The sequence below is a fragment of the Vigna unguiculata genome, chromosome 9 (genome assembly GCF_004118075.2).
Source record: "Vigna unguiculata cultivar IT97K-499-35 chromosome 9, ASM411807v1, whole genome shotgun sequence".
NCBI lineage: Eukaryota > Viridiplantae > Streptophyta > Magnoliopsida > Fabales > Fabaceae > Vigna > Vigna unguiculata.
In genome coordinates, this window is record NC_040287.1 from 41,706,832 (window position 1) to 41,775,769 (window position 68,938).

Sequence of the window (68,938 nt, forward strand, 5' to 3'; positions counted from 1 at the left end):
TTTTTCTAAATGTTATTTATTTTTGGGGAATAGTTTTTTTTTTTCTTTTATCCCGTTGATTTCATGTTTGCTTAGCCATTTTCTTTGTTTTAATGCTTTTTTAATCGGTAACTCTTAAATTGATTATGGGTTTCGCTTATGATTGAAAGATTGACAAGCAGAATTAGATTTGGGAAAGATTATCACCATTGAAATCCTTTGGTGTTTTACTTTGATGAACCGTTGAGTTTAATATGAATGATTGGATTTGAGACATTTAACTGAGTTTGATTGAAAGGGTTTAAATAGGAATTTATCTGCCTCTATCTTTACTAATTAAAACTTTAATTTTAATTTGTACTGATTCAAAGTTATACTGGATAAAGGAATAATTAAGGAATTCAATTATTTTTAAATATAGATTTTCATTTAACTAATTCAAAACTCTGAAAACTTTTAGAAACAGTTTAACGTTAAATATATTTATTTTCTAAAGTTTTAGGAAAAATGGCTTTTAACCCTTAATTTGTTTAACATTTTTAGTCTCTAAATGTTTTTATATATAGGTTTAGTCATTTTAAAAAGAAAAAAAGTTTTCCTATAAATCGAAATTAACTTGTGTATAATTCATTTTGTAGAAAATTATTTATTTATTTTTTATTTATATAAGTTATATTTACAACAATTAGTTTACTCATAAAATAAAATTATTTTATATTTAAAATAATTTGTAGATATTTTTACTGTGGAGTTGTCTTTTGCGGCGTAGGATTGGTAGTTAAGATTTTAGTGCTAAATATTGAACTAAAGAATATTTAATGTGTCAGTCGTTGTAGTATAGTGGTAAGTATTCCCGCCTGTCACGCGGGTGACCCGGGTTCGATCCCCGGCAACGGCGAGTTGCATTTTTTATTCAATAAATACAATTTTTATAATTATTATATTAACTGAAGAATATTCAATAACATGGTCGTTGTAGTATAGTGGTGAGTATTCCCGCCTGTCACGCGGGTGACCCGGGTTCGATCCCCGGCAACGGCGTTTTTTTCTCTTCTATACTTATTATAATTATTTTACTAACTGAAGAAAACGTTTCGCCCTGACCGTTGTAGTATAGTGGTAAGTGATTTCGCCTGTAACATGGTGACTCGAGTTCGATGTCCTCAACGCCATATTTGATTTTATTAAACCGATTAAAATGAAAAACTCATTTAATAGCTCAAAATTTTGATATTTGACTTATATCATTTTTACTAAGAGTTTATTAATTTAAAAGTATCTAATAAAAGTTGTATATACAACGATAATATATTATTTTGAAAATATATACATCAGAATTAATTATCTTTACATTTCTTTTGGCATTTTTCACATTTATATATTAGTGTCTCTTTACTTTATTTTTACTATCAACCCTATATTATAGGAGTCCAACTTAAACATAAAGAGATATTAAAAGATAAAAATTATCAATTAGTACTGTAGACAACAAAAATAAGGATTTTTTCGAAAAAGAGTTTTATTTTTTATTTTTTAATTATAGTATAGCTACCATGGAGTAAAATTATTCACTATGATATAAGATCATGCTCATTAAATAGAAAAGATAAAAAAATAAATGCATTTACCAATAAAAATTATATAATTAAAATTTCAAAATTAATTTAAACCAAATTACAAAAAGAAAATTACAGTGTTTTAAAATATCAAATACCGAATTAAATTGAATCATATACTTCTACATTTCGTTCACATGTATTTTTAAGTAAAAAAAATAAAACAAAAAACAAAGCAATCTGCAGCCGAGACCCCCTTGTTCAATCAAACTTTCCATTCCATTATTTAAGAAATGGTGTTTAAAAATCAAACGCGAACTGTTTTAAAAGGATGAATTTATTTATATGAAAAAGAAAGAGTGATGAATTTGTCTTAGAATACTAGAAGAAGAAAAACATGATTTTCTTAATTTGTTTTTTTAATTTCCAAGTATGACTCTAATCAAACCGAACCCATTGTGCGCAATTTAAATTAATAAGGTTTAATTCAGTTATAATAAAATGATTTTCTACCGTTAGAATCTAATTGAAATACCATTACCTCGAAAATATCCATCCCCACAACATGTGTTTGGATGGTGCATTTTTAAATCACAATTCATTGACAGCTACTAAAAAAAATCGACGTTATTTTCTTAATTGCTTTTTAGTTTTGGAGTTTTGCGCGAAAAGGTTAAGCCATCTTCATCAGGAACACCGTGCCTCTCACTTTCATTCTTACTCTTTTCACACTACCAACATTATTTATTTATTATTATTATACATATAATCCAATTTTAATTAAAATATTGTCCACAATTTCAACATCGTTTAAAACTCGAATAAAGGTAATCCGTATTTATAAACACTTCTGTGTCTTAATTCACGTTTTGTTTAACAAAGCGTATAATTCACATCAATCACTGAAATGGGTTTGGAACATATAAGATATATTTCTATAAACAACTCAAGTTATATGTAATTTACTTGTGAAACACCGTAAGAACACCATAACAAGTAATGGAGAAAAAAATAAGTCGAATCAATTTGTTCCTAAATTGTATTCGAATTTCTGACATGAATTTGAAATTTATTAACGTGATGAATTTTAATATATTTTATATCTCAAACTTTATAAATAAATAAATAATTTTTTTTATTCGACCAATTTACATATTTTTAACATATCAAATAAATCTAAGATAGACATTTAAGTTATATATATTGACACGTTTTAATTTTAATATTAATCAAAAAATATCATTTAACAAACTTAAAAAACTAATATTATTAAATTAAAGATATTATATTCATTCATTTTTAGAATATAAATAAATTCTAATTTTATATTTATTTAGAAACTAAAAATATATTTAATTTTTATTATAATAAAAAAAAACTTTAACATTTTTAAATCAAACAAATGTGTATGTTAAGAAAGTAAATATTAATTATTTTTTCTTCAATTACTTTGGTTGAAAACTCCAAATTAATTAAAAATGAATGTAAACCTTGTTTTAGTAATCATTAAGGATTGAATTATATTTGAAATTTAGGATCTTAAAATGATATCAGAATTTTTAGAATATATTTCAATAAAATTTATTATCCATTTGATCTATTTTTTTTATGATCAACAAATATATTTAGTTTTCCGCATATACATCCCACCGGTAAAATATTTTGAAATCTCAATTATAAATAAAATTAATTTACAATATAACATCATTTTACAATTGGACCTAAAATCTATTATAAGAATTTAATTACTTTTACAGATAATATAAATACATGATGATAAATAATAATTTGATTTCAAAACTAAAAAAAATAAAAACTTAGACTCCAAATTTTAATTTTTATAATTATATATATACATAATATACTAGCATAAACACAGACACGCTGTGTGTATATATTTTTTAAATATGCGTGATATTATATTAGTAGGTGATAATATTGTAATATTATTAAGTTGTTATATAAACTAAAATTATATTTATTAAAAATAAAGTGAAATATGTTAGAACAGATGAAAGAATAATCATTGATAAATAAAGAAGAAGAGAAAAAGCAGAAATAGCCGAATTTATAAAAAAATATAAAAGTAACGGTTAATTTTTAAAAATTTAATAAATTATTATATTTAAAGAGTAAAATTATATTTTAAAATGTGGACACAAAAAGGGAATCCCCTTTATATATTATTATATATATATATATATATATATATATATATATATATATATTTTCGCCTTTTTCTTTAGTATTCCTCTGTTTTTGTTTTCTTTTGTCTCGTCTGGGTATTAACTTCCTTTCCTACTTTTTTTTTTTGTCTGTATCATCTCTTTTCCATGGAATAGCATTAATGTAAAAAAATGTTAATTATTTATTTTTAAATAATTCCATATTAATTTGAATTATTAAATATTTAAAATTAGTTAATATTTATTCTTTGATCATTATTATTGACATTTTAGTTTTTTTGTAATAAAAATTAAATTATAATATTTAAACTAAAATAAATAAATTATAAAGTAACTTGTATAATAAAATATTCAAAAAATGAAATCAACAGAATTTAAATTTCAAATATCCTTAAAATTTTATAATTACTCGCCTGAAAATTTAATTTGATATTTATGAATCTGATTAGATAGGACTTCCACATAAGCATTTGAAATTAAGTTGTTTGTGTAATAAGCCCGTAACTTAAAAAAAAAAAAAGTGTTATGTGATGTGTTTTGGTGCTAATTATTTCAAACTACGCCTTTTTGACCATACAATCTTTCGTGATGATTACGGCAAGAGTTGAAATCACATTCTTCCATCTCAATATGACAAAACCCACTTTTTTTTTTTTCAAATCTCACTTTTTCCCGATCTATTAACTGCTTTCGATAATGGCTTCAAACCCAACTATTATTAGTATATAGATAATGAGAGAGAGCAATTGTAAAATTAGTAAATTAACTTTTTTATTAATTAGTTTCAAAATACATTTAAAGTAAGGGAAATGATACTTTATCTTTTATATATCTAAGATTGTTGAGTCAATGGTGCTGTACTCTCACTTGGTATTAAGTTCAAACTTTTTGTTTATAGATAGTTTTACTGAAGTTCGAACAAGCATATTAAAAGTACATTTTTTTTTTATTATTTAGAGATAAAAGAGTTTCTAACCAATGGATGCCTAGAAATGTGGCAACCGATGATGTTGAAACGAAAACAATAAATTAAAAATACACTAATTTGAAGTTTCTGATTGACGTTGCAGTAAACATTAGTCCTTTAAATCATTGTATTGTTATTCATTCATGATAACTCGTTAAAAAATTTCATATTATATGAATTTTTTTTATAAATATGTTAAAAATATTCGTAAAAAGGGAGACTTTTTATGTTATTTTATTTAAGAATATTAATTGATAGTTAATTTTTTGTAGAAAATTATTTTTTATAAAATTATAAAATTTGTAAATACTTCTTACAAAATCTGTAATGAAAAATATTTTATATAAAATATTTTTTCTTTAAAATTTGACGATAATTTTCTGCAAATATTTTTATAACAAAATTTATAAATATTTTCTAAAAAAATTCAAATCAAAACTCACATGAAATATAATTTTTTGACGGTGCAAATCGATTTTGTGAATAAATTTATTACCTTTGTTGGTGTGCTATTTATCAATCATCATTAGAATTTATAATAAACTCATGTTTCTTACAAATTTATTAAAAAAACTAATACATTAATTATCCATAAAATTTCAACTATATATTATTTAAATATGAGACTCCAACTATAAGTTTACTATAAATCTAACATTATTTTGAAATATTTAAGAACTTCGATGAAAAAAAATCACAGTTATTCGTATCCAAGAAAAAATAAAACAGATAAATTATAAATTCCAGTATTCCATCATTATAAAGATTGAAACTTAAAAATGTCTAGTTCCACTACTTAGACTAAACAATACATTTTTGTTGCATGTTTGATAGCAGCATTAGCAGAAGTAGATAAGTTTATGGTAATAGTTTCATCACTCCAAAATCCAAACCCTAATCATGCACCAAAATCCATAGTGTTTGTGTGTCTTATATCAAGTTTCATCTTTACACTTGTCTTTATTTTCTTCCTTACCTCTGGTATTATAACTAAAATATCTTCCTAGTTTTGTCAGGGTTTCAATGAATACATGATGAGTGATATCAGAGGATATTTATTGATGCATGCAAAGAATTTCATGAATGGGTAGGACAGGGACCATTGACAACATTGTTCTAAAACGACATTCTCCAATCGAAAACGGTTCTTCTCTCTTCTCTTCTCTGTCTCTGTCTCTCTCTCTTCGTTTATTAGGTTTCCCACGTGCATGGGAGTGAGAGATTAAAGTCATGAAATTCCATTAATATGTTTGGTGGGACAGTGAAACCCACACTCACCATGCAAGGTTGCTAAGCTAGGTCTACAGGAACTTGATCTTTGGCTTCACTGTGATGGGAAGATGGTAATGGAATCTTTGAGGAGTGAAGAAAGTTTGCTCCAAAATCTTCAAAGCTGACAAAAAAGATTCCTAGTTGATTTTCCACGATTCAATAACATCCATGGTGGGGTGACCAAATCCTCTTTCACACATTCAAAATTCCACTTCATCATCATCATGCATTCTAATAATATGTATGCGTTTCACACCAGATACCACCTAAGGCCAAACTTCTCACAGCAACCATGCAAACCTCACTTATCTAATCAACATGCTCAATCATGGCATGGCATGCACACATGAATCAAGCTAAACATTATTAATGAGGTTATTATCCAACGAAGAAGTTATAAGATACATCATTTTATAGTTTTTGTCTAACAAGAATGGTTTTATCTGTATAACATGTTTTGTTAGGAAGAATAAAATATTTAAAAATTTCATATTTTTACAATATTAATTAATATTAATTTCATATTTTTACAATATTAATTAACTAATATATATTAATACTTTTTATGAGTTGAAACATCTCTTATATAGTATTTTCTTATTTATTATTGATAAAATGAAAAAAAAAGATTATTCTCTCAATTTTATAAATGTCTACAATATTAATTAATTAATTTTTTTTACAACGAAGATAAGGACACGTTAATATTAAAAAAAAGTTTTTTGACAAGTTGGAATTACATTGTACACAAATTAACTAAATTATTTTCTATACAAACTTCTTTTTAAGTTATACATAAATTAACTTAAGTCAGTCGTAAAAATATTTTGTTCTAAAAGTACTTCTAGAAATGTGTACTTAAACAGTCTGAGTTCATTTAAGTAATTTTGCACACATATACTTTAATAAGTAGAAAAGTGTACTAACTTATCCCTTTGCTAATGTGTGAATAAAGTTACACAATTTCATCTGTAAATTCTTTCTTGTCTCTGATTTGTGAATGATTCTACACAATTTTAATTGTGACAAACTATGTATACAATTTATATTAGGGTCACAGAAATTGAAATTGGGTGTTATGGAGTTATATCTGCACTAGAGAAACCAAATCTCGTGTAAAGTAAGCTATCACACCATCATTTGAAATGAAAAATATCATGTCTGTTTATGTTCCTTTTTAATTATTGTGGTTTGTCTTTAATTAAAAACATATAACACTCTAAACAAATAAAAATATAGAAAATAGACTATGAATTGACTGTGAAATGAAATTATTATTGTTATTTTTTTATAATGTAGGGTAAGTTTGTTGACTTTTAACCCAATTATTTTAAAGTTTATACAAACAATATATTTGGTTAGTTATAGCCTAAATTCTATTTCACACTAATAGTGTCTAATCAATAAACTCATTTATTTGAAGTGATTACGGTGTCTTCAATTTTTTTAGTAGATAAAAAATGATTTTTTTTATATATATTAAGACTCCATAATAAATATAAATATGTTGAAATTTCATTCTAATGATATTTAAATTTTACAATTAAAAAAAGTAATTGATACTTATTTTATTTTTTTAAAGATATAATGTATAAGGGAATGGAGAATAAAAGTCACTCTTGAGGTTGCTTAACAATTAAAAATTAACAAGATTCTAAACAAATAATTTATTAAAAATAAGTAGTACTATTAAAATTAAAATACACCGTAGAACTTACATTTTTATTATTTTCAAAATGAATTCAGCCCTGGTTACACATTTCATTGTAAAATTTTGGAAAATGTCATGAGTTCAAAAACACGTGTTAGTAGTCATATGCAATAACTGAATGAATTCCATCAAATTCAACCTTACTTTAAACTAGAAAGATGCCAAATAGCAGTCTAAATCTGCATAGAGAAAAATCAGAAAGGGATATGAAATCCTCATCGTGTAGCTGTACATATACTGTTCTAACCTCCAATGGCACTTAATTTTCTAATCAAATTTTCAACCGAACCATAAATGAATAATTGGATGGAAGCATTCTTTTTTCTTTATTCTATTTAGAATATTCTTAGTTTTTTTCTTGTGTAGGCCAAATTGAACAGTTGTACAGTACAACGAAGTGGGTTTGATTCCACGATTCTTAAAGTTTCACTTTAGTCGAATATGATTTTCTTTTTCATTTTTATCGGCAATCTTTGGTCAAATATGTGGCACACACATTTTCAATAATTGAAGAGCCCATCATCTTAAACTGGTACAGACTTAGCATAAAATTACACTAGCATTTCAATGAAAGGGGACCAAGATTTTTAAAACCTTTTCATTAAAGAAATCAAAGTATTCCATACATCACATGATGTATCTTTTCTTTTGATAAAAATCATTGTGGGGAATAAATACTCAATTATCTGAAATAATCATAATATGTAGTGGCTTACCTAATAAATTTTTCACTCACAATAGATAAATTACCTCGCTAAAATATAGAATGTTTAATATAACATCACCTCTAATGTATACTAAATTTAAGACTTCAATTTTATAAAAAGTAGAACTCGAGGGAGAGAAATTATACACTAACCAGGCAACATTTAATTTTTTTTGGGTTACTAAATTCGTTTTTGAAGGTATACAACTGCTCATTTGACAATTTATCGATAAAAAAAAAAAAAACATTAACTAAGTATCCTTCACACTTCAGATACACAGTTTGCTTCTTTCTTTGATCACCCTATTTACCCTAAACATGACTCTTATCAGCGAAAAGAAAGATACCAAATTTCGTTTATGGAGTTAGAATAATAAACTGTAAAGAACAAAACAGTCATTCAGCACTCGTATCTTCAACGGATTTCTTGTACTCAGGCTTCAGCTCATAAGTTCCTTGATTGGCACCTCTTTTATTATAAACACACAGTTCGTTCAGAATCTCTTTCAAGAATTGCTGCAAAAGAAAAAGTAAATCATTCAGGAGCTTTCAAATATTGCTGCAAAAGAAAAGGGGGCGCAGTGTGTGCGTGCACGCGCTACAACGACAACACCAAGTTAGGAACTGAAAAGAGAACAGAAAAGCATACGGCGGGTTGATCAGTCTCTTGGACAAGCTGTTTCAGGGCCCAGTTAGGCTGTCTTTCAAAGAGCTTGAACATTATATCCTCCAGCTCTCCCCGATCTCTTCTTGTTCTCTTTGTGTCAGATTGTTTAATTGGCTGCGTCTTTTTCTTGTCCTGTGAGAGTTTCATAAGAGTAATTAAAAAACCTCAGAATTATTATTCAATGCATACACAAATTTGAGGGACCAAACTTTCTCCTTGAAACAAATTTTATCTATACTCCAGTGAATTTTCATCGAGATTACATGAATCTATGGTCTAGTTATCTAATATATATTGTTTAACATTTATGACTGCCACTATATCATAATACTTTTAAAGAGGAGAAACTTGGTTGTTCTAATTACTAACGTAAAACTTCCACACTGGCCAGAAATTTCATGCGGGCAAAAAATGATAGATAGAGTCAATTAGAAGTATGTCACCAACATGTCCAAGAGATTGTATTTTGTGTACATTATGTACCTTGGAATTGGATGAAACTAGACCAATCATTCCAGGCATTGGCCTCATTAGAACTCCGCGATCATTATCAATAACCTTCCAATTGAGTCGAGGGAACCAGAGAAAGAGAATCAATTATTTAATCAGACAGAAAGCAAGAAATGTTAAGGGATAATTAAATAATACACATGAACAAAATACCTGTATTTGTCGATTTTTAATCATAGATCTGTTTGTCCTCTCACGGCACAATTTACCATACTCTTCAATGTTTTCACCGTGGGGCTTCATATCAAACTTATGTTCTACTTTCCCTTCCATTGCAACCTTGCCACCTAAAGTAAAATATAAAAGCCGTTACTTAACACAAGGAAGCTAAGCTTAAATGTGACAACCAGGGAGAAAATACTCTGTATATAGAAGTATTATTTCATCCATTTTAAATTATTAAATATATCACAATTCACAGTTACCACTTGCCATGTCATGATAAAGCAAATTATTTACTATAGTCAATCTGGTGGGTTTCTTAACTCCATTTATAATAGTCATCATCCCCGTATGTGAAGAGATTTTCACCTCCTTTCAGTCCCCAACCGGTGGGTTTGCTTACAACATGGTCTACCCAAATTCATATTTACTCCAATCCATTAAATTTGAGCCCCGTTAGTTGAAAGTGTCTTAATTTCTTAATTCCATTATAGTAGTCAATCTGGGTTGGTGGATGCATATCCCTATCTGTTCAATTTAAGTCATTTTACAAGGCAGAGAGCGGTGACATAATTTCTTAATTTAATCGTAGCAATCGATCTTGAATGCTGATTCAACAGCCAACTCCAATTCAGCCGCTATGGTGATGTAACAGACCAATTCAGCCGCTACACCAAATAACGAATACTGAACAATCAACTTCTAACACACTTATAAGATGCTAAACAATCAAGAAGTATTGTAAACATAAGACATATTCAATATTAATAATTTATCTCAAAGACAATCATAATAGCTTGAAATCGCATTAAGCCACAATTATGCCACACAAAATAGTTATTTTTTAATGATGTACGGTACTTGACATAGTTAATTGCAACAAAGCGGCTGCAAATGTAAAGAGACAATGGTGTCACTTTTACTTGTGCTTTTGTACAACAAGTAATTGCAATCACACTCACACTCAATGATCCACTTTCGCAAGATCAGGGTAGGACTGCCAAGCCAAATAATAGAACTGGAGGAACTGCCTATCTTTAACATTCTATAGGATTGCCATGTAAGCAGCACTATTTGGCACTAATGTTTTGATTATGATTATAATCTCCTTAGATAATGGAAATGACAAGTTTCCCTTTTAAACTACAGTAACTACTTAAATTTACTCAACACTTCCTCTGTTAATCTATGTTTACCCTAAATGCTATCTAGACTCTAAAGAAACCCCACATGAAACAAGAGATACTCCTTAGTTTATATTAAACCCTTTCGACACTAAATATCAAAGTTATTGTAAATTATCAACAAAATGATAACAAAAAAGTACTAATAAGCAGCATCCTGCAGTGGTAGAGCTGGAACTGAACTTTCAAGGGGACCAGGTACAAAGCTATAACAATTTGTATTGTGAGAATCCTTGAAGAAAGACCTTAGTAAGAGAAGTAATTTTATTATAAGTTTTCAAACAATCCCAGATTTGATGAAAGTGAAATAAAAAACAAATCAAAGAAGTAAAAAAATGAACTTATAAATGGTAGTTGAATCAGGATTCAAATAATGAATCAGAGGGTTCCTAATTGAACCGTGTATTGAAGATTAATAATAAAACATCCCCTCACATTCACAAACTAAGAAAACAAATTTAAGCACATATTCATGATCAGTAACCGAAAAAATAAATCTAGGAGCATGAATTCTGTTAAAATATGTTATAATAGAATAATATTAATATTCAAAATAAATATTCTGCTATTATAATTATTACACATTAGAATTTATAGTATATACTCCGATATTAAATATTTGTATTTGAAAAACAATAACAAATTTGCCTATCATGTACATAGATTTTATGTTAAAAAAAAGGCTAAACTAACAGTTGTTGAAATAAAAAACCATCATCTCAATTAATATGTTTTTATTTGAAACTAGACGTTTGACAATATTTAAATATCTAGTGCAAAGATATAAAAGTTAAAACTGATGGTCCAAAAGTTGAAACACATCATGTCTTGCAATTAAAACACAAAAGTTGTTATAAAAACAGTACTTACTACTGATGAGAAAAAAACTACTACTGATATAAAACATTACTTGCGAATGATTAATAAAAAACTACAAAACGGTATAAAGCTGAGATTACGATTCTCACCTTGGCTAGTCTCAGAGAAGACACACATAGGAACAAAGTCCTTAAACATATTCAATGAATAAGTTTTTGGCATATTCACAGCTTCAGAGCCAGCCATCTCCATTGTAAACTGTCATAGTTAAGGAGCTATAAAATTAATATCTCACATGAAGACAAGCAACAAATATTAATCAGAAATTATTGCCTGTACTGTCAAAAATTTAGAAGCAGAATATTTTTTCATCTTGCACAATCAATAATGTCATGTGGTGGAACTCGTCATTAAGAAAAATTAAACGAATTTGCAAGTCATAACCACATTTGGAATACCTCAACAATGAATAGATTCATTTTAATTAAATGCTCTACTCCGTCCCTTACTTAGAATATTTAAAATAGGTAACTTAATTAGGAAAAAATTGTCCGCTATTATCAAAAAAATCAAAGTACACCCACTCAAAGGTGTAGATTTTTAAGTATACACCACAGTTACCCAATAGCAGAAGTCTTTGATGATACAGGTGCATGATATATTACTACATTAAATATATGGTATGTAAGGGGTATACTTGGTTGCTACACTAGGGCATGTTTGTGGTGAAACTCCTAGTTTACAAGCGGATAAGTTATACGCCCCACTCCCCCAAATCAAGCAGAAACGCAGGAAAAATTATTTTCTGGTGAAATTGAGCAAATGTGCTTGGGATTGGTCAAGCTCAAGTTCTACATGAAGTATGTGAGCCCACCAACCTCATGTCAAAGCTCCACCCATTACCTGCCTCAAATGCTCACTCCACCATCATGCTTCGTCTAGCCAAGCTCCATACATCATTTTCCAGGAATTGGTAGGCAAATGAACCACAAAGTGGAGCAACCAAACCAATTCACACTACTATAAGGGGAAACCAACTACCGTGGAAACATTCAATGAAAAAACATTCGCAATCACAATTGCGGCCACAACACCAATATGAGTTCTTCTCGACCACAATTCAAGGATTGCCATCATATAAAGGATCACAGCAAAATCAAAACCCCGACCAAAATTAAAAACCTTGGTAGCATAGATAGAACTCGTGTCTAAAGGATTCAAAAAACAAATCGATTTCCATTTGATGACCTTCCCCATCAAGTCAATTCCACGACTCTGCAGTGTCAAGCACACCTTGCGGTCGTTTATTGGTCAACCACAACGTAGTAGAAAAGTTAAAGTAGTTGCTATTCATTGCATTTTTCCGAAATTGCAAACCGCATAAGATTTTGACAATTAATTTAAAGAGCATCGAATATGTGTCGATATTTCCGGTAACAAGAGCAGAATTGGATAGAACTAAGGGCGTAAAAAAGAAGAAGATGGAGAACCTGAACTGCAGAGGGATCTTCTTCAGGGTGGAGAGGATCGAGGGAGAGCACGACCTTAGCAAGAGGTTGAGAAGGAGGATGAGTCTGCCATGACTTAGCCACCACCAAAGGGCATTTCATTAACCACACAGATCTCTCCGCCTTCAAAGTCTCCAAATTGGAGCTGCTACTCCCACTGTAACCATTCTCCTCATCCATCTCTCTGCTTCCTCCACGCACCAACGAAAACCACGCTCGTCTCTGCAAAACCGACACCGCCCCAAGTCAATTATATTTGACCTCGAGCTCAACCCCTCGTATTGAAAACTTTAGCATTTACATAGCCTCTTCTTGGGCCAAATACGATACTATAGATTTACTGGGCTTATACGTAACATTATTGCGCTGAATCGGGAGTTTCTCTCGACACCTCCAAAGAGTTCTATTACACTTCCAAAAAATTTAAATTTTTTATAATACCCTTCTGAATCCTTTGACTATTAAGCGGTAAAAGTTAAAAAAAAATCTTAACCGGCTTTCAAAACCCGATAAAATTCTTAACCAGTAAAATCCTTAACCGGCTTTCGAAATCCGGTAAAATCTTTAATCAGCTTTCGAAATCCGGTAAATAGTGTCAAACGGATTTGAAATTGTGAACCGACATTTGAAGTTCGGTTAAGTGGTTTAACAGAATTCTCCTAATTTAATTTTTTTAATTTTTTTTGCATAAAAGATTTATTTTCAATTAAATTAATATTACTAAGTTGTTGTTTTGTTGTAACATATTACTAAGTTAAGAATTTTACCGAATTTCGAAAACCGGTTAAAATTTTTACCGGGAAATTTTTTTTAATTTTTACTACTTAATAGTCCAAAAAGTTTAGAAGGGTATTATAAAAAATTTAAATTCTTTTAGAAGTGCAGTAGAACTCTCTTTAAAGGTATAGGGAGAAACCCCCCGCTGAATCTTATTATAGCCTCTTCTTGGGCCAAATACAATACTACAGTTTATTCAGCTCATATAACGCTATTGGGCTGAATGTTAGTATAGCCTCTTATTGGGCCAAAAATAAAATCATTCCAATCTGACGTATTGGCCCATACAAATATTTTTGATGTCATCATCTTAAAATATTAAAATGATTTTGTTATGCCAAAAAACAATTTAAAAAAAATTGCAATCATATATTTTTTTAAGTATGAAAACTTAACACAATTAACATTTATATCAAGGATGAAATCAAAATTATATTACTGTTTAGGGACTAAAAATAAAAGAAATATAGTTTAACTTAGTTTAATCATCTATCATTTAAAAAAATACATTAAAACCATGACGGAGACGGTTATTTCATTCTTATTAAATATTAGACGTCTCAATTAATATTTAATGATGCTTCTAATCTCCAAATTTTGGGGTAAAAAATATTCGTACCGCTATGAAATAAAGCGAATAACATAGAGAATGACTGACGACAGATAATAGAGAAGAGAAGAAACAAGAGAGAATAAAGAATGAGAGAATATGGAGTAAGCAACTCATGAGTGTATTATTATTGATAGGAAGAGTCCTATTTATAGATACAATATGTAATCCATAAAGTGATAGAAAAAAAATATATACATAAGATACAATAATACAATATATTCAAGTATGAGTTAAAAATTGTGTACCTGGAACTAATGAAGGATCCATGGAAGCACGTGGTATGAGATGTTATTGTTCTCTTTCTGATGGATATTTTTAAACGTAAGAGTATTTTACGTTGTTACATTAAAACTGACTAATGGGTATCAGTTTTATATCCCGTCAGCAGAAACCAGGGACCTCTCAAAATGTATCTGATTATTCAAGCCCATCACAGACCGTTTATTAAACAATCCAACCCCATCACAGATCGTTTATCAGAATACCCAAAATTATATATATATATATATATATATATATATATATATATATATATATATTACCCATATAATAATTAATATTAACGAATAACTTAATTTATTATTAATGCTAATCCATAATAATAATAATTATATAGAGAATAATAATTTTATATAATTTTATTATATAAAATATAACATTCTCCCACTTGGATAACATTAATAAATAAATTAATTATATCAATTGCAACATAAGTACAAATACCAATTAAGAAATATAAACATAAATCACAAAGATAATATCCGATAGGGATACTTACCATATGCTTAGATTTCTTAAATGATGGATAATATATAGAATAAAAACAAACATAATAAATATGTGATCCCAAAATGGTTCATAAATTCTCTATGTAGAAAGAGAAAAGATGTAATGAAACTGACGTCATTGACAAATTTACATCTCATGAAAACCATAATAATATAGAGTGTAAATCTCAGACTCCCACTAACCCAATACATCAAAAGACTTAACCACACCCATATGAGTTACATGATTTTGAAAAACTCCAACAGATAAGCCTTTAGTTAGTGGGTCTGCTAACATATTTTCTGTAGCAGTATGCTCAATCCGAGTTTGATAATCCAAAACTTTCTCTCTAACAAACAGAAATTATCCTCAAAGAATACCGCACGGTCAGACTCAATAACCCGCATAGAGTGAGAAGGACAATAAAACCTGCTACCACGAGAACCCACACAATAACCAATAAAGAACCCACTGACAGTCTTGAGATCAAGTTTTTTTAACTGAGGATTATAAGGCCTCACCTCCGCTTTACAGCCCCACACATGGAAATGTCTCAAACTTGGCTTCTTCCCAGACATGAGTTCATAAGGAGTCTTTGAAACAGACTTGCTAGGTACTTGATTAAGAATATACACAGCAGTCCTTAAAGCATCTCCCCAAAGGAAATCCGGTAAGGAGGAATGACTCAACATACATCTCACCATCTCTAAAAGAGTGCGATTCCTCCTTTCTGCAACTCCATTTTGCTGAGGAGTACCAGGCATAGTATACTGAGCTTCAATACCACATTCGTCAAGAAATCTAGCGAAAGGTCCAGGATTTCTTCCAGTCTCATCATATCTGCCATAATACTCTCCACCTCTGTCAGACCTTACACATTTTATCTTCTTTCCTGTTTTCAACTCAATAGCAGCTTTAAAAGACTTAAAAGCATCCAAAGAACTTGATTTTTCCTGTAGGAGATCTATCCAGCCAAAACGGGAATAATCGTCTATAAACGTAATAAAATACCTATATCCACCCATGGAAGTGGGTGTGATAGGTCCACATATATCAGTATGAATAAGCTCCAACACATTATCACTCCTGTTTGCTCCTGTATTTCTTACTTTTGCGGTAAGCTTGCCCTTAACACAATCAACATAAGTATCAAAATCAGAAAAATCCAAATCATGCAAAATACCCTCTTTAATCAACCTCTCAATTCGAGGTCTAGAAATATGTCCCAGACGTCTATGCCACAACATAGAGGAATTTTCATCAACTCTACTACGCTTATGTCCAATAACAGAATTAACAGACATATCATTCAGATTCAGCATGTAAAGTCCATCATATAAAACTCCTGAGCCAACAATAATTGAATTGAAATAAACAACAAGTTTACCATTGCCAAATTCAAAAGTGTAGCCACATTTGTCCAAAATTGAAACTGAAATCAAATTTCTTCTCATAGAAGGTACATAAACAACGTCTTTTAATAACAAAACATGTCCAGAAGGTAAATTTAAAGAAACTACTCCTATGTCTTCAACTAGTGCTCTAGCTCCATCTCCCATGATAATCTTGGACTCGACATCACTTGGTTTTCTCAGACTTGTGAACCCCTTCCTTATCAGCATTCTTCTTCTTAAGAATATAACAATCAGCTATCTTGTGTCCAAATTTCTTACAATAGGCACAATTCCCCTTGAAGTACTTCTTCTTAGGCTCCAAAACCGCTGGTGCTTTCCCTGTGTTCCCTTTTTCAGGACGAGATTTACCTTTGAAGCCCTTTTTCACAGGTTTAGTGCTTGAATTAGTAGCTGTAAACTGCACACTATGAGACTTGGTCTTTTTAATCGATGCTTCCTCTTGAGAAATAATAGCTATCATTTCATCAATTGTCCATTCCTCCTTTTGAGTGTTGTAAGAAGTCTTCAACACATCAAACTGAGAAGGAAGAGATTCCATAACCTGCCAAACCAAGTAACTATCACCAAGATCTACCTTTAGAGATTTGAGTTTGTTATAATAGTGCACAAGCTTCATCATATGCTCACGAACACCACTGACACCATCATATTTGGTCTTCTCAAGAAGTGACAGATATTGACCCTTTTGAGCTTTATCAAAAGTCTTAAACTTCTCACCAACTAATCTCATAAAATCCTTAGCATTGTCATTATCCAGAATGCTCTGTCGAATAGACTTCTCCATGGTATATCTCATCACCATTAGGCACACCCTGTTCGAGTGTTCCCATTTTTCACGAGAAGCTCTCTGGACAATAGTGGACTCAGGCGTAAGAGCTGAAGGTTCTGCTTCTCTCAAGGAAAAATCCATGTTGGTAATTGCTAGATACAAATCCAAAGATTCTTTCCAGTCCTCAAAATTTGTCCCATTTAAAGTTTTGACCGAAGTCAATGGCATAGGCAAAGAAGCTGGTATCATAATAACAAAGAAACATTTAATACACACTTATTGTGTAAATAAACAAAATAAATGTTTCTGAATACACAGCAAAATATGCCTATGATATCAAATTATTTCTCATTCACTATGATCCCGCCTAAGGGTCCCGAATCATAATAAATAAGAAATAAAACAAAATATAAAATATAATAAAATACAATGAACATTTCATGCCAAAAGAAATCTAATACCGATAAGGTACAAGACAAATAATTCACATAAAATACATTAATAATAAATTGTATCAAGAAAAATAAAATACATTAATAATAAAATACCGATATGGTATAATTAATATTAATGTAATATCAAATTAATTTAAAAAAATATTTAAATTATATCATTTCCATAAAATTTCATACAAGTGTACCCACGATAGGTGAGTTAACAATTATATAAAATTATATCATGCTTAACAAAAAATATAATAAATTATATAATGCATGAAATAATAATAATAATAATAATAATAATAATAACAATAATAATAATAATAATAATAATAATCGTTATTATTATTAATTTAATTTTTATTTATTTATTTATTTTATTATTATTAATTTAATTTTATTATTATTAATTTAATTTTATTATTATTTAATTTTTTAAGGTGTCCTGTTGTTAGCCATAGTGTGCACGTGGCCATTATGCTTTGAAAAATTCAAAACGTAACCGAAAAGTGGCCATTGAGGTGCGAAAAAAAAGCCATCAAAACTGCCGATGAAACAGTGCGATGAACAGATGATGAATTCAACGCTGCAACAACCGTGGCGAAAGCAAACTCCGATTGGTGGAAGCAAGGTCGCGATCATTATCTCGCAGCATATTTCACAACGTGTCGGCATCTTCCACTGTGATGAATGATAATGCTTCTACACTTCTACTCCATTTCTTCCTTTTCTTCTAAATCACTATCAGAATGGAAGCTACGTGGTTCGCGAGGAGTTCCCGGTAAATTTATTTAGTTTTGATATTCACACGACAAGTGTACTGGTACGCAACTAATTCTCTTCCATTAGATTTATTATTCTTTAACTGAGGGTTTTAAACAGGAACTAATCCCCTCTATTAAATTTCCAATATCATGATACACTTTCCAAAAGAATAATGAATAATTATATTTTGTATCTTAATAGGCTCTGATACCAATTGATAGAAAAAAAATATATACATAAGATACAATAATACAATATATTCAAGTATGAGTTAAAAATTGTGTACCTGGAACTAATGAAGGATCCATGGAAGCACGTAGTATGAGATGTTATTGTTCTCTTTCTGATGGATATTTTTAAACGTAAGAGTATTTTACGTTGTTACATTAAAACTGACTAATGGGTATCAGTTTTATATCCCGTCAGCAGAGACCAGGGACCTCTCAAAATGTATCTGATTATTCAAGCCCATCACAGACCGTTTATTAAACAATCCAACCCCATCACAGATCGTTTATCAGAATACCCAAAATTATATATATATATATATATATATATATATATATATATATATATATATATATATATATATTACCCATATAATAATTAATATTAACGAATAACTTAATTTATTATTAATGCTAATCCATAATAATAATAATTATATAGAGAATAATAATTTTATATAATTTTATTATATAAAATATAACATTAAGGAAACAAATCAACTTAGTTAATACAAATATTTACCATAAAGAGTAATGAATCATATGAGTAAATATATCAAATCAATGGACAATCATTAATTCATAACACTCCCCCTTAAGTGTCCATTGATAAAGAATGTGCCTCGTTAAAACCTTACTAGGAAAAACCCTTTAGGATAAAAAAACGTAGTGAAGGAAAAAGGGTACAACATTCTGTATTCTTTAATACAATATTATTCATCACATCTTATATTTCTCCCCCTCATGTAAACTTACATCATTAAGGTGACAAAGTTCGAATTTGTGAGTCATTTGCTCAAAAGTTTTTCTTGGCAAAAACTTTACAAATAGACTTGTCATATTTTCAGATGAACGAATTTTTGGATATCTATATCATCCTTTCAATTGAACAATACACTATTGTCTTCATATATGGTTGTTGATTCCATCTTTCTCGGGGATAGTCACAAGTTTCTTGCACATGTTGAATTATAAACCTTAACCAAACATATTCACAACTTTCCTCGTAATTTTGTATGATTAGACGATGTTGCTACTATGGTTTGTTTCATATACCTTCATGAAACCATTGTGCTATCACATGTGAACAAACATCTTGTTTGTGATCAACCATTGTGACATTGTAAGAATATGTACAATAACATGCATATCCATAACCCATTGGTCCGAATCTGAATCATTTGGATGGAATAAGCTCATATTCGTAGTACCCTTAAAGTAACGAAGTATATGTTTTACTCCAAACCATTTTCTTCTTGTAGTTGAAGAACTATATCTTGCTTAACAAATTTATAGCAAATGCAATATTAGATTGAGTATAATTAGCAAGATACATTAGTGTTTCTATGACACTAAGATATGGTGCTTCTAGACCAAGAAGATCTTCATCATTTTCTTGAGGTCTAAGAAGAGTCTTTATCAACATCTAACGACCTCACAACTATTGGAGTGCATAATGGACATGACTTGTCCATTTAGAACATTTTAAGCACCTTAATCATATAAGCCTCTTGATGTATAAAAATACTTTTATTTAAATACTCAATTTCTAATTTCAAACAAGACTTTGCCCTTCAAAGATCATTCATCTCAAATTCTTTCAATTTCCTTGTGAGCTCATTAGTAGTTTCAATGATGTTTATGTCATCTACATAAACAATAATTATGAAAAATTGATTTTCTAATATTTCCATATAAATACAAGGACAAAAAGGATCATTTTCATATCCTTATTTTAATAAGAACTCAATAAGATGGTTATACCACACACATCCTTGCTTTAATCAAAAAAAGAGCATGTTCAATTTTATTGAATAACCCTCTTTAGAATTTGTCTTGTTGGGCACATAAAATCCTTCAGGAATTTTCATATAAATATGATTCTCAAAAGAACCGTACGAATAGGTTGTAACATCATCCATTAGATGTAAATGCAAACCTTGTTGTGCAACTAGAATAATCGAATATTGCAATGTTGTTGCATCCAATACTAGTGAACATGTTTTTTTCTTCACTAATCAATACAAGATTTTGTGAACAACCTTGAGCAACCAATTATGCTTTGTATCTAACAATTTCATCATTTTTAATTTGATTTTTGCGCAAAAATCCATATGTACCCAATGGGTTTCACAACTTCAGGAGTGCGAACTATACGTCCAAAAACCTTTCGTTTAGCAAACAAATATAATTATGCTTCTTTGCATATTTTCATTTTGGCCAATCTTTTCTTTGTCGACAATCTTCAATGATCATTGCTTATTGATCCTCATTGTCATTCATAACATTCATCGCTATGTTATAAGTAAAAGTTTCGTCAATGTTAACTTCATTTTGGTTTCATATTATATGATTCATGACATAATTTATTGAGATCTCATCATTTTCAACCATTTCAGGTACCTGAGGTTCTTTTGGAACTGAATCATTAATTATGTAAAATGAATCTTTTGGGATTTCAACCTTTTTTATTAGGTTATTTTGCATATTAGCCCCCTTTCTCATTCAAGAGTTTTTATCTTTGGGACCAATAGGTCTACCACGCTTGAAACGTGTTCACATGAGTTTTTCAACCCCTTTTTTTTCGCATCATAATAACTGATCATGTCAAACAAGACAATCATTTTGATTTGTAAACTTCTGGTTTACCATGATATGCATTTAAATTGTACTAATAAACTTGTACTACAAACTATAAGAGAATGTTGATAATTTCTCCAATACACTTTCTTTTTCAACTCAATCATAGAGATATAAAGATATTTCATATCTTTTTCATTGTTTGTCTCAATATAATATCCATTTAGACAAATATCATTGAAACTTAATAAGTTTCTATTCAACTTCTTGGTAGAAGTATAGTAGCTCTTTTAGAGTCTTCAAATATATTTGTAGTACTATAAATAATACTAACATCGATGTCTCACATTATCAAACAAGAAAAAAAATTTATTACTCTTGAGAATTGTATAAGTTGTTGCACTATCAATAAGGCATATTATTTTGGTACTAGTGCAAACATTCGTTTTTCATATAAACGTAAATATCAATATGAGATTTTTTTTTAACACTCTCATAATCAATGAGGTGATCAATGCTTCCATTTGCTTTAGCAAAGAAAATAACAATATCAAGATGAGTAGCATCCATATGGCCATAATCAGAATCACTATCTTCATAAACAAATTGTGTTTCTATGTTCTTCTCATTATTTGTAAGATGCTTTGGTGTACAATAAGTACAACTCAAATGGCCTTTACCACCGTAATGATAATATATACTTTCATCTTTTTGTCAATATTTTCACATTTTCCTTTTCTTTTTTTTTTCACATTATTATGCCACTTCTGGTGACAAAATGTGTATTTGAAATTTTCTTTATAACCATGTCCAAACTCAAGATCATGATCATGATCACGATCATGAAAATATAAATAAAATGTTGCTGCATTCACTTATGGGAATGAAGCAGAACCAATTTGGACAGGTTTCATGATTTTCTTGAGGTCAAAAGCTCATTGCTTTGTTCAACCATACAAAGGCATGAAATAAATTCATAATATTGATTGCTGTATTCACTTCTGGGAATGGAGCATATTAGACGGATCTCATGATTTTTCATCAAAAGCTTTATTGCTTTGTCCAGCCAACCATACATAGGCATGAAATAAATTCACAATATTTGTGAAATCTCTTTTCACAATATTTTTGTCATGTTGCTTAGATGCTTTATTTCTATATTTAATGGTATCCCAATATCCATTGCATCTAAATATATTTCAACATTTAAAATCCAATATAAGGAATTCTTCCTTGTAATATCAAGGGTCACAAATCCAAATTTTGCAACATTTCGTGTGTTTAGAACTAGCACATAAAATAATTATATTAATAATAATAATCACCGTCAAAATAAAAATAAAAATAATAAGACGAAGATGAAAATTGATAAAGTTAAATAATTCTTATCACAAGAGGAAGAATATAAGCTAAAATTATAATTTGAGAAAGGATTAGAAAGAGCCTGGATTGAGACACGCATAACACTGTCGTTATAGAGAAAAAGCTTCCACTAGTCCTCAATTGGTTGGAGCATCGTGCTGATAACGTGTTATGAAATAAAGCGAATAACATAAAGAATGACTGACAGATAATAGAGAAGAGAAGAAACAAGAGAGAATAGAGAATGAGAGAATATGGAAAGCAACTCATGAGTGTATTATTATTGATAGGAAGAGTCCTATTTATAGATACAATAGATAATCCCTAAAGGAAACAAATCAACTTAGTTAATACAAATATTTACCATAAAGAGTAATCATATGAGTAAATATATCAAATCAATGGACAATCATTATTTCATAACACTTTTTTGATGGAGACATTTTAAAGAAAGATAAAAAAAAAACATCTTCCACTAATAAATATCTACAAAATAAAAAGGGTGGAAAAAAAATTGCAACTAGTTGAATAAAAACGAAAACATGTAACTTGTTAAAGAAGTTATATTTCATTGGCCCAAACCATGGAGGTTTAAATATTGTAATTTAATTAAATTTTTTAAAGACGGCGGATATATTCGATAAAAGAGGCGTCCTATTTAAGTTAACCAAATTATTATAAATGACAAAACTAGATTTTCGGATATTTAATACAATTGAATTCACAACGTCAAAATTATAAACCACTCGTTAAACAAAAATAATTTCGTATCGATAAATCGAGTGTTGGATAGGTCCAAAAATCATTTTTATTTTTATTTTTAACTTTTAGTAGGACATAATAAATTATCAAGCAAGAAAATAAAATATTTTTTTGGTACTTTTTTAAAATTGTAAACCCCTTTTTATTCTTGTGTCTTTATTGAGAAAAGTTAAACTAAACAAAAAGGGTTTTCAACTAAATTTTAGGTTCTCAAAATTATAATTAGATTTTCCCGTTAAGAATCACGATTCAACGCATTTATTAGAGTCAGCCTAACATAAGAGTTGAGATAAAAAAAAAAATAGAGGCAATTTTTGTGAGGTTTATTTCATAAAATAATAATATCAGTTTTAATTCATATTTGAGGAAAATTAATGTGAAAATATCCGGCCAAGAGGATAAGTGGGCCTGAAACATGGGCTAAGAAGATGCTTTATCTAACCTCAATAATAGAGAAACACGTGTGGACATCGCATTGGTTACATCGTTTACAATAATCTGGGAAGCGTGCATAAAGATTCCCCCAAAGATCAACATATCCATTGCTCTTTCTCAGCTTTTTCTTCTTCCAATGGCTACTCCCTCACTCTTCTTCCTCTTCAGTCTCCTCCTTTTCTCCGCCACCTTAGCCATCGCCGAACGGATCGACGGTGAAGATGACCTTCTGATCCGTCAAGTGGTGCCGGACGCGGAGGAGCACCTGCTCAACGCCGAGCACCACTTCTCCGCCTTCAAGGCGAAGTTCGGCAGGACCTACGCCACGCAGGAGGAGCACGACCACCGCTTCCGCATCTTCAAGAATAACTTGCTCCGAGCGAAGTCGCACCAGAAGCTTGATCCCTCCGCCGTCCACGGCGTCACGAAGTTCTCCGATCTCACTCCGGCGGAGTTTCGCCGCCAGTTTCTGGGTTTGAAGCCGCTTCGTCTTCCCTCCGACGCTCAGAAGGCTCCGATCCTGCCGACCAACGACCTCCCTAGCGATTTCGATTGGCGCGACCATGGAGCCGTTACTGGCGTCAAGAATCAAGGTTCTTGCGGATCGTGTTGGTCGTTTAGCGCCGTGGGAGCGCTGGAAGGTGCTCATTTTCTTTCGACCGGTGAGCTCGTGAGCCTCAGCGAGCAACAACTCGTGGATTGTGATCATGAGGTTAGTCTTTTATATTTATAGAAAGTATTGTCTCTTCCTTTTGCTAATATGTCCTTCATGCACTTGCATATCACTTGATTTGATCGAAGTTGTGATATATTGAAACATGATGCTCCGATCAGTGGAATCTTTTTGAGAATTTGATAGATAGGTAGATGCTAAAAAGTAAAAATAACCACCTCTGTGAACTGGTTTGGGTTTTGCAAAAGCAGCGTGCATTAATTTTTTGCCTACAACTTTCTTAGTGTGACCCGGAAGAGCGTGGAGCATGTGACTCTGGTTGTAACGGTGGATTGATGACCACTGCATTCGAGTACTCAATGAAGGCTGGTGGACTAATGCAAGAAAAGGACTATCCTTACACCGGAAGAGACCGTGGCCCCTGCAAATTTGATAAGAGCAAAATCGCAGCATCTGTAGCTAATTTCAGCGTTGTTTCCCTTGACGAAGAACAAATTGCTGCTAATCTGGTGAAGAATGGTCCTCTTGCAGGTATGTTAGATCGTCCCCCAAAGAATCAGATATGTTGAATTGTTGATTAGGAAACACTGACTTTTGCTTTTCGTGGTACAGTTGGTATCAATGCAGTTTTTATGCAGACATATATTGGTGGCGTCTCATGCCCATACATCTGCGGCAAGCACCTGGATCATGGAGTTCTTCTGGTAGGCTATGGTGCTGGTGCTTATGCTCCAATTCGGTTTAAGGAAAAGCCTTTCTGGATCATAAAGAATTCATGGGGGGAGAGCTGGGGAGAAAACGGATATTACAAGATATGTCGAGGTCACAATGTATGTGGGGTGGACTCCATGGTCTCAACTGTAGCTGCTATACATATACAGAGTTCTAACAACTAAATATGGATGCCTAAACGTCGTAGCAGGCACCAGTATAGTGCGTATGTAAATAATTTGGATGATGTAATGTTATGAAGGAGGAAACTACTAAGACCATGTTTATGATTTACTTTATTCTGCAACTCTCTGTGCTAGCTTGTCTAGCTTCAAAATATTACCCACTGTAATCGATAGTTATTGCATGTAACCTGAATGTAATGAATTTGTGTCCCCATTATTAAGGTTGCCACATTACAGTAATTTGACATGTTAATGTGGTCTGGAAACAGCAAGAATTAACGGATCAAAACAATTCCTGGAAATAATTGTCTTTCTTTAAGCAAGGAAGATAGATTTTCCATTGCGCAGGGCCAGATTTTAAGCATGTAGGATAGTTTCACATACACGACAAGTTAGCTGTCGTGTTTCTATCTGGAAGGAAATCATCTAGCATTTCTAAACTTACACCTCATCCTCATCATGTTAATCAAAACGGGAAGAACTTGTAGCCATCTACCTTCGTAGAATTTGTTCTGGAACTCCACCAGTGAAGTCTCAAAGCAAGCAAGGAAGTACTTAGAGTTTCCATTATTAGTAAAACACCAACAGTGGCACATATAAAAACAAAAATGCCGACAACGAGAATAAAAGTGTTGTTATACCTTCTTTAATGGCCCGCCACTTTTCTATAACACAATTAAAGAACTTACCCCCAGGCCGGAAGCAGAACTTCGTCATAGAAAACACTCTACAGTTCGGAATAAGCTAAGCTGAACAAGACCAAAATAAAAGGAAAGAATTATAATGAAAGGATATGATTTATTTAAAGTAGAACGGTTTACAATAAAGGGTTGAACTAAAAGTGGCCTAAATGTTGAGGAATGCACTAAATCTTTCTGATTAATTAACCAAACAAGTGTTCCCCTTTCCCACAAACACCATCTTTTAGAAACAATTGAAGCATTGTCGGGTAATAAACAAATAAGTATCTTCAAAAGAAAATTCGAACATTAATTCGCCCACCATGTTATAATCTCTTCTGATAGATTCAACTTTCATCTAAAAAGTGTTATTGCCTTTTATTACATTTCCAGTAATTTTCTTACCTGATGAAACTTTTTCTATTTCTACAGGACACCAATTTATCTAAAATAAAAAAATTATGACATTTTGACAAACTTTTTTTTTACGATTTAATTTTCAATACATATCAAATATTTTTCTTCTCTTTCTAAGTCACGTTAAACTTTTCTTTCATCCGTTAAAATATCACAACGCATACGTTTCTTAGCAAAACTTTGTCCAAAAAATAATTTTCCAAAATAAAATGGTATGAAAATCTTGTAGAACAAGTAGGTGCAACTAATGCGTGGACGACAATAAAACCGTATCAGTTTTTGCCATTTAACTACCCCCACTAGAATTTCCAAGCAACCAACCCTTGAAATGACAGAAAAGGGGCCGGATCCCGAAACTTGCTTATACAATAAAAAGGACAAGAAATTAGTGTCGACTGTCGAGGTTTCTTCATCAAAGCTAATGATAACTTTGCTATCAAATCAATAGCACATACATGTGGACCTAACCAAGATATGTGTGGGTTTTACTGTCTTTTATGGTTTCTTCCATGATACAGTACCTACATTTGCTAAATTAGCAACTGGTCAACCATAAATGGTTCAATCCAATCTAACCGAGGGGCGATGCATTCAATTCACGAAGTCAATAGCCTGGGGTACAATCATAAGATGATGGTTTCGTATGCACTCCTTTAAAAACCAAGTAATTTTCAGAGGTTTCTTCCATTCTTAAGACGTTATCAGAGGATTCCAAAGCTCATTGGACTTTCATTCAAAGTTCTTGCCATCCACGAGTTGCAAGTTCATCAAAAAGCCAAATTCCATGTCCATGTTGAATTTTGACTAATTCTAACAAAATTTTACAGACGAGAATCGAAGGCTTTCAACAACCTACCTGAGGGCCCGCAAACGTAGATAAGAAGCTGTATTAGACACGCGGCTCCATGCACAAATTTGATTATATGTATAAGTTGGTGAACCAAAACCTCGCCGAAGTCAAACTCATCATGGTCACGGGGCACACTATGTGACTCTGATTCGACCTTGATGCCTTTGAGGAAGAAAGGTAGTAAAAATTAGAATGTGATTTAATAAAAATGATAAGGAAAAAAATAAAATCGTAGTTTTGAGTGTACTTCTTGATGTTGCTTCTTCAGGAGAAACGGCTTCAGTGCTAGCATCCATGGTACGAAAAACATGTGTCAAAAGTAGTAAGACAAGCTAACATCAATGAAACAGTGTACAGTTCATATTGAGAAGAGTTTCATCATCGTAATAATATAGGGTGCAAGTTTCTGTCGTTATTAACAACATTGAACAAACTGATATAGAAGCATAAAATAAAATAGGAGGAAACATTCGGATTGAATACAAAAAATCCATGACTTTGAGTGAAGTACCTGACTGGAAAATTGTTTCTCTCTGATTACGAGATACAAAGCCGTGACCCTAGTCACCGAACATTACAGAAAAAAAAAAGGAATGGAAACGTGATAATTGGGTATACACCAGGATTTGCTTCGTGGTACTTGACGACTCTGTCAAGAAATAACGATTAATTTAGTTTCAGTTTGATTATCAATAAATCAAGAAGCAAGAAAGAATCGGTTATTGGACTTTGATGACTTGATTACTGTGGCCAAAACACTTCAGCAATATTAGATATTAATAGAACGGCTAGCCAGACACACTCTAAAAGAAACCACAAATCCTAATATCTGTAAGAATTGGAAAACTGTATCTTGGGATGTTGGCCAAAAGAGTAGATTATCTTATGCCAGTCCCCAGTTTTTCAGAAAGTATGCTCTACTATAAATTTAATATACATGATACATCACTGGAGTATGAAAATGTTGGGTTAATATGAGAATTTATAAATACGATATAAATTTCAATCTAATCCCAATTTTTTTTTTTTGCATAATTTACGGGCCTAAGATTAATTTCTTACTTATATAGGCCATAGCTGTCAACATATCCTGACAATAGAGAGATAAAATACACTATTTCTATGTTGACCTACGAAAAACAAATCAATGTAGAATATGATAAATCTATAATTTAGCACCACAAGAGATCCATGGCAAGGAAAACAAAGAGGAATTGAGACTTGATAGAGAATGAAGAAGAAAGGAAAATTTCGTGGAAGTAGAGCAAGCTAAGCATGCATGGGAAGGAATAGAATAAATAGTTGGACGGGTAAAGTAATTTTTTTGTTTTACTTCTTATTTTGTTACTGGGGTTTGCGAATCTTCACCAGAGTTTCATTTTAATTTTGGGTGGCAGCGCATTTTGGGGGACTCATAACTCAATTATAAAGATAGGGGATAATCTCTTTATTTTAAGATGTAAGTGATAGTATACCATATATATGTTAATTATGAATTTACAATGTCTTGAAAAGTTACCACAATTATTATGTATAACCTATATAATTATCACATGAAGTACAAGTTTGTGGAGAACTCAACTTGATATGTGTGGTTCTAACACTTTTATTGGGTTTAGTTTGGACATATGTGTGGGTATGTTACAGAGATCAAGTTTTAATTGACAAAAATATTTCTAAAAATCATTGATGGATTAAAATTTCTTTTTTGTATAGATTATGTCTCAAAAATTTATATTAATCCACAGCTATTTTATGATCTGTACTGGTTACATTCCAAGAATAAAAAGTGACAAACTGTGGCTGCTAACAAGCCACCAAGTATGACAGAAGCTAATATTGTAGTGATTTCCCTTTCTATATTTATTCTCAGTCATAACAAAACAAACAAACAAACAAATAAAGTTAGAGCGACCAAGAGGACCCGTATAATATACGCCATCACATTGGATTAAAATTATTGCATCTTTAGGCATGATTCTTTATGATTGAAAGTGCAAGTCAAATCATAATTACCTGATAGGGATTTTTTATCAATAAGAGGAGAATGAAATTTGAAACGCTCATGCTGAGGGCTACATAAAGCGCCCATAGGCATCTACTATTTCTTGAAAAGAAGAAGTGAATTGTTTGTGCAAAAATAGGTAGGCTGCGATTCCTTTGTCCCTAAAACCTGAAATATCGCCTCAACAACTGCTGCAATACTTTGTGAATCTGTCAAGTATTGAATAAATCAATTAGCTATGCCATCCAGTAAAAACGGCATTACATGTATGCTTCAGCTCAACTCAAATTAAATCACAATTCAAGGACAGACCTGGTTTGTCGCATTCATACTAAGTATATTTAGAGTGTGATAGATGGATTTTTTCCTTCTTAAACAATAAGTTAAAATTGAAGAAAGGAAAAGTTAGCATTGGAATGAACATTAATTGCAGAAGCTTAGCAATAAAGCTGAAAAGGAAAACATGAAAAAAGATGAAATACTTTATCTAAAATAAAACAAAACTGAAGGCTCCACTGCTCATAAGTGATATCCAATTGTTTGCAAGCAATCCTGCATTTATGGAGTCTTCAATTCTGCAGGTCTTCCTGAAACCGATCAAGGTCGTAATAATCAGTAATTAGTTTCTACACATCTAATTGAAAGATGTTAAAGACTTCAATTTAAGAATTTAAAGTAAACTTTTCCCCTGACAAAAGATCAATAACAGAATGTTCAACCACAGCCTATTTGAGAAACACGTTTCCCCCAGTAGCACGAAATAGAATTTTTTCGAATGTAACTGATTTTTCCCTGGAAACAAGTCCACTGATAAACCCCAGCTTAATTTGCTTTGTTGTTGTCTCCTCCTGAGCATAAATTTTCTTAGCATCAGAAAGAGAGCAAAACTCTAAAGTAACAAATAGAAACTACAAAGCTGCAGCTAACTTTTTCCAATAATAATGGGCTGTCAATAGATCTTTCAACAGTTATCTGGAATTCAAGTTTTTTCTGTGTGCTACAGCATTAATTTTTTGCTGAATAGAAAAATTCGCCAACCTGAAATGATATACCAGAAAAGCATTACTTTGACCTCTGCTTTCTTATCCAATCAAGGAGAGAAAAGAAAAGACCAAGCTCAATGATCATATGCATGCAACAAGCCCGAGAAAAAGTTTGCTTCTGTACTAACAGTATGTATTGTACATACTTCTATTTAAAGTTTAAACATAAGAAAGATGAAAAGCAGGGTTAACCTAATTAGAAGCGATTATAGAATTTGTGGCAGTGAAGAACTTAGCAAACCATACCTTCTTTTGAACAAGTTTATATACTCTGATGCCTCATTGTAAGCGTGTTTCAATTTCTCATTGTTTGCGTTAATCTGAAGGAGATCAGGTTGAAGTTCTTCATGTTTAACCAAGACACAAACAAAAAAAAAAAAGTTCACCAGATACTGCGTTCTTGAACAGAAGAACCCGTGACAAAATTTTCAGAGCATGTAACCCCTTTTGAGATATTTCAACTTCAATTTGAGCACATGTCGAATTAGTTCAACAATTCAAAATTAGTTTTATCCAAATCCATTCCATCGTACTTTAATTTAATACAAACAAGTACTAAGATGACCTAGTCATATTTACTTGAAGGAATTCTCCAATGTGCTTAAGATAGCAATAATAGAATTCAATTTTCCATTACATATTTACAATAACATGAATGGTGGTCGTGTTTTCAACAAAATGTGAATACTGTAAAATTGCTTACAATCAACTAACGATAAAAACAATTCCAATAAGACCATTCACACAATGCAAGGACACCAAAATATTATGCAGTTTATCCAAATCTCATGGCATTAGAGTTTCAACCTCTTCAATAACACACGTATGACTCTTATTTATATTTTTATTTTTTTAAATGCAACCAGAACGCAAACACAGACAGGGATTTGATATGCACCTGAGAGGCATAAGTTTGATGGAATGGATTTTTATCTACATTTAGCGGACGAATAAACTTAAATAAATAGTTACCAATGTAAGAAATATTCAGAGAGATGAAGGCATGAAAACACAACTGAAAAAAGTGAATCAGAGCAACAACAGTCGTAGCAATGTAGGTTTCAAAATTCAGTGTAAAAGAATCTAAAACAAGAGCAATGAAATTGAAGAGGAGTCGCACGTTTTAGAATTAAAGGCTGAGAACGCTGAGTAAGAACTGGATGATAAGCTGATTCGATTGGAATGATCAATTGAACCATTTGCGTAGGTTCTGACTGTAGCATATCCATCCTTGGAGAAAACGACATTGATTCACCGTTAGGACTTCTAAAAATGCACAAACACAAAATAAATTAACCAAACTGTGAGGCAAATGCTCTTGTTCTACAGAAAAAGAGTTCATTGGTAAATCAAATCTTGCCCCTATTTCCATCTCTCGGTTTCTAATGTTTTCTCACCTTCCCGCGCATACAAATAATATATATATATTTCGTACTATTCTTTTTTTTTTTTTCACGTCAGTTTTTTAACTTTTGTTTTGCATTTAAGGATTAAAAAAACACAATAAGAAAATGACACATATCTAAAAGAATGTTTTTTTTTCGTAAAAATTATCATTAAATAACCCCTTCCCATCAACTCAAAATTATGAATTAATTAAATTCCTACTTATTGAAAGGAATAGTATTATTTAACTTAATATATAACACTAGAGTAATCTACAACAACGATCACAAAATTCTTTAAATTAAAACTGTAGAATTGAGATTGCCTAACTTGACCTGAATTTTATATAAATTATAAATGTCATGATTCAACACGTTACTCACATAGTTGTAAATTAAATATCTATTTAAATTTGAAATAATATATATATATATATATATGAGATTTCTTTTTAATTAAATTTAATTTTATCCTTTAAATAAATATTAAATATCTTTGAATCTTAAAGTTAAATGTTTCAAAATTATTTTGATTATCGAATTTTAAATAAAGGTCAAATTTCGTGTTAAAGAATAATATTTGAGTAAGCAACTCAAAGTTTAATCTCCAATACAGTTTGCTATGTCAGAAAAGTTAAGTTAGTATGATCACATTTATCTATTCATTCTTCAAATTTAAATCCAAACTCTCAAAATTTTACAAAGTGAAATTTTAATTTCATGTTAAAGTTTGATAATTAAAAACATATTTAACTTATTTAATAATATTTTTTATAAATTATAATAATTATTTTATCAATTTTATCCTTTAAATGATATTTTCAAAATATAATTATGTTTAATTTGATCAATTTTTAAATTTTGTTATTTTAAAATAAAATAACTATATTTATAATAAAAAATACCCACAAAATTAGAATAAAAATCTACAATCAAATTGTAAATAGATTTATATTTTTTTAATTATAATTTAATAATAATTTTATTATTTTTATTGTTATAATAAATTAAATAACGTATAGTATATATGTTTCCATTAAAAATATGATTATTGCCAGTTTTTAAACTGCTATTTTTGAAGTCCTGTTTGATTTGTCACATTGTCAAAATCGTATTTACTAAGAAAAAAGTATAACTCAAATTTCGTAGCTACTTTTAAGAAAAAAGGAATGAAAGCCAATTTAATAATTTCATATACATAAGTATAACTAAATCGTATTTGAAACAGCAATAGAAAATTAATGTGAATAAAAGTGAATTTGTTCAAAATAGATGCAATGCAATGCTGTATACATGGCACCGCTGTTTTATAAAGAAATTATGAAAAGAACATAGTTAATTAATGTTTAAAACGATGGAGTACATTAAATGTTTAACTATTCATTACAACAAAATAAATTTAGGAACATGGTTAGAATGAAACTATATCTGCACATGAGTGATTAAATAATTTCAAAAAAAAAAAAAAAACTCTCACGTGGGACACATCTAAAAGAAAGTAGCACTGTACTAGAATCTCTCGATCAGTAAATAATGAAGATCCATAACAGTCTTTCTAATGAACTGTCTGATATGAGAATTCTCGTGCACATTAAATTAATATGGGATCAGGGAAATCAATTTCGAGTTGACAATTGTAAGACATGCATGCTACTCCTATCAGATATTTCCACATAACTCTTCCAAGTGAGACAAATTTTCTCAATCTGAACTGATGCATGCTATTAATGATATTTTTTTTTTTTGGAAAAACGGTTATTATCATTTTATAGGAACTAAAAAGTGATTATTTTTTTTTTACTAAGAATATATATTCAGTACCATTAATATATTTCTTTAAGTCTGATTTGTTACATTGTGAAAGATTTGTTTCATCCATTAGATTTAATCTTATTGATATATTTTTGTTGTGACTGTCATAAATAATGTAAAGAATCCAAATTCCAATGATTTTTTTTGTCATTAATCTTTCTCGAGAAATTTAATTAATCAGTTTTGATGATTTTTCCTTTTTTTGTCTCCATCAATAGAGTTTGAATCTGAAACATTATTTAAGAGATTGAAAGTGAATTCTATTCATACCAACAAAATGAATCTGTATTTAGCAAATAAATATATGTTCTTGAAGCTGTTGGGTGTGAATTAATTAATGTTGGAGCGAAAAATATTAATCCAGACATGCGCTTCCAAATTCCAATGTCCCGAAATGAAGTTCCGAAGTTGGTGCATGCGTAATTTGGGGAAAGAAAGTCGTTGCTGGCATGGTAGATGGAACTATTTATTCTATCAGGACACAGGAATTTGATCGTCTGAAAAAGAAACCATGAAATTCTAATGCTATTACTTGGCACTTGGTTACACAGATTGTCGTCATTTCATTTCAACTAGGCTCCAATTTTTCAATGCTAACAATTTCTATTGTCCTTATTTGATAAGTATTTTCCAAGTGAATGAAAATTTCAAAGTATAGTGTTCATCAATCATCTCCATTTTTTAAAACTAGAAATTCATTAGTATTATCAAATCAATGCTTGAAAAAGCTTAAGAAGTGCTCTTTGAAAGACTTACAACTACAACATAAAGGGACGGACAAATTTCACAGACCCACCCATTCTGACATTACAAAGACCAAGCCTTTTGGACTTATAGTGTTGAGTTGATGAATCATCAATCTTGGTAGACAACAACACATCACATATTTGGACATAATAATTTGCTAACGAGGTTATTGTAATCAATGCAATATCATTGCACATCTTACTTTATATGTGCATGTGTGTCGTGTCCATTGCCCCTTATCAAAGTAATTTATCAGGCTTGAGTTATGTCATTGCGTGATGCTTCAGCGTATGAGTTAACTCGGCAAAAATTAGCGTCTTGTATAGCAATTCTTTTAGCAAAATCGGAATATTTAACGGTTTTATGGGCAACTTTTGTTTTTGTTCGGTTCTCTCTTTCTTTTCTATCGACGCATGTGGCCAACAGAAGTGACTAGACTTAGAGCTACAATTATAGATTTAACTCTTTTTTTCTTTTTCCTGTCTGGATGTTGCTTCAAAAAGCATGTAGTTTTTAGTCAACTCAAGTGATCTTAATATAATCACAGAGATTATCCACAAAATATAAGCAGAAATATCATTTCAAAGTTGATTTTGCCGATATAGATGACGGGATCGAGAATTAAAAGGGTAGAATACAACCATGCAACTTTTATTTCAAACACTTTCTCCACAAGCATGATGAACACTGGTAAAAAGATCAAAGAATTAGAAACTGGAGGGGGAATATGACAAAGAAAAAGATGTTAATAATCTTAGATGAAAGAGAAAGAGAGTGGTATGTCTCAATCAAGTGAAGGTTCTGTAGCACATGTTATGGGCCAGTTATTACAAAACTAGGGAAATTTTTTCTAGAGTTTGTGATTCTCCCTTGTGCACTAAACAAGCAGTCTATTAAAGTATTGTTAGCCCTATCATATGGTATGTACCTTGACCTATTTCATTGGGTACTGTACACACTTATATGCATAAACATACATCACATGCACATACTTTTAGAAGCATTAAACATTATGAGCAAAAGAAGACGTTTGCCAACTCAACTATATGGAAGTCACATCCCTGGATCATGGATGTCTATTTCACTGGATAAATTTTATCGTTTTTCAGAGCTGCAGTTGGAAAATGCTAGTTCTAATTCTCCATACATACAAATATATATATATATATATATATATATATATATATATATATATATATATATATATATATATATATATATATGCAGATTTCGGTCGATTAAGGAGGAAAAAGGTATAGAAAGTGAGCATCCAGTGTTTCGATGAGTAGACTGCTAGAATGCTTAATTGCCAATTAGCTCGCAGTGCATGGGAGAGAAGAAAAGATGCGTGGAAGGTTTCTCCCAATAAATCGTTTAAATAAAAGAAATAAAAAAAATGTAAAAGAGATAAAGAAAAAAAAAAGGCTCTAAAATTCTATGTTAAACCACACACGAAACCTACTTCATTCTATTTCGATCTGGCAAGCGAACGGATAAACGGGAAAAAGTGGCTTCGAGTTCAGCACCAACCAGAAAGCTCATTCAACATTAACCCAGAAAAAGAAAAATACTATAAAGAAATTAGAACATCCAGCAAAACACTACTTAACATAATAATCATAATAATGCACACATATCCAAATGCTGTCGGTGTCAAGCAAAGCACACCACAGTCACGGCAAAACGAAAATGAAAATGAAAATGTATGTGCTCTAGAATTGAAAGGTGACAATGAGTTTAGTTTACCAATAAAATCAAAAATACCGATGAAAATCTGAATTGACATTCGGATAACACAAAACAACTATCCCCGGCCCATTTAATTTCATGCACTAGAATCATTGGCATAATCATTCTTTTAAGAATTATTAACTACTTTTTCCTTCTAGCTAGCTAGCTACTTCAGCTTGCATCAAGTTCAATGGATGTACCGAGGAGCAACCATAACCAATAATTCCAAGCAGACTCAATTAATGACAAAAAATAAGAGAGAAAAAAAGACTCGGTTTCTTCAATTACTGTCCGCATAGATAGAGAAAGAGACGTCTTTAGGACCTTGGGGGTTGGAAGAATTGTGTACCAGACATGAAAGCATTCAGCGGAGCGGGGTAAAGTGAAGGGTCAAACAGGTTGTTTCCACCGGCTGTTGTGGCCGTGGCTGCGGCTGCGGCGGTTATTAAACCAAAATGTCGGGGTTCACCACCGGAGGAACCCTCAGTAACTGCACTGGTGTAAGAACTTTCAGGACCTTGATCGTAGAGAATTCCCTTGAAAACATGCCCTCCGATGTTGACAGAGGTTTGATACGCGCACTGTTCATCCGAAGCGTCCACTGCGCTCACTCTCACACACCGAAACACAGCCGAAGTGCTCACTTCAGATGGGAATTGCCCCAGCTCTAACCCTAAGTACAACCAAATCACACAAATTAATTAAATCAAACAATTAATCATACAAAAAATAAAACTAGACTAATTAATTGTGTGTGTCTCTGTGCCCTCTACTTTTCCGCTATCATCACAGAAGGAAAAAAGGAAAAAAAAAAAAAATCATGGCAACTCTCACATGGATGGAACTCAAATAGTTTCGTCAGTTTTACTTAGAAACAGTGATGGAATATGGAAAAAAGAAGAAAGAGAGAGGGCAGAAAAAACAAGAGCGAAATGTGATGGGTGACCAAGGAGCATCGTTGCATTTTCATTGTTTCAGTCAAATACTGTGGACTAGTTAGGGGTATTTAGTCATAGAATAAAAGACTAGAATCAATGTTACATCGAGATCTCAGTGCATCATCGTCATCATCTGTGTGTAGTAGTGGTAACAGACTGGTTCCAAAAGAGTACATGGTTATCTGAAGAAAGTTACATTTATAGACAGAAGAGAGACAAAATTAATTAAACAATTTAATTTTTTTGATCTGAAGTGAGTATGATAGTGTAATGTGAAAGTTATAACCTGCGATGGGTTGTGGAGCGGAGAGGAGTTGAGTGTCTGTATGGTATCGTTTGGGAATATTGTGTGGACGAAATTGTTGTGGGTTGTGCAAGGCAGCGAGTTGTTGTTGTCGTTCGCGGCGTTTGGCTGCTGGAACCCAAGTGCTCTTAACGTGGGTTTGGCACTGAAACCCTCGGGTCTTACAGCAGGTTCTGCATCTGAGATGTGTACAATCTTTCTTGGCTTGGTTACCACAGTCCTGACAGTTCATGCCGCTGCTTCCTGCACCTCCGGACCTCATGACAGTTAATCCAAATCTCGTAGACTCATCAGACACACAGAGCGAAACCTCCTCCTCGTTCACGCTCGAGCAGTTCCTGCGACTAGGACCCACTCCAAACGCAAAGTAGTTGCTCAGGTTTTGGGGTGCAGCTTGAGCCTGATACGACTCTGGCCATATCTCGAACCCCTTGTTGTAGATCTCCTCGTTCCTGAACAACAATAGGTTATTCCCGCTGTTGCTGTTGTTGGTGTTGTTATTGTTATCTCCTTTTTCCACCTCTCCCTCTTCCTTGTTTTGTGGACCTCCCCTTCTAGTTCCACCTAGAGAGAAGAACCCGGCCATTTGTTGCACCCCAAAGCTGAATCGATTTTCCCCAATTCAGACACAATATCCATAGCAGAACCTTCGCCCAATCTTTAAATCTTTTACCCAAGATCGGGGCTACAGCTCTGAATTCTGGGTTAATTAAGGCTACCCTTGCACATACAAAAAAAAAAAAACAAAAAACACTGCTAGGTTTGCTTACTGCTTACTACTAGTAATTTTTTACCCGATCGCTTTCTTTCTCTCTTTTTTTTTTTTTGTCTTATTCACGCTGAGTATGTGGGTGTGATGTGTTGTGTGGTGGGGCGTCTGAAATATGATCTTTCTCTGGGCTGGTTGAGTTTTTGCAGCTTTTGGGGGAAACTGTTTCTCACCAAAAAAAGAAAAAGACGTGAATTAAAGAAAACACAGGAATTATCAAATGAGTAAAGAAGAGAGGATGCGGAGTTGGTGAAACTGAATTCCCTTAGAAGCAATTATGGCACGGAATTAGAGCTTCTGCTACGCCGCCACGGTAACTGCACCCATCTACTCTACTGTATAAGTCTCATTTATGAATTACGTCTCACCAATCCCACACTATCTCTCTCTCTCTCTACCTCTTTGCTTTTCTAGTTTAGACTTTAGACTGCTGTATCCTACGCTGCACAAGAGGAATTCAAGCTAGCTTTGCTTCCATGGTGTCTTGCCCTGTCTAACTGGGAGTGTGGTAGTACTGTCATGTGTGTGAGAGAGAGAAAGAGAGGGTGGTGGTGGTGGTGGTGGTGTGTGTCATGTGTGCGTGGAGGAACATGAAAATCTATCACTTACCATTTTCTCTACAGTTCTCTTTCAGTTTCAATAAATCTCGGCCGGGATGAGTGAACCACAACTGTGCTTTGACCATCCAACGGACACCACTCCCCCACGTGTCATATCACCAGCTTTTGCTTATTCGTCCTTGCACCGGAAAACCCGCTGGTACTTTCTCTGACCCTCCCCATAAATTATCATTTTTTTTTTCTCTCATTTTTAACGTCTCTCAACCAATCTTCCCCACTGTGGAATACTAGTACTGTGCATCATCACCCAACCATCAACATGCATCTACGTCCCTCCTTTCACCACTTTCCTCTCCATCACCGCTCAAATCTATATCCAACGGCTCTCCCAACTCTTACCCTAGCATAATAAATACTCATTTTCTAACTCATTTCTTATTCAATATCATAAAGATTTTTTTTTTCTATTTTCTTTGTCTACAAATTTAAAAAAAAAATTATTAACTGTTATAAAAGATGTTTAATAAAAGTAAATAGAAAGGTTGTTTTTTTATTTTGGAAATGGAGTTTAAATAGTGTGGGGTAGGTGTTGGGAGTATTTATGATTTGGTTTACTACTCCTGCTGTGTTATCTGTCCCATGCCTCGTATTCCACCTCAAAATTCTTGGCATAATGATTATATGATTGACTCGAAATGTGGCATAATAATATGTTAATGGATGGAAAATTCATTGGGGGCATTAGAAAAAGAGTTTCGCGGTGAGAGGTCAACACCTGTGATGCAAAATTTGGCCAGACATAACCCAGCAAATACATCCCGTGTCCTCTACATGGAAATCGCTAACAAGTGGGGTACTCCAACCGTCTTCATTTTCAGCAACTCCAAAAACACCAAATTAAATGCATTCATTTCTATTTTCTTTTCCTTTCTCTTTCCCTCATTCTGCATATCTACGTGCATATCAGGTTTAAATTAAGATTGCACCAACTTTCAGCTACAATTTTTATTACCTTATTTTAATTATTCATACACTATTATGTGCATTTTTAATTCACATTGGTACTTACGAATTGACGAATCCTAAAGGAGTTAAATTGTTGACTTGGTGAAAAAATAATTTTTGTTTATACACATAATGGTTTTTGAGTTGACAATGTAGTCAATAATCATGCACGTTTCCCTTATTTTGCGAGAATGTGTTGTCGCTCATGAACCGATGATCTAATTTCTTACAGCGTGTGTAGCAAGTCGTTAGTAGTATATAGTTTTTCTTTGTTTGTATTTATTACAGAAGCATATAAGTAGTAGAATATGATTTTGTTTGCTCCTCTTCCGAATTTATAGCAGCAAATGCTGGAATTATCAGACTCACAAGACAACAAAACAAGTTTGGTGTGGGTTAAGGATCAAAGCTACATACTCAAAATAGAAGCATATTAAAAAAAAATACTAAGGCTTGTTCTTTTCCGTGAAAAAATATAATTAAAAGTTAATTATTTCATTTCAGAAACAAATAAAACTTTATGGATTCTTTTTATTTACATTAACAGTTAAAATTGATTTCAGTTTAGAAGTTTTAAATTACTTTTTTATGTCAATGAGAAAAAAATCTAGCACAAAAGGGAAACTATTATAAGATGATATATCTTTACAAAATGTATTTGACAAAAACCTTGAAAACTTGTAATAACGCAAAAGTTATTTATTATAAATAAATAAATAAAACAATAATTAAAGGAACGTAAACTTATTATTAGGGAACAAAATTTAAGGTGTTTTCAAAATAATTTAGCATAAGAAATGTTAGATAGCAATTGCTATTGGAGTAGAAGAAATAAAAACAATTGCAACAACCTTAAACAAAAATTTTCAAATAAATGATAAAAGAGACATACCACAAATAAAAAATAAATTTGTTAGAAACTAAAAATATTGATAATTAATAATATAGTTTTTTTTTTTTGTAATTATGACTCTTAATTAGACGAGTATTGGTTGTAGAAATGTCAAAAAAATCTGTACACGCGAATATTCGTGGATAAAACCTGCAACGGATAGGAAATGGACATTGTAAATGGATATCCGCGGGTAATGGGTACATGTATTTTGACAATCCGCATTTAACATGGCAAGTATGAGTATCATAGTATTCGTACCTGTAGAGACCCATACCCACTATACTCTAATTTAAATTAAAAAAAAAACAATTAAAATCTTGACATATTGAATTTGAATGATTTATTTTTTTATTAATTAGTTTAAAAAAAAATTATTTCTTTGTAAAATGTCATTCAACACTATTTAAGTGGATTATTTGGACTTTGTTTAAGATTTAAGATTTATGAATGTTATGTATTGTATTTTATTTAATTTACGATTAAAATATGTTGTTAAATATTTTTTTTTAAATACCTGTGGATATTAAAAAATTATCCGGATACCCACATAATGAATATTCGATGGATATGGGTACAGATACGAGACAAATATTTATGCAATAGGTAGGATACGGGAGAGTTAGTAATAGTACCTTACCCGCCCTGTTGACATCCTTAATTGGTAAGATATATATATTTTTCTTTATCATAGATTTACAAAAGAAAAATTATGTATAGGTAAAGTTTTGAGCGGTTTTCTATTCTACAAAACTTATACTATATTTAGTTGGTGATCTATTTATCTTTTCTATGTATTTAAAAAAACTCACTTGAAGTCGTAATATTAGTATTAGAGACACACCTTGATTAAAATAGTTTTTACGTTTTCAATTAATTTTTGTGTATTAACCTCTTTCTTCTTCTTTTTTTTTACAAAGAACTCTCATTCTTTATTTTTCCATTTTTTCCAAAATACTAATTTCATGTTTTTTTAATAAAATCTTTTTTAATCCAGACAAATTTAACATTAATCCAGAATCCAACAATTTAAATAGGAAAGATTACCAATGACATTCAATCCACGACTTGAACTTCTACCCGGTAGAAGTACAAGTTGATAAATCTTTCATTCATCATTTACTGTATGAAGTTCTTAATATATATTTAAAAATAAGAAAATATTCTCTTGATTCATTCTGAATCACGTTCTCTAATACAATATTATTACAATCAATAATTCTATAATTCACTTTATTAGAACTTAAATGGCTTGTTACCTTTTCATATTTGAAAAATGCCTCAGTATATATATTTAGAGTAAATTTCATATAAATCTTTTTGTATTGTTATTTCAGTGTAGGTATTGTTTCTTTTAGAACTAAATGACTAATGTCTCAAGTGTTTAAAAAATCATGTAACATTGAGAATGAATAAAATGATATTTGTTTATTTATTGAATATAAATAAAATAATAGTAGAAAAGGAAGAGGAAAATGTAAAGGTGAATGATTGTGTGTCACGTGAAGAGGAAGGTAATTAATTTAAGAGAGGTAACAGGTAAATAATTGGCCTCAATAATATAACGGAACCAGGTAACAGAGCTAAGGACAGGACCTATGGGTCTTCAAAGTCTAATCTAAGCTAAAACGGCTTTGACATGTTAAAAACTTTTATGCCCAATTAACCAATGCTACTATTCTATCATTCCCATAACCAAACTTTTGAATTCTAAATTAATTTGTTATTTGGGGCCCGAGGAAGCAAATCATATTCCTTTGAATTAAGAAATGATTATTAGACACATTAACATGATTCTCTCGTGTCTCAATCCGACATGTCTGGATTAAGAAATGTGTCCCAAAATGAAACGGGTTGGGTTGGAGTGATTGCACTTGATTAAGGCTTGAATGAATGATTGATAATGAAGGTGAGAATTACAGAGATTAAGATGTTGGAGGTGCCATCATTGTTGGAAACAGGACACCTAAAGGCTTGAGAAGACGTTACCTTCTTCTTTTCTTTCATTTTTCCATTCCATCATTGGATTGTCGACCAATTCCAAATTCTCTTTGCCCTGTCTGTAACTAAATTATTTTTCGATTAAAGATGTTTTTTTGACCCACTTTAGTTCGATTCGTTTTCAATTTATCATTTTAGTTATTTTAAAGATTATTAAGATTCAACGTTTCAAGTGAGAGTCTAAATTTTATATTAGTTAAAAATGAAAAAATAAAACACAAGAATAAAAATCCATAAATCCATTATATTAAAATAATTTTTAATAATCTAAATGTCACGATTCGATTATGACTTGACTCACTTGACCTATATCACATGACAAAGACAATTAATATCATATGTAACAATTGTCCTGCTAACCACTAAGAATTCTGCAACAAAATTATCACATCATACCACTAAAAAAATAATCAAAAGGTATTGAAGTAATAAATAAAAATGCGTTAAAATTTCTTTATCCTTATTTTCCTGTTGATCATTAGCCCCCTTACCTTTTTCTGTTAATCCTTATGAGTGAGAATTTTCGATTCAAATATATGTAATTCCTTGCTTTTATGTTTTTAACACTGCCTTTATTATATACGATTATTCTATTTTCAATTTAATAGAATGCTTAATCAGTTTCATGTTTAAGTCAATCGGTATAAAATCTAAGTACTGCACTATTGTATATAGTCTACACTTGTACCAACTTTAATTGTTCTGTAGAAGCATTTTTGTGAAAGTTTTGAAACATTTATGAAACTATTAGACGGTCATTCTAGGTCATTTAATTACTATCCAGTAATGATTTGTTTACAAAAAGTCTCCTTTTAACTTTGGTCAATCCCGTCTAAAAGTGACATGTTCTTGATGTGTCAACTCAAAATATTATTCACCTATCTTAAAATAAATATTAGGGGACCAAAATCAATTATTCAGGATAAAGACAATACTTATTTTATAGAATCTAAAACCGAATTTCACACATAAAAAAATATATTTTAAAATGTTACAAATATGAAAAATAATGATTTTATGTCTACTAAGACACAATTATTATACTAACATACTTTATGTGTGATATACTTTGGAATAAAAGGGCTCCGGAGATAGAAGGACCCGGATCCTGTTTGGGCTCTAGATATCGAACTTTTCAGTGGACCGGTATCCTATACTAAATGTATCTTTGGGCCTAATTTTTTTTTCTTTAATCTTGGAGGTCTGAAAATGGATCCAATTCCATTCATATGTTTTTTACAGTACAAAAAGTGTGTCTGCAAGCAGCAACTGTGCAAAATGGAATAAGCACTTTCAAGCCACCAATGATCAAAGGTTGGAAAATTTATATATGATTTTTGCTATTTACATTTCCAGTTTATTAAGTGTATCCTCTTTTCCTTTTTATAATTTTTTTATCACTAAAATATATACGTTTATATAAAAGTATACAGTGTATACTTTTATTTCATATTCAGTCTCTTTCAGTATTTATTTATTTAGCAACCTTATTTATTATTCTTTAAATACTAATTTTACACATCATCTACGTTATTATCTTCACGTTTATATGTAATATAGACTTAAATATCTTTTTGGTCCTTATTTTCGTAGTGTTTGTTGCGGATAGTCCTCATCTTGACAGAATGTTTAAAATGGTCCTCATTTTTACCAAATGTTTAAAATAGTCCTCATTTTCACAATTAATGTTGTATTAGGGTGTGTTACGTGTACTGTACAGGTGGCTAATTAACGTTATTTTTTTAATTTAGGGAAAATTTTACAATTAGAGAAATTTCTTCATCTTCGTCTTTCTTGAGCTCAGATTTGCAGAGGAAGCAGCTAATACTTGTCATTTCATCATTGGATTTGCAATTGCGCTCTTCATCTCAATTTTCCAATTAATCATCATCAACGAGGTAAGTGGGTTTAGGGTTTTCTGGGTTGTGCTTGCTCGTGGGTTAGGGTTTTCGTAATTCTATTTTGGGGTTTATTTGTCTTTCGATTCCAGATGCCCAAACTGCTGAGAATGCACCAACGGCTAAAACTCAAACAACTCAACCACCAAGGAATGAAGTGGAGAGTCAAGCAACACCACTACCAACACCAGAAAAACCATTTAGGATGAAATTACAGATTAGGAGGAGGCCATGATAGCAGCTACAAACGTCTTAGTTATTTTTTGGAATTTCTTATGTAGAATTAATTATTGATGTATTGCATTTTGACTTTCCTTAAACTTCGTTCTATCTCACTTTTGCCAAACATTGATGTAGTGCATTTTGATCAGGATGAATTAACGTTATGAATTTAACTTCTTCCAGACTTAAATCAATTTAATTTTTTCCAAGCTTAGATCAATATCACTTACTTCAATACTCAGATTAAGATCTCATTTTGAACATGTCGGGACTAATATCAACATAATCAAACTAATTCATTTCTTCATTTAACAATAGTACAAAATAGATTGGACTTTAAAAGATTACACACAATAACAGTACGAATAATACAATAACAATACAAGTGAATCCTATCACTAATTGCAGCCTCTTCTCAACAACCTTCAATGACTTCTCCATATCATTAATCTACCTCATTTGTGTAATGATGATGACATCCTTTTCATTAACACCACCATTTGAAAAAGTTGCAACCCACATTATTGGAACCACCACTCTGTAAATCAATAAACCAAAAATTAAAACCAATTTATTATTAACACAAAAATAAAAACAGATTGTACCCAAAATTTTCTACCAATATTTTTTGGAGTTCTTGTCATCCTCAAAGTTGTCATCTCGGGGTTAATCCATTTCTCGTTGAACCACCAACAGTGCATGAAGATTGGGACTGTAACATACCTATATAATGGGATTGCAGGAAGAAGAAGATTGCAGCAAAACCAATTGGGAAGGGAGGAACAAGATTGCCAAAACTGACCAACTGTCCAAACATTCCTTACCAAAACCTTAGCTCACTTATTTATCCCCAAATATCTAATTACCACACTTGTATAATATACGTAACACACCCTAATACAAACCGTGCTACATGTACAATGTTCCGTTAATGATTTAAACGACATTACAGAAAATGACCAAATAAAACACGAATTGCGAAAATGAGGACCATTTTAAACATTCGGTAAAAATGATGACCATTTTAAACATTCTGTCAAAATGAGGACCATCCGCAACAAACACTACGAAAATGAGGACCAAAAAAGTATTTAAGCCTATAATATATATATATCCCCTTTTTTTCTCTATAAAAAATAGCCGAATTTGATCAAAATCTCATTTTGTATATTAAAGGAATACACATTTCAGAAGGTGATTTGAAGTACTTAATACTTTATTTTATTAGGACTTTATCATCCTCATTTCCTTGTTTGTTGGAGAAAGTAAACACTTGACAAGACTCGTCGACAAGAGAAACGAAGAAATGAGGTAAGCATAATCGTGAATCACGTTCCTGAAAGGGAATACCAGAATAACAACAAGGACTCCGATGCTATAACATTCAATTTTTCTATACTGAAATTATTTAGAAAAAAAAATCAGCAACTTATAATTTTACACATATATTTAATCTAAACTTAACTATTATACACAATAATATTTATTATTTCATATATTTTTTTATATTGTAATCAACTCCAATATTTTTAACCAATTTATGTTACAGGAGATTTATGATTGTCTCAAACAATTCAAAAGTATCTTCCTTTAAAACGAGTCTTAACAAATTTTCAGAAAGAATCATGATTCATTCTCTAAAATAATGATTAAATTTAAACATGTTAATGTATATTTCGGTTTTTTTTATTTATGGGTCCGTATGAAGTGAAATTTGTAAATATGGGTGTCAAAAAGGGTCAAGTCGTCATGGTGGAGGACGACATTACAGGTGAAGTCATCCTCCACCCGACCGATTTCTCTTTTTTTTTTAAAAAAAAGCAAAGTCGTCACGAGAGACGACGGTTTTAGTTTTAAGAAAAAAGTGAAGTCGTCGTGTGCAAGGACGACTTCACTTTTTTCTTAAAACTAAAATCGTCCTCTTCCATGACGACTTTGCTTTTTTTAAAAAAAAAAAAGAAACCGGTCGGGTGGAGGACGACTTCACCTTTAATGCTGTCTCCCACCATGACGACTAGACCCTGTTTGACAAAAAAAAATTAACGAACCCATATTTACAAATTTCACTTCTAACAGACCCCTAAATACAAAAAAACCCGTATATTTCTCATAAAAATAATAATTTATATCAAACTAAAATTAAATAATCCACGAATATTCTCTTCTAGAAACCAAGTTCAAGACACAATATCCCACTCTCATAAAGTTGAAAAAATAGTTGGACTTATGTTACACTTTGAGCCCTTTAAAGTCTTCCTGATCGCTTGATTCATGAATGGTATGCAATCATGCCTCGTGCAACAAGTGATAGCAGAAACATAAAATTGGGAGATAACAACATTATATATAGTGTATTATTATCCAGCTACAATGTGCCAAAGCAACTGAAAAGGATCAGCATATTCCCATGTTTGAATAAAAAAATAAACAAAAAACAGACCTTCTATAATTTACTTTTAAAATCCCACTTGCACATTTCCTATGGCTCATGTTCTAATCTAGCCTTCCCCTACAAAACCCTTGCATTGCATGAGTTCCCTCATAACAAAAAACTGATTTTCTTCAACGAGTTGAACAACGTGGGAATGGCAACCCAAGGTTCGCGATTTCATATTGAACTTGTGGTAGACAAGACCACGACCACCTCAAACGTTTGTGGCCACAGCGACAGTTTCAGTAATCACCAACATTCAACCTCTTTCACCACGCTCCTAATATCTGTTCTGACCAGAGTCCATGCAGGCTACTTCAGAATAAGCCTCTCCCTCGGAAGCCAGGCATTACTGTGGAAGACAATAATCACATCGGCACAAGACACACCCACTCTACCGCGAGTGCTTTCCACGTTTCCTTCAGCGGCTGTCTATGCAATCTGGTCTCTCTCCCTTTTCACTCTACTGTTACTCTCCCTTCTCTACCTCCTAAGATGCTTGTTTTTCTTTAAGATGGTAAAGGCCGAGTTCTTGCACCCTGTGGGGGTTAACTACTTCTTCGCGCCCTGGATTTCGTGGCTTCTCTTGCTTCAATCAGCGCCGTTCGTGGCGCCCAAAACCACCTTGTACATGGTTCTGTGGTGGGTGTTTGCGGTGCCGGTGGTGGTGCTTGACGTGAAGATTTACGGACAGTGGTTGACGAAGGGGAAGAGGGTTTTGTCCTCTGCGGCGGGGAACCCCACGAGCCAGATGACAGTGATAGGGAACTTGGTTGGGGCACAGGCTGCGGCGCACATGGGGTGGAAAGAGTGTGCGCTGTGGTTGTTTTCGGTGGGGATAGTGCATTACTTGGTGCTGTTTGTTACGCTTTATCAACGATTATCGGGTAGAGATGGGGTTCCGGTGTTGTTAAGACCAGTTTTGTTCTTGTTCATTGCAGCGCCCAGCGTCGCAAGCTTGGCTTGGGAATCCATTGTTGGAACCTTTGACACTGCTTCCAAGATGCTCTTCTTTCTCTCCCTCTTTCTCTTCCTCTCACTGGTAAGATTAACAAACATTTGTTGAAAGACATTTACGATGTTATAATAGTTTAGAATTAAATAAATTTATGCAGTTTTGTGGGGATCTATCAATCCGATTCATCCTTGAAGTAAATGACAAAAGTTCCAGCTAGATGTTTAGTGGCAGAGAGATTTAAAATAATAGGAAATAAAATTTGAATGTACTGATTGTGTTGTATTGATGATAGTCAACATCCATAAGCAGATTTGCAGGCCAAAGCTGTTCAGGAGATCAATGAGAAGGTTCAACGTTACATGGTGGGCTTACTCATTTCCCATTACTGCACTTGCTCTTGTTTCAACGGATTATGCAGAAGAAGTGAAAGGAACTTTTTCTCACATCCTAATGCTCCTTCTGCTCGCTCTTTCAGTTATCGTCTCCCTTACTCTCACCATGCTCACTCTTCTCAACTTTAACATGCTTCTGCTCGATATATATCCTTCCAAGCCACATCTAATGTAATATATATAAGTCATTTGTCATATAAAAATTAGCATCACCTTTAACTTAAAATCCTAGTGATTATAAATTTACGAGTCTTTTACTTTTAATATATCGCCAACAATAGGGTTAAAATTAATCACAATTTTCCAAGATTAATATCTGACCAACTATATTCAAATATATCAATGATTGGTAAAGTATATATGTATAAATTTTCATTACTTTAAACACTATTTTTCTTTTTTCTTTTTCTTTCCATATCTCAATTGTATAAATTATTATACAAGTTTTAGATGAGATTTCTCTATATAATTATGAGAGAAAAAAAATCATTTTCATAAGGTTAACTTATGCATAAATTAAAATACAAAGCTTAGAGAAATTAGTAAAAGAAGTTATTATTTACATAAATTTAGAAGTAATTTTAGTTAAGTATAAAATTTTATATTATTTTATTATTATTATTTTTAATTCTCTTTCAAAAATACTTATACCCTCCAAAGGATTTAAAAGAAAGCACAAAAGATAGGATAGTTTGCAAAATGAAAAAGAAAAGAAAAAAAAAAACTACTCTTTCTAACTCATGAAAAGATTTATAAGGAAAGATAGGTATATAATGATTATGAGTAAAATTACAACGATTATATATTTATTTTTTATTAATAATTATGTCTTTTAGATAAATAATTAAAAAAATATATATTTAAATAATGAACTTAAAAAAATAGTAATCTTTCTTAAAATAAATATTAGGGACCGAAACCAATCAATTAGGATTTTAGAAAAATAAAGATAAATTTTCTTTTATAGAAACTAGAACCAAATTTCAAAAGAATAATTTCAAAATGTTAGAAATATGAAAAAACTTATAAGAAAAAAGTTAAAACTCACTGGTTTCACGTATAGTAAAAGACAATTATACCAACATACTTTGTGTGTGATATATTTTTTGGGTAGAAGGGCCCGGATCCTGTTCGGGCTCTAGAATCAAACTTTTCGGGACTTTCTTCCTACACTTCCAAGTATTTCTTCTACACCTCCAAAATTTTTTTAAATACCCAAATATCCTTTGACCATTTAAGGAAATTCACGGACATCACACCCCCAAAAATATTTTTGGAAGTCAACTTCCGGAAGTCAAAATATATGATTTCCGGAAGTCAAAGTATATCACCGGAAGTCGACTTCCGGAAGTCAAATTATATCACTGGAAGTCGACTTCCGAAAGTCAAAATATATCACCAGAAGTCAAAAATCATTATCGAAAGTCGACTTCCGGAAGTCAAAAATCATTACCGGAAGTCAACTTCCGTAGGTAAAAAAATTAAGTGATTTTAAATATTTTTAATTCTTTTTAAAATTTATATTTTCTAACTTATTTTATTTTATTTTTTAAAACATAAATTTTTAAAAAAAATTACTTTAAAAAATAAAAAAAAAGTAATAAAAATACTAAATAAAATATTGAAAAAAAATTAAAAAAATTTAAACTAAAATAAAAAAACTTTAAATTTAAAAAAAAATGAAAAAGAAATTATATATATATATATATATATATATATATATATATATATATATATATATATATATATATATATATATATATATAAAACGGAAGTCGGACTTCCGTGTGTGTATATATATATATATATATATATATATATTTATTTGTATATATATTTTCTTTTTTATTTTTATTTTATTTAAAGTTTAATATTATCTTAATTTTACTTATTTTTATATTTATATTTATTTGTCAGTATATTAAATAAAAATAAAATTATATATATAAATATTAATATTTTCTTAAAAATATATATTAAGAAATATGAAAACATAAAAATAAATAAAGTAGTAAACTAAAAAAATCATTAAAAGTTAAAAAATATAAATTTTAAAAAGAATTACAAATATTCAAAATAAATTTTGTTTTTTGACTTACGGAAGTCGACTTCCGGGAATATTTTTTAACTTCCGAAAGTCGATTTCTGGGAATATTTTTTGACTTCCGAAAGTCGACTTCCGGTGATAATTTTTGACTTCCGGTAATTCATTTTGATTTTCGGAAGTTGACTTCCAGAAGTCATATATTTTAACTTTTGAAAGTCGACAAAATTTTGGAGATATGGTGTCTGCGGATTTCTTTAATTAGTCAAAAGGTTTTTTGAGAATTTAAAGAAAGTTGGAGGTGTAAAAAAATTTTGGAGGTACATGAATAAAGACCCAACTTTTCAGTCGCCCGGTTGACTTTCGGTCCTATTATAAATGCATCTTTGGGCCTATTTTTTTTTCTTTAACCTTAGAGGTCTGGAAATTTATTTTTGGTTTTCGCTATTTACATTTTCCAATTTATGAAGTGTATTTCCTATTCCCTCTTATATATTTTTTTTCACTAAAAATATATAATTTTATATAAAAAATAGTGAGGTATATATATTTTTTCTATATTCATTCTATTTCAAAACTTATTTTTTACCATCTGTTTTTATTACTTTTTAAATCTAATTTTACACATCACATTTATACATTCTTTTTTTTTTATTCTCGATAAAAATTAGCGAAGTTTCATCAGACTTTCATTTCGTATTTTAATTCATTTTTCACCATCAAACTTTACAATTTTTATACTTCCATCAACATGATATTGCGCATGTTCGTAGTAATGTTGTTAGTTACATTTGTTATATATATATACATATATATATATATATATTAATACATAATTAAATGTATTAAAACTATTATATTAATAGGCAAAGTATTAAAATAATATAATTAATATAAATCTATCACATATATGTCATGAAAATTTAATGAGTAGATATCATAAGTAATATTTTAAATCGATAAGGACCACATGGAAATATTGATTTTAAAGAAATAACTTATCAAAGTTATATAAAGGGGTTATGATTTTTAGAACACTTACATTTTTTTTCACATTTTTCTTTTCATCCGCGTCTAAAGATAAAATCAAAAATAAACCTAAGGTGCTCAAATGGAAATATTGATTTTAAAGAAATAACTTATCAAAGTTATATAAAGAGGTTATGGTTTTCATTTGTAGAATACTTATATCTTTTTCATATTTTTTGTTTTGATACGCAAGATAAAATCAAAAGTAAACCTAAGGTGCTCAACAGTTAGAAAATTAACTACTTTTCCATTTTAAGTTGTTCTCAAAGACCAATCAGATATGTTTCCACGTATGGTTCTATATAATATTGAGAATTGTTCATTTAATTAAAGGGTTTAATTTCATCCATTGTTGATCTGATTTTGGTGCATAATCTAATAACGTTTTCATCCGTAAGTTATTAAAATATTGTTTTCTTCCAAAGTATGCTATAATATTACATGTGACTTCTTTAATGTTACTGAAAACTACTTTTCAAGAGGGTAAATATAAATTTCAGAAGGTGATTTGAAGTATTTAATACTTTATTATTTTGATTTTATTTGGAATTTAATAAAAGAGCATGTTAAAATTTGTCCGAAGGCTATGGATTAAATTAAATTGAAAACTTTATCTAGAACTCAAGAGAATATTATCCTCTAGAAACCAAGGTCAACAAGACACAACAACCCTTTCATCAAGTTGAAACAAAAGTGGTACCTACGTTAGACTTTCGAGCCCTCAAGTCTTCCTCCAATCGCTTGATATTCATGAATCATGAAACACTCGTGCGTTCATGCCTCGTGCAACAACACTGATAGGAACACAATTGGAAGAACCATACTTTATCTATATACACACACTGTACTGCATTAGAATGTATTTGTTATCCAGCTATAACGTGCCAAAACAACTGTAAAGTCTCACGTAATTCCTTTGTTTGAATCAAAATAAAAACAAAACAAACCTTGTATTAATTTATTGTTATTATAAGCCCACTTGCACATTCCTATTGCTTATGTTCTAATCTAATTCCCCTACAAAACCCTTGCATTTGCACGAGGAATTGTCACAAAATTCTTGTCTTGCGAAAAAGTTGGACAACGTTGGCATGGCTACCCAAGGTTCCCGATCCCAGATTGAACTTGTAGTAGACACGACCACGACCACCTCAAACGTTTCTAGCCACACCAACAGTTTTAGCAACTACCAACACTCAACCTCTTTCACAACGCTCCTAATCTATGTTCTGACCAAATTCCATGCAGGCTACTTCAGAATAAGCCTCTCCCTCGGAAGCCAAGCATTACTGTGGAAGACGATAATCACATCGGAACAAGACACAACCACTCTACCGCGAGTGCTTTCCACGCTTCCTTCGGCGGCTGTGTATGCACTCTGGTCTCTCTCCCTTTTCACTCTAGTCTTACTCTCCTTTCTGTACCTCCTGAGGTGCTTTTTTTTCTTTAAGATGGTGAAGGCCGAGTTCTTGCACCCTGTAGGGGTTAACTACCTCTTCGCGCCCTGGATTTCGTGGCTTCTCTTGCTTCAATCAGCGCCGTTCGTGGCGCCCAAAACCGCCTTGTACTTTGTTCTGTGGTGGGTGTTTGCGGTCCCGATGATGGTGCTTGACGTGAAGATCTACGGGCAGTGGTTGACGAAGGGGAAGAGGGTTTTGTCCTCTGCGGCGGGGAACCCCACCAGCCAGTTGTCGGTGATAGGGAACTTGGTGGGGGCACAAGCTGCGGCGCACATGGGGTGGAAAGAGTGTGCGTTGTGGTTGTTTGCGGTGGGGATGGTGCATTACGTCGTGCTTTTTGTTACGCTTTATCAGCGATTATCGGGTAGAGATGGGGTGCCGGTGTTGTTAAGGCCAGTTTTGTTCTTGTTCATTGCAGCGCCCAGCGTCGCAAGCTTGGCTTGGGAATCCATTGTTGGAACCTTTGACACTGCTTCCAAGATGCTCTTTTTTCTTTCCCTCTTCCTCTTCGCCTCACTGGTAAGATTAACCTATCTACTTGTTTGAGTTCAACTATAATCTTTTCCTGGGTTTGAAACAAACAAAAGATGTGTTACGAACTGCTTGTAAAAACTCGATAAACTATTTGATGAAAAATATAAATATGTCGAATCTCTTTTGAGTTACACCCATTTTTTAATAGAACACGATTATAAAATTACAAAACCTGGAATTAGTACATGATGAAGTTGGTATATTTATTAGACTATGATTTCAGCTGTTTTAAAGTGTACGCGAATTCAAATTCAATATCCCGTTATTTGAACAATTTTGTCGTGGAAAACAGAGGAGAACAAAAATATTGTATAATTTAAACTCTAGTTGTTTTCATCCATGCAATAGTTTTTCCCTTCCCCGAAATGAAAACAAGTGATATTGGTGAAAGTCAACATCCATAGTCGATTTCAATTTTCAACAGCGGTGTGCGATGCAGGGAGGGAGAGTCCTTAATTGCCAGCTAATATTTGAATTTTTGAAAGAAATGAAATAAGAAGGAAAATGAATTTATGTGTTGAAGCAGATTTGCAGGCCAAGACTGTTCAGAAGATCGATGAGAAGGTTCAGCGTTGCATGGTGGGCTTACTCATTTCCTATTACTGCACTTGCTCTTGTTTCAACGGATTACGCAGAAGAAGTGAAAGGAACTTTTTCTCACATCCTAATGCTCCTTTTGTTGGCTCTTTCAGTTCTTGTCTCCATTGCTCTCATCATGTTTACTCTCCTCAACTCTAACATGCTTCTACCCGCGGATATATAACCATATCCTATGTTGCAACCTTTTTCCTTAATCCATCCCATCATCATATCCAATGCAACACATATGTAACATACAAATACCACTCCAACCCAAAATACTATAGATGTGTGATTCTTGTTTTTAAATATTGTTTAACTTTCTTTTGTATTTATAATTATAATGGAAGATTTAGATTCATATACTCTTGTTTAATTAATTTTCTAAATAAAATTAAAATAAGTACAAATTTAGAGAAATTAATAAAAACAACTATTATTGGATAAATTAATAACTTTATAAAGTTTTGGTTAATGAATAAAAGTTATTTCATTTTATATTTTTCTCTTTTAAAAATACCGTTTCATAATTAAATTTCATACACAATTTAACTATTCTCATACTTCCATATTAAATTTTATTATTATTATGGGTGAATATGAGAAGGGAAATTATATGTTTGTCATCTCTCCTTAAAATAAAAAACATAAGTACTTGATAATTTAGCATATTAATATCTTAATAATATTTTTTAATATTTTAATATATATTATTAAGAGATACTGATATTTTGATATAACTGTATTTTTTTATTATCATTTGACATTACTTCTTATTATTATTTACTTTCTTTTTCTTTTAAAATTATAAAAATTAAATTTTATAAAAACAATTTTATGTCTACAAAAGTTGTTAAATAGTCGTTAAATTGTGTTAAACAACCTTTTCTCATTATTAGCTGTGGAAGTATAGTGAAAAATATAACTGATATATCCGAAATTTGAACTGTGCTACCAGCTCAACCAACTACACAAGTTACTGCTACCTCTTACTGAGGAAGTTATAAATATAGACCGTTAATTTCTGCTTCATGTTATGTCAAAAATAGCCACACCCTCTACAACAGTTTAAGTTTTACCTCTCTGGCAACCCAGAGAAAACAATGATTCACAGTCAACACTTTTTTCTTTCTTTTTTTTTTCATTATTCTTAAACAATATATGCGTTGCTTATCCCTTTGTCGAAACGCAAATTAAAATCATATTTAAAAAAGATACGGAAACGTAGAGCATTTGGGATAAAATAATGGATATATGCATAAAATTGAGTACTGATATGCATTACTCGTATAATATACGTTTACATGTTCAGTTTCTTTGAACTAAAGATCACACCCTGTCAATCATAACAACTAATATTCTATATTAATTAATTCGTAGTAATGTGGAGCGTGAAAAAATAATAAATCGGAGTTTTATATACATACAAATTTTAATATATATGCAAATACGTATATTTTTCTTAAAAGAAATATCAAAAGTATACTATTTAAAATATGAGACACGCAAGTCCAAAGGAGAGGAGGAAGCGAATTCGCACAAGGAATAATATCGATATATAAAGACAACCAAGTTCATGAATCTTCATTTCTGATATTTTGTTGCAATACATTAATTATGTTTTCTTTACCTAATTCTTTAATTCGAATTTAGATGAAAATATCTTTTCGTTCATTTGTGGGATCAAGCAACGAAGGGTAGGTCCTTAGTTTATAATCAAGCTATGGAAACAGTTATAACCATTGAAGACCACTTATTTAAAATAATATATCTGTTCTAATCACACCCTGACCCATTTTTAATAAACAAACAAAAAAAAAAACCTAGTTAAATAGCTCAAAAAGGTGCATGCTATTTGATTATTCTTGCGAAATGTTGATCTTTAGGGTGTTGAAAATACAGCCAAAATGTAAACAAAACTAGGCATGTCAAAATCAAATGGATTAGGTAGAGGTATGTGTATGACTTTTATGTTCTTTTCTTTTCCGAATTTTGATCAAACTTGGATTTTCTATTGTCTTCTTCAGAGCTATATATACAATAGGAGCGACCAAATACTCAGCCAAGGGAAAAACATTAAAATAATGTCTTAATAAAAAAAAGTAGCATCACAGTCAGCCATAGCAATTTTTATTTCTCTATTCTCTAAATTTCTTTTTTGTTCAATTAATGGTTTTTATTTGTGACATTACTTTATATATATATATATATATATATATATATATATATATATATATATATATATATATATATATATATATCATGACAAAGCCATACCTACTTTTAGGTCTCATTAGTGGTTGGATTTGACAAATTTAGGTGCAAAGTTACCAATTTGGCCCAAATTGACCAAACCATTTGAAGGTCCCATGCATGTTACATGTTTGTTGGATGACTTTAAGCATGTTCATGTTGGAACGTACTACGAAAAAATAGGTTACACAGATGAAAGGCTCGAAAAGAATTGTTTAGTCAAACTTCAGAATGCAAGGAAAGATAAAGAAAAAACTAAACTTTCAAAACTTAGTTTCTTATTAGCTTGTATATCTTGGTTGTTTTTAGCTAGATTATAGCATGTTTGATGTATGAAAAGCTAGGGACAAATGTCGAGGATATATTGAGATAGTTCTTGAAGGAAATCTCATAGATTTGTCATGGTAAGGTTAACAAAAACGTAAGTAAAACCGAGAATAGTATTTTTAATTAGGTTGACATAATGGTAAAATCGGAAAGAAGAACGGAATATGTTGTAAATTCAATTTTCTTCACTAACGTTTATGAATTATAAGGTTGGTTTGGAAGAAAAGGTGATAAAGATTATGAGTTCATTTTACTGTTTATGGATAAAGTATATTGTTGGATCTTTTGAGAGAGAGTCACCGGAAAATTTAATATCAATAAGCATGAGTCTAACTTTTTCATTTTTACTCAATATAAGACTTAGATTCATATTTGGATTCTTAACATATACTAACATTAATGACGAGACGTAATAGAGGCTAAGTAGATAAAGACTTTGTTTGAATTGTAAATTTTTTTTATTGAAGGTTTCTTGGATATGATCTGGAGAAACTTGGTTAGGTGTGGTGAAAGGAGTTTGATAAAATATGCATCTTGGATTTTTGGTGTTTCTTGACAATATATAGTTATGAAGAAATAAAACAAAATATAAAAAAAGCACAAAATGCATGCAGGAAATTAAATGAATACTAACAAGGGGAAGATTAGTAAATATGAGAAAAATAAATACAATAAAAATAACGTAGAAATATTATCATACTAAATGTGCATTGTAAAAAATGACCATGGACCTTGAGGGTCTCTTGGATATTCTAAGAAAGACAAAGAGAATAAAATATCAAATAGGAAAACATAACTTCCACACAAAGAAAATACAAAAAGTTATTAATTTTTTGTTTCTATCTTGTATTTATTCACAGGCGATTTCGTATGAACATATATAATTTCCTTTTATAGGAAAACGAAATCTATCTTAAATAAAGATAAAAGACTTCATTTTTTACAAGTTAATATTTATTGCCTAGAACAAAATTAACAGTGAAAAAATATAAAATAAATAAAACATGTAATTTATCATTGTTTCAATGTTAGCTATAAACTAGTATATTCTATCTTTTGAACAACTTAATAATCTTATTTTAATAAAATAATTTAACAAGTGTGAGCACTCAAGAGCAAGTACTTACAAGGTATTGAAGGGAGAAAAAAAAACTTGAACTTATACATCAAATTTTTGGAAAGAGACTATAGATATGACAGTTTTACACAAATGAGTTTTTCTTTTTAAGTTTAAATCTTAATTTGAAGTTTCACATTGAAAAATATATACGAATAAAAAGCATATAAGTATAAATACTTATTAATAATTTAGGTAATGTCTTATTAAAACTTCGAGTTAAATATGATAATTCATTTGCATGGTTGATTCTTGGCATATTAATAAAACAATTTATATTATATTTTCTCTTACATATTAGGAATAAATAGTATAAAAAATAAATTAATGATCAGTATAAATTTTGTGGAGCTCTTGTATTGAAAGTCATTCCCAACCATATACAAATCCATATATGAAAAGTTTTTTTTTAATGTAAATGTTACATATGTGTTTTTTTAATTTGAACTAATAATGGTATAATTTATCAAAAACACCATTTAGTGCTCGTTAATAATTGAAACTTTAAAGAGAATATTTAATATGGAAGAGATTTACCATTAAAGAATAAAAATGTTAATAATGGAACAAATATAAATGATAAAGAAGGTCAATCCTAATGCATAATAATGTTCAATATAAAAATATAAGTTTGTTTTGATTCCATGATCAATTTTGGAAATTTCAATCGAGTCCATAATAAATTTTGGTGGCCTGTTAAATTATCCATATTTTAAATTTTTTTAATTGAGTCCCGATAGTTAAATGTTTCTATTAATTGTAGAGCTGTCAAAATGGGTAATCCGGCCCGATCCGGCTGAATCCACCACGAGTTGATGATTTAGTGAGCCAATCTAATCCGGCTCATTTTTTAGTGAACCAAAAAAATTTGAACTCGGCTCGACCCACCACAGATTGGCGGGTTAAACGGGTTGGCTCACGGGTTCACTTAAATAAAAAAATTTTATTTTTTTATTTTTTTTAGTCAAAACTAAATTGTAATTCTAATTAAAATTTAAATAAATTTTAATACAATTCAAATACAAACCAAAATAAAAAAAAATACAAATTATTCATGTGTTGGATAAAAATACAATCTAACATGACCCAAATGTAAAGTCCAACTTAATAAAAAAAATAAAAACACTTTTGTGACCCTTTTATTTGCCGGTTGGTGAGCCAACCCGGCTCACCACGGGTTCAACCCGGATGAGTCGGTCAAAAATCAACCCGTATTAAAATTTGTAAAAAAATTTCAACCCAACCCTGCCTGAACCCGTGGTGGGCCGGGTTGACTCGCGGGTTCTAACCCATTTTGACAACTCTAATTAATTGTGTGATGTGGCAGTTATCATACATTGTCATCTTGGTTGGATGTCATCACATGATATTTTTGTTACAATATATCATAACGACGAGAACTTTACCCAAAACATGTATTGTATTTAACAAAAATTGTTTTTAACTTTAATTAAAATTATAAAATAGAAAATATAAATTATAAAAATATTAAATATATAACTATCAAATTATGAATTATGAAATTACAAAAAATAAAGATAAAAAATTTACAATTCTAACAAAAGCAAAATGATTAAAAAATAAAAATACAAAATGAAGTTTAATACTAATAAACATTCTAATTTAATGAACTAATATTAGACAATAAAAAAAATATTGATTAAAAAATGTAAAAAATAAATACAATGCTTGATCTAAAAATACAATTTTTTGTTACGTTAAAGTTAAAGTCTCCTTCGTAATCCTTTATTAATGCATTCATCATCTTATAATGAAGATTTATTCGTTGCAAGTGTTAGTGCATATTCACAAGTATTGTTTGCATAAAAAAATCATTATTGGAATGTAAATATAATCATGAAGACTCGCAATGATTAAAAGTGGACAAAGAAAATAATTCATCGTTGTAAATAATTTATTTCTTTTTAGTTTATATTTTTTTTCAGTGAAATTCATTGAGCTTTAGCTGTAAATATTTACCTACTAAATAAATATTTAATATATTAATTTAAAAGTTTGACAATGTTATCATAAGTAATTATAACAGTAAGTGTTGGAGTTGAAGTGTACACCAAGAGTAAATGCTAGAGAAATACTTATTTAATATAAAAATGTATAACAAATAAATTAACATTGTATCGTTTATATATGTTATCAAAAGAGAAAAGTGATTTTTTAAATAGAGTTACTCACAAGTAAGAACATTGTCTTACAACCTGGAAAGGATGGATGGAGTTACAAAATTACTAACCTAAAGTTAAACTGTGTTGTCGCAATCCCACTTTGAAAAAATGGTATCAAGTCATTAGTTGTTCTGACATGATTGTTCTATTCTTCTTTAAACTCATATCTATGCCTTTCAAAATAATTTTACTCGAATTAAACGTGTATCATGAAATTAGGCGACAAAGCCCTAATAGTTATAGTTTTTTTATGTGTTAAAAAATGCCATACACATTAAACAAATCTAATAATTGTTTTTAGCAGTTTATGAGCACATTTGGTGTTAAGAAAAATGTATTATGAAATTTGAGATTAGAAGTTAAAAATTTGGTGTTGAGGTATTGGAAATGACAAGAGCAGAAGGCCTGGATGAAGAACGTTAACTTTTTTCCAATTTAGTGGGGCGTGACAAGTTAAAGGTTTTGATTGAATGTTTGAATTTTAAATTGGTCCTTCACTTTCATTTAACACCTAAACCTAGCTAGGAGTAACACAACAGGGGTACATATAACTATATATATCAATGTGTGGAGCAATGTGTATAATCTGAAGGATATAACGTTGCGTTCAATGGCGGAGGCAACAGCTATGACGGAAGTCGCTTGTTATGGAAATCAGAGTTTTTAATGGCATCACTCTCAGCGTTTGTTTGTTTCAGATAGGAGGCATTGAGACGGAAAAGAAATAATTGATGTGTTGAAAATGGTGTGGTAAAGATAAGAGTGAAAGAGTTGCCCTAAGCATGGTGAAAGGGAGAAAAGGGTTAACGGTTGGGTGACGGAGAGAGACGGAAAGTAAGGGTCCCCAGTGGGCACATGGGAGCGGCGTTGACGATGAAACGAGAAAGAGCATAGGACGTTTATGACAAAGCCTGCAATAGCTTTCGTTAATTTGGCAAAGAGGTGTCCCATTTGAGGCAATGCAGCTCCCCCACCTTCCCTTTGTATTTCTCTTTCCCTCATTAACTCATTATCCTATTCCTGTTCCTATTATCACTCAGAATCCGCAGAAGCAGATAGAAAGGAACAGAAGCATAAGCATAAGCATAAGGAAGCAGAAAGCAGCAGCAACAGCTATGGCTCGTGGAAAGATCCAGATCAAGAGGATAGAGAACACCACCAACCGCCAAGTCACTTACTCCAAACGACGCAATGGCCTTTTCAAGAAGGCCAACGAGCTCACCGTTCTCTGCGATGCCAAGGTTTCTATTATTATGTTCTCCAGCACTGGCAAACTCCACGAGTACATTAGCCCCTCCACCTCGTACGTTCATATTCTCTTCTCTTCTCTTCTCTTCGATTCAATTCAATTCCCAAACAAACCCTATACCTACCTACCTATCTAATGTCCTTTTTCTTTTCCAGAACAAAACACTTCTTTGATCAATACCAGATGACCCTAGGAGTTGATCTCTGGAACTCTCACTACGAGGTTCTCTTTTCTCTCTCCTCTCTCTCTCTCTTTTTTCTTCAGATTTACTTCTTCCAACTCATTTTCTTTCTTCTTCTTCTTCGCCAGAATATGCAAGAGAACCTGAAGAAACTCAAAGAGGTCAATAAGAATCTTCGCAAGGAGATTAGGTATAATTTTCTCGCTCAGTGTTTTTCTTCTGGATCTGCACATGTTTTATATGTTTACTTGCTCATGGCTTAGGCAGAGGATGGGAGATTGCCTCATCGATCTGAACATGGAAGATCTAAAGCTCCTGGAGGAAGAAATGGACAAGGCCGCCAAGATTGTTCGTGAGCGTAAGGTGAAATTACTTTCCGCTTTTTTTCTCTCACACCTTAATTAATGTGTGCATGTGTCTTAATTCAAAACTTGCTAGTGTCGGCTACCTATCTATATATAGATAGCTAGATATACATATCATGGAGGTACAGATTTGAGAGTGCTAACTATTTTGGCATCAGTTTTATCCAGGATATAGTTTCTTTTGTTGAAATTTATATACATTATAGTTCCTAATTAAATTCTTAACTTCTATGTTGTTTGCCCTTATTAAAATGAAGATTACAAAAGTTGAGATTATTATGCCTAGTTATTCTAATGCATTGGATTACATCAAAATTCTTCAGCTATGATTAAAAGTCAATGACGGAAATTATTTGATTGTTAGGGTAGGATTTCATGTTTAACTTTAACACCTGGTCGTCCAAAAGTACCATTTTCCTTTCTGATCAATAAGATTGATAAATTTGGTATTTCTTTTCACTTGTTCATTAATTTTTGAAATCTAACTTGGAGTTGGTATATATTTTTTAGTTTATATATACCTTAGGAGTACATAGGAACAAAGCTTGTTTACGATGAGCGTGCAGTAATGGTTAATTAGTTCTCCAATATTGAATTGGTTTGAGATATCAAACTCTGCTGAATTTTGGGGACCCCCTTTGTTCTTTTGGATTCATTCCCTGTGACACAATGTTCGGATCTGAGCAAAACCACATGAGTACACGACATCATTCGAAACTGTATATTTTCAATTAAAAAAATGTGAAGTTATAATACAAAATTTGCTTCTTTTCTGGGTAGAATTTATTTCTATTGGTGAAGGTGTGTTATGTGTCTTCTTTTTCCAGTTCACTTGTTAATCTGGAGCTAGCTGGAGCTGCTCAATATTTATTCTGAACATATATATATATATATATATATATATATATATATATATATATATATATATATATATATATATATATATGATGCTCTGGATGACTTGTCCACGTCAACAATTCTTAATAATATTTTTTTCATAAGAAAATTTAGTATGAAATTTTTGTGAAAAAAATCATGCTATAACAAGGAATTAAAAGTATACCCACTATTACTTCTTAAAAAAATTTAAGTACAGTCTTCAAAAAAAATCATTTTTTCCTATAATTAATTTCGTAATATTTTTTTAATTTTTATTTCATTCCTTTAGATTACATGCTAAATTTTGTTTTCATGCATGAAAACGTAACTCCTTTCGACAAACTTTCTCAGGCTATAAAACCTATTTTCAATTATTATCTATTTATCCATACAAGGACACACAAAATATTATTAGACAGTTTTAGATACCCACTTTTCCATAACTAGAGTTTCATTATTTCTTTCTTAAATCTAAAAACTAAATACATATTGCTTTAGATGGAATGAAACACTGGTGATGGTTCAAGATCCCTAATAATTTTTTCGTACAACCCTTCTTCTTTCTTGATAGCTTCCTTTCTTACACTGTCTCCGAAAGTTATTTGCACCAAGCAAGTAATACTGTTGTTTACCGAAGTTAAACTGTTGAATGTGATTAAAATGGAAACACTCTAATTAAGACTAGTGCCAGATTTTATTACAAAACATGTGCAGTGGAACATAATTTGGTTGCTTTTAAAAGGAAACACACAGTGGTTGTGGTCCTGTTTGAAGATTTCGAATTTACCATATCATACCATGCTAACGAGTTCCTTAAATTGTGACAACTGTTGACAGTATAAAGTGATAACAAACCAGATTGACACCCAAAGGAAGAAGGTAAAGTAGTGAACATATCTCGTTAATTCCGTTTTCTTTGGTGCTTGTTTCACTTCATTTTATTACTGACATTTCTGATTTTTCTTCTTCTTTTAGTTTAATAACGAGAAAGAAGTGCACAACAGGCTCTTGCGTGACTTGGTATGTAATTTAGCACATTTATGTTGTTGATTTCAGTATACCTCATGCTTCCTAACTTATATACAAACACACGAAGTGAAAACAACAATTGTATAGTCTTCTATTTCTTCGTATATATACATATCAGTTATGTTTCTGATATTGATCTCTTGATCTTTATGTTAAAATTTTGGTTTGAGATTGGAAGTTACTTTGCTTCATTAATGAGTTTTGGTGTGTTGAAGGATGCAAGAGCAGAAGATCCACGTTTTGCATTGATAGAGAATGGAGGAGAGTACGAGTCTGTGATCGGGTTCTCAAATTTAGGTCCACGCATGTTTGCCTTGAGCCTACAGCCAAGCCATCCTAGTGGTCATAGCGGACCAACCTCTGATCTCACCACTTACCCCTTACTTTTCTAGTATCCATCGGAAATACCATCTTCTCTCGGTTTTCAATAAGTAATAGCCCTTAAGTTTTAAGTTATGTTCCCTCAACTTTACTTATATATGTCACCAAAACAATCTCACCAATCTTCTGCATGTTTCAATTATAATTTGCAACTCATCAACTATTACTTCTACTGCTATTTACCCTAATCATACCTCATCAACTATTATCTCTGTATGTTACTTACTGCTGTTTACCCTAATCACAGAAATGTGTCCTCTTTTCATTCGCAGAACGTTGAGTATGGTTATTTTATTCATAGATGGACTATATATATATATATATATATATATATATATATATATATATATATATATATATATATATTCAGTTACATCTGAGTGTTTAAAAGATTAGTCAAATCACTATCAACTATGAAAATATATTGATTTCACAGTTAAAAATAAATAAATTTATTTATCCTGACTTAAATAAAATTAGAGAATATATATCTAATTTTAAACTAGGAATTAACTTTATTAATTTTTTAATAAAATTACCATTGCATTTTTTCTACTTTTTACATGACACTTGTCTTTTTCGTTTACTTTTAATCAAATGATAAATTCCTCTTCTTCCATATGTTTTTAATCCTATGTTATTTTAAAAAATACATATTGATAAGGAGTCAATTAAAAGTATGGAAAGTAAAACTTCAAATTTTAAATATGAAAATATATTTTTATAAATAAAAACTTCACTCTTTTAAGTTTTTTGTTATATGATTTAATACTTTCCCTTGTTCTAAAACAGTTCTTATAATCCCTTAAATTGTTAATAATATAACATTTATATTTTTTATTTGATTTATTATACTTATTTTTTATAACATACTTATACTTGTAAAAAAAGGCATATTTAAATATAATAATAAGTAATGAAGTTAAATCACATATATATTATAACTATTTGTTCATTTATATTGAAATATAAATGTTCAATATTTTATAAGAAAAATTATAATTAAAGTATAACTTTTTCCAATATGATGTTAATATAAATTGTTTAAATCATTCAATTTTTGATAGTTTTTATATTTTTTTAAACTTTACTTTTTCTTTATTTAAGATGAATAATATTTTCTTACAAATGTAAAAAGATAAATATTTTGCTTGAGTTTGAAACTGAAAATTAATAACTAAATAAAATATTTATTATATTTAAATAGAGTATTATATATTTAAAATTAATTATGAACAGTTTGATTGTTCGAATAACCACATATATTTATAGTTATTAAAGTATATTTTATATTATTTTTATAAAAAAAACAAATATATTAAATAAGTTTGACTCTTGAAATACAAAAAGAAAAATAAAATCAGCAATATAACTTTTCTTGCTATATAACATTGCTAAAAAATATCTTTATCATATCATTACATACAATCTCATCCAAAAATTAAATTTTACATTACAATCCATATACTATAATATATAAGAGTTATAGTAACCTATCTAAAATTTGACCCTCTAAATATATAGAATGGTCCTATTCTTTTTCATTCCTCATAATAATAATTTGCATTGATTATTTCAGACCTTGTGACCTTCGTCTAAGCTTTCAAATGATGATAACATACATCTTTGAAATAAAAATATAGTAAAGAGCATAATATATATATATATATATATATATATATATATATATATACATAGTAATTATCACGGTTAAACGTTTAGATGTATAGTAATTATTATGATCTAGCAACATTTTCAATACTTGATCCATCATTCTTTTACACGCACAATCAATAGAGACTATCAATATATAGGTTACCAAGATAACAACTACTATTCTAAGTATTTGATCCTTGATTGAATTAAATCTTCCTCATGTCCTATCCTTTCTTTTTTGTACTGCTATGACAAAGAATAGCAAAAAGAAGAAAAGACAACATATGCATTATGGCTATTGTGATTAATCCTTGTTTATCAACAAGTAGACAACTTCAGAGTTCAGTTTATGATAAATATTGTACCACATACTGCTAGTACTACTCATTCTCTTTGTGCACACCTCCAATAACATTTTTCGTTAACCTAAACAAGACTATTTTATAATGTGCATAGTTGTTTTTTATTCATCATAATCATGACTAACATAGTGTTTTTATACATTCCAATAGATATTGGTACCAATATGAATAAGATAATATAACATGAGGAAATTTGTATCTTAACCATTCACAAGCTTTTAATTGGGCCATACAAAAATACTTTCTCGACATCTAGCTTTCCTTGATTAAAGATCATCTTATTTATTTGCTTTCATATGCTTTAAATTAAGGGTGAGCAAAAAATCTAATTTTCTTGATTCAATCCACTTTTGCTCCAATCCAATCCATTTATAATCCATTTTATTAAAAATCCAATCCATTTAATGGATATGGATTTCAATCTAATCTACATTTTATATATTTTATGGATTGGATATCCATTTTATAAATCAAGATTTTTAAATATGGATAATCCAAACAATCCAATCCAAATTTTCAATTTAAATTTTTAGTTGGGTTAGACTAAAGGTTGAGATGGACTATGTTAAATTCAGACTTGGACGGGTCTTGCTCGACAACTTATACGGATCGGGCAGACCCGACGACCATAAGAGGTTGGACGGGCCTAAAGATATGATCAGGCTAGGCGGGCACGACAAACCGAACGAGTCGATCGGGCCCAACAATCCGGAAAATTCGAGTGAGCCTGATGACCCGAACGGGGCAGGCGGGCCCAATGACTTAATGAGTCAGGTGAGCCCAAAGACCCGAATGGGCCAAACGGGCCCGAAGACTCGAATGGGGCAAATAACCTGGACAGGCCCGACGACCCGCACGGGTCTGATGACCTACATGGGCCTTACAACCCGGATGGGCACGACGACACAAACGGGTCGGACGACCCGGATGGGTCGGACAATTCAAACAGACCTGACGACTCGGACGACCCAGACGGGTCTGACGACCCGGACGAACCTGACGACTTACACGGGCCTTACGACCCGGATGGCCCGACGACACGAACGGGCACGTCGACCCGGACGAGGCCTACGACCCAGACGGGCTCGACGTCCAGATGGGCCCGATCACCCAAACGGGCTTGATGACCTTAACGTACCTGACGACCCAGACGGGCCCCACGACTCGAACGTGTCTGACTACCCGATTGGGCCCGACTGTTTGGACAGGTTCGTTCGGGTCGTCGGGCCCATTCGGGTCGTCCGGCCCGTTCCCATCCTCAAGCCTATTCGTGTTTTCGGGCCCGTCTAGGTCGTCGAGCCCATTTGGGTCGTCGGGCCCATCCGGGTTATCCGGGCCTTAATGACACAAGTTTTAAAAAATTCAATTTAAATTTCTTTTATAAAAAATGGGATTCTGGATTTTGATCTTGATCCAAATATTTGGATTGGATTTAAATCTTGATCCAAATATTTGGATCTGAATTTTAAAAAAATCCAAACTACTTTTGCTAAAAAAATGGATTTGAGTCAAAAATCTAATCCAATTATTTGGATCTAAAATGGATGTGGATTGGATCATTAAAAATCCAATCCATGCCCACCCCTACTTTAAATGATTGATATCCAAACTATCCTCCAAAATATTTTATTGATGTGAAATTTGTCTATATTTCTCATAGTAAAAATAATCCTAATAAATTGTGGTGCAAAAAATATACACATTTTTTTTCTTTATTGTAAATGTTAGTTGTTAATTTTTGTTATTAAGTATTGTTGATATACAATAACACATGATTGAATTTTGCATTGTTAAAATGTTTTACGTTAAAAGTTTTCTTGACATATCCATTTTTTTTCTCATGCAAATTTATAATTTGTAGTGGTTCTTCAATTATATATAACTCATTAAATACAAAACAAATACTAATATATATATATATATATATATATATATATATATATATATATATATATATATTTAAATGTATATTAAACTAAAACTAATATAGATATTAAATTATATTAATTTTAATCTACTAAGATAGTATAATAAAAAAATGATAATAACAACATAGATAAATCTCATTATACAAATAGAAAATTTTCAATTTAAAAATTTAATCTCTAACGAGATTAACTAATTCAATACTTTAACCATGTGTCATTTAAAACAAATAGCATCAAAAGTAGAATTTTGAAATGAATTATCTGTTTATACTAAATACATTTAAAAACAATTACACAAAAAATTGAAGATCAAATTAAAGTACACGTAAACACAAGCTTACAAATAAAAGTAGCACTCAAGATTAGTTTATACATCACTGTAACTATTTGAAACAATTATGCTATTTTTTTAATACTTTATAAAAAAATATTATATAGACTAAAAATATAATTAGTTTTCTTATTTAATTTAAATATATTTAAATTAAGTATGTTATTAGATATTCTAGAAATTGTTAATTTTTAAGACATGTATTTTAAAATCATATATAAAGAGAATACAACTCTTTGTTGTCATATTTTGTTCCTTTAATTTTATCCTCTTAATTATTACTTTTTAAATTTAGGCTTAAA

General features: G+C 31.1%; 7 protein-coding genes, 1 long non-coding RNA gene and 2 other non-coding genes across 12 annotated transcripts; 6 read left to right on the forward strand and 4 right to left on the reverse strand.

Annotated features, from left to right (window-relative positions):
* Positions 1–805: 805 nt before the first annotated feature.
* On the forward strand, positions 806–877 carry TRNAD-GUC. Its single transcript has one exon. It is a non-coding gene; the product is annotated as a tRNA-Asp (tRNA).
* A 71-nt stretch (positions 878–948) lies between these two features.
* Positions 949–1,020, forward strand: TRNAD-GUC. Its single transcript has one exon. It is a non-coding gene; the product is annotated as a tRNA-Asp (tRNA).
* Positions 1,021–8,518: 7,498 nt separating this feature from the next.
* LOC114164857 (transcription initiation factor IIF subunit beta) lies at positions 8,519–13,512 on the reverse strand. Its single transcript, XM_028049628.1, has 6 exons — positions 13,210–13,512; positions 11,869–11,977; positions 9,708–9,841; positions 9,528–9,602; positions 9,027–9,176; positions 8,519–8,893 (listed from the first exon to the last, which is right to left on the reverse strand). Exons 1-6 carry the CDS (start codon positions 13,405–13,407, stop codon positions 8,774–8,776), a joined length of 786 nt encoding a protein of 261 aa, XP_027905429.1. The 5' UTR covers positions 13,408–13,512; the 3' UTR covers positions 8,519–8,773.
* A 3,451-nt stretch (positions 13,513–16,963) lies between these two features.
* On the reverse strand, positions 16,964–17,818 carry LOC114163735. The gene has a single exon (XM_028048029.1). It carries the CDS (start codon positions 17,816–17,818, stop codon positions 16,964–16,966), a length of 855 nt encoding a protein of 284 aa, XP_027903830.1.
* Positions 17,819–24,225: 6,407 nt separating this feature from the next.
* Positions 24,226–25,943, forward strand: LOC114163210 (cysteine proteinase 15A-like). Its single transcript, XM_028047376.1, has 3 exons — positions 24,226–24,852; positions 25,098–25,344; positions 25,426–25,943. The coding sequence occupies exons 1-3, from the start codon at positions 24,277–24,279 to the stop codon at positions 25,707–25,709; spliced, it is 1,107 nt and encodes a 368-aa protein (XP_027903177.1). The 5' UTR covers positions 24,226–24,276; the 3' UTR covers positions 25,710–25,943.
* Positions 25,944–27,033: 1,090 nt separating this feature from the next.
* On the reverse strand, positions 27,034–32,057 carry LOC114163211. 2 transcript variants are annotated; one of them, XR_003599386.1, is made up of 6 exons: positions 30,951–32,057; positions 30,589–30,699; positions 29,673–30,509; positions 28,168–28,305; positions 27,904–27,941; positions 27,034–27,818 (listed from the first exon to the last, which is right to left on the reverse strand). It is a non-coding gene; the product is annotated as an uncharacterized LOC114163211 (long non-coding RNA). The 2 variants fall into 2 exon arrangements; XR_003599385.1 differs by having other exon boundaries at positions 30,589–32,057.
* A 4,277-nt stretch (positions 32,058–36,334) lies between these two features.
* On the reverse strand, positions 36,335–39,239 carry LOC114162580 (protein SHI RELATED SEQUENCE 3-like). The gene is made up of 2 exons (XM_028046512.1): positions 37,604–39,239; positions 36,335–37,052 (listed from the first exon to the last, which is right to left on the reverse strand). Exons 1-2 carry the CDS (start codon positions 38,205–38,207, stop codon positions 36,697–36,699), a joined length of 960 nt encoding a protein of 319 aa, XP_027902313.1. The 5' UTR covers positions 38,208–39,239; the 3' UTR covers positions 36,335–36,696.
* Positions 39,240–47,553: 8,314 nt separating this feature from the next.
* On the forward strand, positions 47,554–48,924 carry LOC114163736 (S-type anion channel SLAH1-like). Its single transcript, XM_028048030.1, has 2 exons — positions 47,554–48,441; positions 48,667–48,924. The coding sequence occupies exons 1-2, from the start codon at positions 47,554–47,556 to the stop codon at positions 48,922–48,924; spliced, it is 1,146 nt and encodes a 381-aa protein (XP_027903831.1).
* Positions 48,925–52,803: 3,879 nt separating this feature from the next.
* On the forward strand, positions 52,804–54,704 carry LOC114162960 (S-type anion channel SLAH1-like). 2 transcript variants are annotated; one of them, XM_028046980.1, is made up of 3 exons: positions 52,805–53,801; positions 54,343–54,395; positions 54,509–54,598. In XM_028046980.1, exons 1-3 carry the CDS (start codon positions 52,914–52,916, stop codon positions 54,552–54,554), a joined length of 987 nt encoding a protein of 328 aa, XP_027902781.1. In that variant the 5' UTR covers positions 52,805–52,913; the 3' UTR covers positions 54,555–54,598. The 2 variants fall into 2 exon arrangements, with proteins under 2 accessions (XP_027902780.1, XP_027902781.1); XM_028046979.1 differs by having other exon boundaries at positions 52,804–53,801; positions 54,343–54,704.
* Positions 54,705–61,225: 6,521 nt separating this feature from the next.
* On the forward strand, positions 61,226–64,580 carry LOC114162891 (floral homeotic protein DEFICIENS). Its single transcript, XM_028046882.1, has 7 exons — positions 61,226–61,578; positions 61,680–61,746; positions 61,834–61,895; positions 61,969–62,068; positions 63,787–63,828; positions 63,925–63,969; positions 64,194–64,580. Exons 1-7 carry the CDS (start codon positions 61,235–61,237, stop codon positions 64,368–64,370), a joined length of 837 nt encoding a protein of 278 aa, XP_027902683.1. The 5' UTR covers positions 61,226–61,234; the 3' UTR covers positions 64,371–64,580.
* The last annotated feature ends 4,358 nt before the right edge of the window (positions 64,581–68,938 follow it).

Bases quoted from the DNA above. Each gene is read 5' to 3' on its own strand.
- LOC114164857 (XM_028049628.1), bottom strand. From the start codon at position 13,407: ATGGATGAGGAGAATGGTTACAGTGGGAGTAGCAGCTCCAATTTGGAG. The intron at 9,603-9,707 runs GTATTTTGTTCA...CTCAATTGGAAG, and splicing joins TTAAAAATCGACAAATACAG to GTTATTGATAATGATCGCGG. The intron at 8,894-9,026 runs GTATGCTTTTCT...TTTCTTTTGCAG, and splicing joins AAGAGACTGATCAACCCGCC to CAATTCTTGAAAGAGATTCT.
- LOC114163735 (XM_028048029.1), bottom strand. From the start codon at position 17,818: ATGATACCAGCTTCTTTGCCTATGCCATTGACTTCGGTCAAAACTTTA.
- LOC114163210 (XM_028047376.1), top strand. From the start codon at position 24,277: ATGGCTACTCCCTCACTCTTCTTCCTCTTCAGTCTCCTCCTTTTCTCC. The intron at 24,853-25,097 runs GTTAGTCTTTTA...CAACTTTCTTAG, and splicing joins TCGTGGATTGTGATCATGAG to TGTGACCCGGAAGAGCGTGG. The intron at 25,345-25,425 runs GTATGTTAGATC...TTCGTGGTACAG, and splicing joins GAAGAATGGTCCTCTTGCAG to TTGGTATCAATGCAGTTTTT.
- LOC114162580 (XM_028046512.1), bottom strand. From the start codon at position 38,207: ATGGCCGGGTTCTTCTCTCTAGGTGGAACTAGAAGGGGAGGTCCACAA. The intron at 37,053-37,603 runs GTTATAACTTTC...GGTTGTACTTAG, and splicing joins CGCTCCACAACCCATCGCAG to GGTTAGAGCTGGGGCAATTC.
- LOC114163736 (XM_028048030.1), top strand. From the start codon at position 47,554: ATGGCAACCCAAGGTTCGCGATTTCATATTGAACTTGTGGTAGACAAG. The intron at 48,442-48,666 runs GTAAGATTAACA...ATCCATAAGCAG, and splicing joins TCTTTCTCTTCCTCTCACTG to ATTTGCAGGCCAAAGCTGTT.
- LOC114162960 (XM_028046979.1), top strand. From the start codon at position 52,914: ATGGCTACCCAAGGTTCCCGATCCCAGATTGAACTTGTAGTAGACACG. The intron at 53,802-54,342 runs GTAAGATTAACC...GTGTTGAAGCAG, and splicing joins TCTTCCTCTTCGCCTCACTG to ATTTGCAGGCCAAGACTGTT.
- LOC114162891 (XM_028046882.1), top strand. From the start codon at position 61,235: ATGCAGCTCCCCCACCTTCCCTTTGTATTTCTCTTTCCCTCATTAACT. The intron at 61,579-61,679 runs GTACGTTCATAT...TTTCTTTTCCAG, and splicing joins TACATTAGCCCCTCCACCTC to AACAAAACACTTCTTTGATC. The intron at 61,747-61,833 runs GTTCTCTTTTCT...CTTCTTCGCCAG, and splicing joins TCTGGAACTCTCACTACGAG to AATATGCAAGAGAACCTGAA.